We start from the raw sequence: 72,089 nt of genomic DNA on the forward strand, positions 1-72,089 counted from the left end.
TAAATCACCCCTTATAATTCACATGCTGCACTGTCAAAATACAGCGTGTGACTTCTTGGAGCCCTATTCATGTAATACTTACCATGCCGTGCTCCATTTAGAGCTTCTTATGATATATAAAGAGGGAGAGAACACCTTATGAAATTTGAGGACGCCACGTTTCGAAACAGAAACTGTCAAAAGAAAAAAAAAGTGGATGGGACATGCGTTAGGTTGAAGGGAAAGGGGGAGGGGAGAGACCATTTAGTATCGTATCCTCAGAGCTTGGCCTCTGGGGGGTGGGGGGGACTGCGGGGGGATATCATAGGTGTTCATTATGCATAGCGATCCGCCTTTTCTCTCCCCCCTCCCTCTCTTCAAAATCACCGCCTCGACTAGCATGTTGAATGGGCGTTCTCGCGTAGGACAATGAGCGCCATTCACATGGCGATGATGAAGCGGTGCTAGACGGCCACTACCGAACACTCTTTCTTCGATCAAAGAGGTCCTAAAGGGAGGGAGGCGATCACCCAAACAAGAAATCTGAGTCCACTCTGTGGTATGAGGTCGTACCCACTGCTACACGCGCTCTCGCAATCACCTTGTGTTTTCGAAGGTAGCTTGATTCAATGGAAGGAGTGGTTAGTAGCCGATGCGATGCTAATTAATTACTTTTTTCCGGTCAACAATGTTTTTTCTTAGGTAATGCCTTAGAGTTTATGACAAAAGTGCGCAAATTATAAAATTATAGTACAATAAAAAATAATATCTCATACCTGTGTATCAAATATGATTTAAAACATTGATTAGACTTCTAAGCACACATTATTTATTTGAATGCAATTTTCAAGACAAATTGAGCTTCCCTTAGTCAGTGATCTCACAAAAAATCGCCGCTTACCAAAATTTCATCTCTTGCAATACTGCTTGTAACTTAACTTTCGTCTTCTCCGTATCTTCTCAAGACGTGTCCTCTCCTCGCCCACCATGTCTAGCACTTCATCGTTCCTCTACCTCTCCGTCCGTTCCACTTCCTCCCTTCTCCTCCATTTCTACGTCTCGTTGTCCTTCGGAGTATGTTGTCGTAATACTTTTGTAATCATCCATACTACTCAGTCACAGTTAGGTCAAGCAGAAGGTCAAATAAATGAGCAAAAAAGTTCAGGTAATCAAATTTACAGCGTATAATGGTTATGCAGCTCTTGGTTGCACGAGTTGATTAAGGCAGAAAGTAGTCATGTGCCTTTTCTCTCAAGTTTGTAAAAGGAAGACTTTCACTTTTTCTGCTCAAATATATCTCTTCGGAGACGTAAATGAGAAAAGCATGATTGGCCGTTTAGGCAGTCGCCACCGCTTTGAATACCATGGCGTCCTTTCATTTATTTCTGGAGAATCGCTTCCTTCCAAAGCCCTCTACTTTATTTCCAAATTGTCCCCACGTCAAATATTATTTTTTATTTCAACGTATAAACCTCTATCCATTTCTATTTATGCGGAAATGTAGTTAAATTTTCTCTTACTCTTTAGGAGTTATTTAGAGTGAGGTAAGGATTAGTGCCCAGAATTTCGATGAAAATCACTTTTTTACAGTTGTTTATATCAAATTATCTCTTGCTCTTTTTATAGGTCATACGTGGTTTAGATGCATTTGATAAATTTTCAGGAGTCGCATAATTGCAGGAACAATCATGGAAAATAAATAATGTATAAAGAAACTGAAATGGGAATTCTACGTATTCTTTGTTGGCATGCTAGCTTTGAGGAGAACTTGGCGCCTTATCATACTTAATAAAGATCAGGAGCCATTTGCGTTAAAGTATAATAAAAGTATTAGTTACTGTTAAGCTTGCATTCAATTATCTAGCTCTCCATTCAGGTGCTCGCTCCAACTGTAGAGTCCTTTTAGCAAAAAGTGACTTAGCAAGCAAAATATATCTCACTGAGTTAGGTCTTAGAGACACACATTTGTGTACACTACTGTAAATATATTATTTGAATAGGCTGATGTTATAGCTTCTCGGTATAAATTTGTCACAGTACTTGCCAACTGCAGCAGGCGTTTGCTTTCTAACGACGATTGCATCCTTAGATTGTGTTTATTCAGCCGGTGGTGTCTCAAGTTTTGATTTTTTATGCACTCTCCATTTGTAAGGGTGGCAAAGTGGCTTAGGCATAATGGTTATGATTCTATCGAATGCGCTGGTCCGGGGAGATAGCATGCTCCGTTGGCTGCAGCCATTCGGTCGCAATCGGAATTATCTCTTCTACTGTTGCTATCACGTGTGTTATGTCCTTACGCAGAACGCTGATGGTGCCGTAATTCGTTCGATGGGCGTAGAGGATACACCGGGGCTTTATTCGGAGCAGTGAACATCATCATCGTTACGATATCTCTGGTTATGAAGGCTCCCTCATGTTTCCAATTGCTTCAAGTTGCCGACTGACTACACTCCATCGCCATGAAACTGTAGCCGCACGATCAACACCCTGGTGACGCAAGCGCAGACCCCCCGTTCCCTTTCTGAACTGGTATTTCCTCTCCTCATCAGTATGTCCTCCCAGATGCATTTCCATTCATGCACGTCTTGATGATTGAGAACAAATGGCTACGCTGCATCCTTTTACCTTTCGTCACCCGAAACGGAGAACAAAAGTAAATCTTTGATTCGGAATAAGAGACATAGGCTCAGACACTGCCAAGAATCCTCATACGAAAGTTTTTTAAAAGGATCATTGGAGTCAGCTGCATGTATTTATGCGGAAGTGTCGTCAGCAGCCATTTATGCCATCATGAGGAAATCTCAGTGACAGATCACTGTTCTTTGTCTATAAAAAATGCACGTACAGAGCTGTGTGACGCGACTGTCTTCAACTATTTTTACTTCATCCATATACTGACTTCTTGTGCCTTATTGAGTGTTTTAATTTGGGAAGAAAGCGGGTACTCCACCCTTGGAAAAGTGCTTGAACTGATTGTATTTATATTGATCGGTGGGTTGATTTATAACGGGAGTAAATGCGTGCCTAAAATAACGGCAATTAAAAACAATAAGGAAAAACAGTAAGTTATTTATTTGACTGCTCATGCTTCATAGTTCTACTGTAACTTCATCTAAATTAGAATTTTATCATCGCATCATAATCTCTATTCAAAATTACGCTTCAAAATTGTTTTATTACGATACTTACAAAAGTTTGAGTAATTATAGGCCATTTTCATTTAGCCAAATGCAACTGTGAGAACAGTTGCTTAATTAAATGGCCAAAACTAATTGCTCAAGATTTTAAAATAGTTTCCTTCTCCAACATTCTCTCCAACACCACCAGCACAACAAACCTGAAATCCCAAAAGTTGGTAAGGATGCATAAGGGTAGAACTCGCTCCAGACTAACCAATCATTGTGTGGAATCAACTCATGTTGGTCTAAGCTTCAAAAAAATAATCAGGTATAAGGGAATCTCTGAAATTCCTCATCACCGCTGGGATTTGAACCCGAGCCAAAGCTGTGGGAATGGTCGGATCGGATCCAAATATCCGCGGATATTGCCCTTCATCGGATACATCGGATCCAGGGTTGCGGTAGACATCGGATCTGGATCCGAAATTTTAAATTATAGCTTCAGTAAATGCAACAATAAGGATGGAAAGAGCTCCGATTCTATCTTGGAATGCGCCGTCGCATGCAATTCTTGTCCTACTCATGAACCGTTTTGTTTGAAAGCTCTTGCAGAGGTTACGTAGGAGAATTTCAGTCGTGGAAAATAAAAAAGGCAAAATACGACTGGCACATAGTGTGACTCTTCCCGAGAGATTTTGAATCATTGGGGGAATATCAGCGTCAGAAATTTGAAAATGCGTTTCGATCCGAAAGAACCGGCTCCGAAAATCAAGGATCCGATCCGAATCCGGATCCGAAAAAAATCCTGGATCCGTCCATACCTAGTGGGAAGCCAACCACAATAACCCGATCTTTCAGAGATGCTTGGCGACAGCTCGCTTGCACGACCTTGAACCTCTTTTCCCGCTAGACACTTCTACAGGGCCTTCCCCGAAATTCTTTCCCGAGATCCACTTTGGCGGCCGTGGCAATTAGATCTCCGTGAAGAGAAAAGAGGCCGGGCGAGAAGAAAAGAAGCCCTATTGTGGCCACAAGAGGATGAGGTCCTCCACGAAAAACAGTGGCGTTCACTGGCTTCCTCATTCAAGATTCGGGGGCCCTTTCCTTCATGCGCGGTGGCTGAGGAGGCCCAGTTAGCACGGGGCGGGCGCTAACGAGGGTCACCGTTCTTGCGTCCGTCCCCAAGGCTCCACGAGGCCCAGCGCCGTGTTTAGCATTCCTTATCGTCCCGCTCGGATACTCCAGACGGGCGACCTGAAATGCCTCATTTACATAAATCACTGTGAGTGGGTATATTCAATAAAATGGCCCTGTACCCCAGAGTCGAGCGCTGACGTGCGCCATCAGAGGTGGAAGGCAGTGGCGCAGCGAAGGTGGGGGGGGGGGGTTTGGGGGATGAAACCACCCCCTCCCAGAGCTCAGAGAAATTTTAAGTTTAATGCATTTTACTTCATTTGTTTAATATACTTGTAGACAAGTGTAAGGATTATATATATTTTTTTCTCATGGATATAAAACATTTCCACCAGATACGGCCGGACACTGTGAATTAGGTTTGACTGAAGATGGATTCGGCATAATAATATCTGACCTGATTTTGCACACTTCCATAAATTCAAATTTTGCTGATTTAGTTTCCACTCGCACAATATATCATCGGTTATTTATTAATACAGTTTATTTGTTTACGAAGCACTTTCTTTTAACTTCATAGCAACATTTATGGGTGGTGGCGGGCTTAAGTCTTCGCCTGTTAATCCGAAGTCGATCCCTGCCTGAGTGAGTTACCTATATCCAGGGAGTATTCGTACGTTTAGAGTTTTCAGTTAATAATAATAATAATAAAATGTCTTTATTCGGGGCGAGGTTGAGACCAAGAGGTCCCCTCTTCCACCTAACCCTCGATAGCGTCAATGCAAACATATAAAAAAATAATAGACTAACGTTTACAATACAAAGGATATACAATATTTGTGAAATGTCAAAAACATGAACAACTGTATGTGAACATTTTGTAGAATAAAGATGTCTGTTTGTGGGAAAAAACATGAGGATAAGGGTGTAGTATCCTTCAGCGTAAAAATTCACTGCAGGAAAACGCCCACACAAGAAGGGGGGCGTGAAAAACCTGCGAAAACCTACTGAGTGTTAGCTAAAGTCGTGTTATTTGTAAAATACAACAATGTCAATGAGGTACAAAGTATACACAAATATTACACATGAAACAGTTGTAGGGATCTTTGATGGGAGGTGACATTGCAAGCCGTTTTCGTGGTGTATGGAAATAAATAAAGAAATAGAAAATAATTTGTCAATAATACGGCCTTTCGGGCTCGACCAGATGATGTTCAACGCGGAAGAACTGCATCTTTCATCGGGCATCATGGGATTTCGATTGTAATACAATTTATAAGCTGGATAAAAAGGGGTGTACCCACCCGTTCCCAGTGTTCCCAAAATGGAACACTGTTGTTTCGTTGATATAAAAATGTGAGCATGAAAAACATTTTATCAAATTGTCGTAAATCATAAAATAGATATTCTGCACAATATAATGGCCAGAAAGAAAATCAATATCCTTGTATCAAAAAGTGTTATAATTCAAAAATAAATATTCATAGCATTAGAAATTTTAAACTATAAATTCTGCAACTTATAGTTTAAAAAATAATGGCAGGGGTACATTAAAATTGCGATGATGGCAGTATCCATGTTACCCCTTGCTAAAAAAATTCATATCATTAAAAAATATTCTAGTGGAAAAAAGATATAGTCAATTCTTGAGATCAATATTTTTGCTCCGATTTTGGTACACTGGGAAAAAATGGGTTAAAAAACCACACAAAGTCTACACAAGTGTGAGGAAATTTTTATGATTCGGTGCCCGTCTTACCGATTCCTCGTCCGGGGGAGAACGTGCGATGGAATTCTCTTTACGATCGATTACCTTGAACGGATTTGTATTTTAAAGCGATTGTAATCGCCTGTCTCAGGTTTACCTTAAATAACTCTTCCGACTTCACGCTCCAAAAGTGTATTTTCTTCGTTTTATTAATTTCTATATTGCAGAAAATCTATGCATATGGATAGGACATTTTCCTAGTAATTTCAATCAAGAAACACATTAAAAATTATTCTTTGACCAAAATTGTTAATAGCCATATAATTTTTGTAAAAGTTCAATGTGAAATTTCGACCATTTATATATACTATTGGTAATTCTGATTGTACTAGTCACAAGTAGAGGTACATGAAAATCGCACTTTCAGTAACAATTTATCGCATTTTTTGTCTATTTTTTATTTTCATAATGAGGTAGATAACGATAAAATGTAGTGAAACAAAGTTATATGACAAAATGCAGAATATTTTAAATAATTATGTTGTAGAACAATAATAAATTAAGGAGTAAGACATACGGAGTGGCGGAGGTGTAGCTTGCCCGCGCACACTTGTAGTTCGCGGCCACGTAGAGTCCCAGCCAACTAGCAGCTGGCCAGTCGCTCACATGCTTTAAGCGGTGAGTGTCGGTGGAGCATTTAAACTGCGCTTGGCACAAAATGTACGAATTTTGCCGTCGAAAAGGCAAATTTGCGTAAAAATATCTTAAAATTCTAGTCATCGCATCTATGTCGCATTTATTTGCTCACATCGCATCTATGTCGCATCTATCGCATTTGCGATGTTCTCTAGTCATAAATATGTTTTTTCTCCGTAGTTTCAAGAGAATGGCGGGGTAATAAATGTTCCATTTTTGAGAGATAAGACACGGTAGTGTTATTGGGCATTCCCATCTTTTCTTAAATATCAATGGATTTAATTAAAATATTATCATTTAGTATTTGATTTTCAGCCAAAGCAAACATAACACTGCACCCACAACACGAACTAATGCGCAAAATATTCATCGTATTGTCAACTGACTGGTTGCGGTAAACATGGTTTACCGGAACAGAAGTCCCGAAGGCTCACTATGTAATGTGAGATCAATATGGAACTGCGCATACCAGCTGAGAATTATGTCTTCTTTTAAATGCCACCCTCTTTGAGATTTTCTGCTTCGTGTTAATCCATTCCCATTGATTCTTCCCTGAAAGTTTTAACTCTTCTCCATGACTACGGAGTTCTACTTGCCCCATTTCAACCTGAGCCTCAGTGCAGATGTTGAGAAGAGCGTCATTGCTTCAAAAGAATGCTGGAGCATCGGAAGAGACTCGGTCGTTCCTCGCAGCAAAAATAGTTACTTCCGGTCTTAAAGCTTGAGTCACTTGAACCCAAAAAAATGTGCAAGAAGACAGATGATGTGAAGAAACAATACTCAGTTATGTTAGGGCGCTCAGGAAAGAATACTCGTCCGTTCCTTCGAATTCTGCATTGGTCATAGTTTCAAGAAACCGTCCGCTCTTTGCTTCAAATGCCTGAAGGTTTACTGAAACCCTTTCTCTCCGCTCGATGGCACTTCACCGCAAGTGAGAGTGTCAGGGAAACTACCTTAAGAATGGAACGTCCTTTTCTCCTCGCTAAAAATCTTTGCTATGAGCAGCCAATGAGATAAAGGGAGGAGTCTCAAGGCCAAAGATAAATTTTCTCCTTGTGAGGTTACCGGTGCCCACTGGTTTCAAATTGTCGTCACTATATTTATTTTGCATTTTTACAGAATTTTAAGGAAGATTATGATTGTTGGGTGGTGTGGTCGTGGAAAATACTTAACTGCCAGAAAGCATTCTGTGAAAAATACTTGCAAACTGTTTTTTTTTGTTTTAGAAACCTCCCTTTCCCTAAATATGTCATTTTCCGAGGAAACGACTTCACCTTTTGATTTTTTGAATTTTTGGGAAATCAAAACAATTATATTTCTAATATTTGAATGCTTGTTTTGTGAGATGTCATAGTTAAATACATTCTGGTCTGATATTTTTACATTTATTTTGGAAAAATGCTACATTTTGTCAGTATTGTTGGTAAAATATTCACTTCTGGAAATGGATTACGTCAAATACAATTAATCATTTCAGATTTTCATTTTAATTCTAAGGACCTAAATTTTTCTTCGCCAAATTTGTAATATTTTTTATTCTATTTTAATAATTTTAATGATTCATTGTTAAACTTCCAAGTGAGATTTTTCGCGTTAACTGTGACCCTTAATTTTCTGCAGGATATTTAAATATAAGTCATTTCTCTTTAGCTGTTTACTCCACCATATCTTCATCTGCAAAGTTGACGCGAAAACAATAGAAACCTAGGAAACAGAAGATTTTAGAGATATGGGGAGCGCCTCCAAAAAAATACAATATTTGCGTTTGAGTCTTTGAGCGAACGGATGAAAGCTGATTTTGTACTTAGTAGAGCAAGTATTATAAGTGATGCGCTAAAATTAGCATTATCGTCGTATGGCATTTAATTTCATCGGTTTTCAGTCTCTTCTATGCCACTATTAAATTTTAATTATTGTGTTAAATGTTATTTTTACATAATATGAATTTTCATTTCTGATCATGGGATAGCTCAAAGCTTCTGCTCAGACTATATGTTCGATTGCGATGAGAACGTGCTTATCAATTCATTTTTCCACATTTCTGCCTATTAATGGCTATTAAGCGGAGGGAAAATAATATTTCGCCCTTTTATTCCCGGAAGAGTATGAACTTAGGCATACGAAGGTTGTAGTACTTATAATAAAATAATCGTTGGAGAAGAATTGCCTATTAGACGATCGGAGTAAATAGGGTAGTTTCCTTAATCAAAGTAAACGAAATGCATTGATTGCTACTCGTTACCCACTATTAGTGTATTGATAATATACTAATCATTTGGTTTTAGGAATCCCAGTTTACACTAATGGCAACGGCCAATTTTAACCTCATTTGAAAAAGGTCAGATTGGCGCCCATTCGATGCCACTCCACGTGACGTCACAGTGACCTAGTTTCTATACGAGTAGATAGGAGTTATACATTGTCTGTGATTACTAATGCATGCATGAGTCACAGAGCTCAGGGAAACGTCTCTTAATAATCACACATTAAAAATACCTATGTTCGGAAAATTTCCTTCGTTTGATAAGGGAATAATAATCCTTTTTGAGTTTTACATGGTCAGCACTGAAAGTGTTAAGGCAAGCGCTACCTGCTAGCAGGGTACTCAGCTACCTGTTAGCAGCCTGCGTCGTATCACCGCTCAAGCCTCGCCCCAAGGTCACCTCACAAGGCGGCAGGGGGGACCAGAAATACGTCACACGGACTTTTCCCATCATTCCTACTTAGCCGTCATGTTTTCGCGCGCTTGAAATTTTTCACTTTTTGTTTAATCGCGAGAAATAGATATGGTCATTTAAAAATTTAATAGCGTGAAATACGCACTCCAGGAGTAATAATCTTTCGATTTAGGCAATAAAAACATAATTGGAAACTACCCTATTGCATTCTGTTTTCTAATTACAGCTGTGTTCGAGTTTATTTTTATGTACGATAGTATTGGGGAAAATAGGGATAAGGTATGTGTATAATTGGAATGTATTCGAATGAAATCAGTAATTTAATACAGATATCAACTAATGCAACCTACTACCATTATTCTTTACTTTGAACTATGCTTAGGTTTGCATTAAAGTTGTCTTAATTTTATCTATTTCTAAATGAAGGTACTGGTTTGCAGTACTTTTTAGTTGCATTTCTAAGGTTTCCAAGTCGGCGGAAACTGATTCCTATTCTCACGGAGCCTTTTGAATCTAGGATTTAGTTGGCTCCTTTCGGGTGGATATCCTTTGGGAAAGAATGGCCCTGAAAACCATCGGGGCAAAAGGACACCTCTTTCATTGGCGTCAGCCGTATCTGTTAAAAGTCTTCTAAGTCCATCCGTCTCGGCGCAAGGGAAGGGTTGAAAGCGGAACATATTTGTGCAACCCGGGCGAAGGGTTTAGGCCGCGGTCATTAGAGGATAGCATCAGGCGGGGGCGGGCAATGGCGCGGAAGGCGGTCTAGCCAACCAAGTGGCCACTGAGCAAATTGGAATAGACGCAGGGCGGCCATTGTTGTCTGGAGCATAAGCCTTTCTTTGGCAGAACAGAACTTCCTCGCGGCCGCGGTGTCCCCAGAAAGGTTGAAGCGGGAGCTTTGAAAGGGTTTATTCGCGACCGCATCGCATTGACGGGATCTCTCCACCTAGGACAACTTGTTTTCGCAGGAAAGGGACACTAGTGTCCTATAAAGGAGCATGGGTGAGAGAGGATGGATCCACCGTTGAGCCCATGATACAGGATGCTCTTTCCGCAGCGTCATATGCGGTGCTTTCCCAGCCAACCTGGACGTCTCAATAGCATTTGTATTAGAACGAACATTATGCGTGTTTTGAAATGCTGAATTTTGCTTCGGTGGAAAGGATCGATTATAAGCCCAACAAATTGTTTGTTTTTCTTTCGAGAAACGTCTAATTCGGTCTCACAAAATCATTGGAAAATACATAAAATAAAGTCGAATCGGGAGTAAAACTAATGATCTGGCTGCGTTGTTAAGAAATTCTATTTATGAAGGGATTAATGTAGGAAGGGAAGATAATAATAAAATTTCTAGGAATAAATATTACAGCATAATACTGTTATTTTCTGTAGGCATGGAGCCAAACAGCAAAACTTGAAAAAGTATTGCACCTTTTTGATTGCATGATTTATTAGATAACCGATGACTGAAAAATAATAACTTAAAGAAATATGAATTGAAGATCTTGCACGAAAAACCTTAAAGCGAGTGAAAGTATACCACTTCACTATCGAATGATTATCAACCATTCAATGTTTTGCGATATCGACTTGAAATAATCGAACAGCGATTGAATGAGGCCACTTTCGACGCATTGCTTGCAATACAATTTGTGACGGCTTAGCTTCGTCATGGGCAGTGGCGGTTCGTGACTCAAATACTCGGGGGGGCACACTTAACCGGGGGGGGGGGGGGGGACACTTTTGAGTATTTTGTGTATTTTATTGAGTTGTTAAGGCTATCTAGGTATTAAATTTGTTCAATTTAAAATAATATAATTTGAATATTTATAATTATAAAATTTAAACCAAAACAAGGTATTCTGCAACACTGCAGCACCAAGTAGATACCAGATTACAATGCCGCCAGCCTTAGCGGCGATGTCATCTCACTAGATACGTCGCTCTGCGCATGCTCGGGCGGCGTCCCAAGACTTCCATAAGGCACAAGCTTAGACACGTCATAGCACCAGCAGCCCCCACCACTACCACTCTTAGTATAACCGCATGGCGATGCATTGGGACGTTCTGGCCATCGCCCCGCGGCTACAAATGCGAACTTCTCGCGCTATTTTTGCGTCTTTTCTCTACATTTTCGATATATGCGATTGAAAAAAACACTTTGGTTAATTAGATATATAATTATAATTGAATGGGTCTTTATTTTTTTTCCTTTTTCAAATCTTTGGGAGGAGCGGCGTCCGAGAGTCCTTATGGGCAAGCCGCCACTGGTCATGGGTATGATGTAAACAGGGTGGAATGGTAGTCCGTCTTTAAAATAGGAATACTTTATAGCTCAACCATCTGTAGCCTAACGGGACTGTGTCAGTGGCTCTGCCAATGGTCGGCGTGGGAGTGCCACGGAGCCACTATATCATACGGACGCTGGGTCAATCAGTCTGACGAGGGTCTTCCCACATCAACACAGCTGCCACGCTTCTAGATTGCCCTCTACAGCGAATCAAGTGAACCACAGTCTAGACACAAGTTTCTTCAAATGGTCTAGTTCCCTACTCTGCATGAATTTCGCCCTCGAAACCATTTTTACCGTTACAACGATGAATTTTATGCTTAAAGTGTTTTCCCAAAATTCCATTGACAGAATGCAAGTTACACATAAGATGTAATGTTTTGGAAATTTCAGTGAAATACTTGTAAAAGTTTGATGTTTATCAATGGGTGTGAGAGGGAGGAAAAACCACGACACTGAATTTGTTGAACCACGACTGTGGTAGTCCGTCGCCTTTGGCTTAGTCTCGAGTGAGCTTTAACTTCACCTATCCGAACAAATTTCGGTTGAGTGACTGAGTGAGAGGATAATAATTAAGGCCAAACCATCTCAGGAAGGGAGAGAGATAAATGAAATATTTTAAGTGGTTAGGGCTATATTTTATAAGAATAGGATCAGCTATAATGACAGCTGTAACATGTAAGATCAGGCATTGAGAACCTTAGTAAAATTTATATCCATTCAGTTAATCGAAATTGATGGTAACTAAGTCAGGTGATAACTTGGTTGCTATCAATAAACAACCCTGTGCTAAAATACGGTGTGTCAAAATTCTTATGTCTTCCCTTTTTTATTATATTATTATAAAAAAATATTGCTCGTAACCTTTTGTTTATGCTTCATTAATGTACACTCATTTTTTTCATTAAAAGCCCTGAGGATGGTTTACAAATAAACTGAAACGTCGGCAAAACGCTTTTGCATCATTTGGCCTAAACTCCAGGAAATTTTGATCATTAACAAATAGAGGTCAAGACAAGAAAAAAAAATTTAAAAATCTAGTTATATTTTCATGACGATTTCTGGTCAATAATCATAAGATAGAATTGACGCAGCTCTCTACTCAATTACCCGGTCAGCTAATCTTTTCACCTCAGCATATTTCTTCTCTTTCACATCCTTCTTTGTATGTTCCATTCACTTTATTCAAAGTCTTCCTTTTCCATTCTTGCCATCTACTTGTCCCTCGACAATTGTCTTCATCAGGCCATCGTGATTTGGCGAATTTAGTTGCTCCACTTTCATCTCGATGTTTTCATGAGTCTTCTCTTCTCTCCTACTCTTCTTATGACTCCCACATTTCCAAACTCGATTGATTCACTTGATCCTCATAAATTTTCTGTTGCAACACATTTCGAAAGCATCCACTCTTAATTTTTTCCAAAGCTGTCACTGTCCTTGCCTCACTTCCGTACAGAAGCATACTCCAAATGGTATTCATGATATTTGTTTCCTTTCGTATTCGATTTTATTTTCCGCTGTAGAAAGATATTTCCTTTGGTGGAATTCTCTCCTCATCTGGGATATTCTACTAATAATTTCTTACTTGCCTTTTCCTTCGTTCGTTATTATGCTCCCATAATAACAGAATTCATTTACCTCTTCCAGTTTTTCAATCCCAATTTTAATGTTAGCTTTGACCTTGTCTCTTCTACTGCATTCTAATATATTAGTTTGATAGGTGCCTATTGCTGATTTCTAAGCAATATCCTGCTCATATTTGACAGAATCTTGAAATCCTCGCCTGATTCTTATAAGACAGTTAAGTCGTCAGAAAATCAAAGCATGCTAATTTTTTATGTATGTTTATTCACTTCTAAGGCCTTTTCTTTGAATTTTAAATGAATTTCTCGATGTAAACGTTGATAGCCCAACTTAGAAAAGCGTGTAAATGCACAGCCGTGTCTTACTCCTTTCCAAATTGTTGCTTCTATCATAGCATATCGAAATTTGTGTGAAGTGCAGGATCACGGGTCGGTGTGGTCTGGGGAAGAAGGACGCTGTGCGTGAGTGAAGTGGAGTGAGGAGGGTTGAGTGAGGTTCAGGGGGATGGGAGGGGAGGGGGTGAAGCCCTTTTCGTGCCCGCACATGTGCTCCAGCATCTGTCGACCCCCACCCCCTCCCCCCCAGCAACGCCCACTCCGCCCCCGTGCCCAACAGAAGCGTGCTTGAGGTCTCTCTCGCCCTCCGTTGTTCAGATGATTTTCCCATTCATTTCGATCAATCGAAAGCATCATGCATAATCTCGCTCATCGTATACGCGTCTGTTATCTTGGATGCCATTAAGCAGATTTAGCATACGGACGCGTTTGGACTGAAACGAATTAAAAGAAAAATAAATATAAAGATACCTTCTTTCATTTAAAAAATTGAGAGTGCGAGAATCTATTTCACTACCTTCACAAAATTTCATAGCTTTTTTTACATGAATAGAATGAATAGTTTGAGCAATTTCGTTATTTTTTGCGATGCCATTTGCACAAAGCATTTATGGTTATTTAGTTATCTTACATCTAATTACGTCTCGGGTTAAGCTGTAATTAATTAAATGAAGCACTGTTTTGAAACTTAGTTGGAAGCCTGGACACTTCCTTAGCGGAGTATTTTGCTTTGACAAAAGTATCTTGGTTCTAATCCTGTTTTGGAAATACCAACAAAGGCAATAAATAATCTCTGACGATATCCTTATCTGTAAAAATTCTCTTGTAAAACCCGCAAGTCTGTGCATTGGATTGTAAGGCTTCTAGATATTTATGGCAAATATCTGAATCCACGAGAGGCGATGCTCTATTCTATATGGGGGAGGCCCCTCTCATGTCAGTGTTGCTTGAGGGCGCGTGGTCTTTCCCTTATGTTCATCCCCTACCACATCACAGGTTTACTCTCTTCCCGCTTAACGGGACTATGTCTTTTCTCCCAACCCCTTAATAACCACCAAAGGGACTGCGCCGAAACATTCCATTACGAGTGGCTCATATAAAACATATGGCATTCCGGCCAGGGGTTTGGTGAGGGAGGTGGAAGGTTTGGAGCCAGTAGATCAGTGGGCTCGTACTTTAGGGTGGGAAGGAAGGAGCCAGAGAATAGTTCTAATACATCACAAGAGGCTTCAATCGAAAACATGGTGAAATAAATGATAAAGCAACGTTTTTCGAGGTTTAAACTCAGATAAATCGCTCTGAATGCCCATAACTCATTTGGTATTCACCATTGTATAGGTACAGGTATGTAAACTTGATAGAAATTCCAAAGGAAGGGGTGCGTTTAGTTTTCTTCCGAAATGTTGTAGTTTGAGTAGCTATGGACGCTATCGCGAGATTTATATGGGTTGAGAAATGGAATAATCCATAAATGTCGAAAATCTTCTGAGATATATATCAGATATTTCAATTTGAGATTCTAATCTCTTCGATTGCGTAATGGCGTGTGTTACTTTTACAGGTGTATACACATATAATTGATTGAAACTACCATTTGAAAAATTCTACAGACTCATTCATATCAGGGATAAATTGGAGTTTTTGCAGAAATATCTGCAGAAACTCAGAAATGCACGCGCACAGTCTACGGAGATGAGATATGGCTGTTTAGGCAGAGAAAATATGAAAGATATTTTGAAGTACCCTGGAGAACATTTTTTCGATATTTGATGTTTTAACTAACTTTCTACAAAACTACTCTATTTAGTAAAATACTAGTATTTATTGGAGAAATATATAAGCACTTTCAAAGAGATCAAGGGATTATAATTCTTTCTGAAGCCCAAGAGCATTGATTTAGCCACCATTATTCGCTGAGCGAGCATCCAACTCCATTGATTATTCTTTTTCGCTTTTCTTGATAATTTGCACTGAGATTATAGGCCCAGAAACTTTATATCATAAGAATTAATTTAAAAAAATATTTTTAAAGGTATTCATATCAAAATAAGATTGCCTTTGGCTATCCAAATACAATCTATTGGTATTTGATTGGTAATTTTTCATGTTTCGTAAAATAAAACACAGTTTGAAATAGGTTTTCATGGAGATTTACAAAACTTTTACGATTCATCCCCTGGTGCAATTTCTGGCATTATATTTTCTTCTCTCGTTCAGAGCGAGCATTGACGCTCTTCATCTTTTCATGAACATAGTCCTCTTCCCCACAATCTAACATCCATCTCGCCATCAACAATTTCAACGACGCGACGCCTCTTCTCCTGGAACTTTCTCCACCTATCCACAATCTCCTCTGAGTCTCCTCCAGGGATTTTTCTCTTCGTCATTCATTTCTAGAACTCCCATGATTATTTTCTATCAACTTTTGTTTATTCTTTGTCCATTATTCCTTCTTCTGTAATTTTCTTTAATTATTCCTCCAGAATTTGCTTAACTATTTTGCTGAAAAAAGTACTTTCGAATGGAGAATCATACTGAGAAAGCGATCCGCCCACTAGAACCCAGCCTATGTTTTGCGGTTAGAGTCAAATATAAAATGTCTTTTTTCTGCTAGGTAATCCCATGAACTTTCGTGAGTATCAATAGCAATAATCATCAGATTTGAACAAATTAGCGGCCTGGACGATGCCTGTATTATCTGGTCCACCAAAGTAACTTAGTGATTAAATGGAAATATTCGACAGTATGGACAGAAAATCTAGGCAGCGGTAATAATAACAAAAGAATTAATTACAGCTAGGAAGAGCAGACATTCATTTCATCGGAAAATAGCTCCACACTTCATTCCGTATAAACATAGAGTAAAGATTTATATATTTACTATACACTTACTCTATGGTATAACCCATTACTTGGATGTGTAGTCGTAATGAAGCTATTTCCGGTGTAGTAACTGGAAAAATAGGAGAGTATTTTGAAAACCGTAGTAATTTGGCTGAACGTTGTTATCGCGACTTTCAATAAAATCCTTATTTAAAAATTCGATTCGATAATTAGCTCGATATAATAATAGTTAGAATAAGAAATTAATTTCAATGCATGACTTCAACCAAAGTTCTCAATGTAGGGACGTAAGGTTTGTTGTCATAATTTTCCGGGCATAGCCTGCCACTACGTCTAATTGAGACCGAGAAAAGCCAACAACCATATTTTGCTTTGATATTGTCCATTGTGATTTAGAATAATAAAATTTAACAATTTTCGCACGGAATGCCTAGCGCCATTTTGGTATAGTGCTTATCTCATCTGCAGTCTTCTACTTAGTCATTTTTCCTCGACCTGCTCTTTTTCTAGACGAATTTTCGTGTTATTATGATCATCATTATTTCCTAAAAAAAGGCATATTATACAAATGTAAGATTTCGCAAAACTAATACAATGTTGACCACATTATTATAGGCTCGAACTTAGCCAAATATCCTGGTCAGCATGAACCAGGCACGTGTGAGACCCACGATGCGGGAAGTTTAAAATATGTTTTCTTAACTAATTACTAACTCTTTCGTAGTTTTCCGCGGCGATGCCTATGATAAACGTGAGATTCCGGGTTTTTCTGACGCAGTTGTTGTTTGTGAGTGACAGTTCCTTTCGTCCTCAGATTGAAGGTTAGAAGTATTCGAGGGAAAAATCAAGGCTCCTCACCTTAGACCCGAAGGCGAAAGCAGCATAGAAATCGAATCTGTTGCCGCTCACGAGCAACGAATTCGGCTGGAGAACCCTGAATCTGACATTCACCCTAATGCCTCGTTCACATTACGATTGTCCGAGCGATCGTCCAAACGATAGGTGGCTGAACTAGCCGTGTGAATGCATGTCCTGACAATAGTTCGTGAAGCTCTATATTTTTCATGGATTGGTCCTAGGAAGGAATAATATGGGCGGAAGAAAAAATATTCGGTAAATACACGTTGAACACAGTAATATCTTGTCCCGGCATACCTCAACAGCTTTGCTAACCTTCAATTTCTCGTTCACTTTAGATGTCAGCACTAGCGGGCAGCGCAGGTTTTAACCATCGCCGTGTGAATGCACGATAGTTTCGACAGTCGATGGAACAATCGTAATGTGAATGAGGCATAATTTACAAATCCTGAATACAGGCTTCGCAAAAGACGTCACTGTTCACCAATAAAGCGGGATGCACTCCTCCGCCTTCAATTTCAGCAGCATCGATCGCATGGGGTTCTACTTCCCGACTCATTTCCGGAGGGCCGATGTTTCCGGTGTGACTCAGCCCGCGAGCATTCGTCGTTCTGCCGTGCTGTAAGTGCGCGCACACATTCCAAGAGTGCGGCGAATACTCGCGAACAGCCTTCCCTCGACCTGTTGCCACCGCCCAGGGGGCGCTCTAGGGGTGGCGGCATACGGTGGGCGAGCGTGCAAGGGAGGGCGTGTAAGGGTACTCGCATAGTGAGGACGTAAGAGGAGGAGGTGGAGATAGCGATAGAGGTCGCGGTACCTCGAGGTAACACAAATGCATTGTGTGTTACGGGCGCGCGCATATACACTACGGTCGTATCAACGTTGATCGGAACTACGGCGCGTTTACACGTCTAAAAGTTACCATCGTAACTCAGTGCTGCCCTCGTTGTGGAATTGTGTCATATAACAGCTGACGACGAGACTGCGTGAGGAAATTGAAATCCTGGAAATTAATAAGCAAAAGAATATTTATGTTTTTTGTGCTAAAACTAAAGGTAAACCGAACTGTTGGTAAAACTTTAAAGAATATATGATTCATTATGGGAATCTGTCCAAAGTTTAACAATATTCATGCGGTAAAGGCAGTAGATATTTGGCTTTGCTACGTTCCAAATTGGAATATATTGTTAGCTGGTCACCTTATTATAATATCGATTCAATCCGGCTTGAATGTGTCCAAAATAAATTTATCAAATTAAATAGTTACGATTTAGAAATCTCACTGTATGATTACAACACTTCATATATTCAATCCCTAGTCAATTTGAAAACCCTAGGACGACATGCGATCCTCCAACAATGCCCTATTCCTCTACAAAATTATCAATTCCTATTTAAATTGTTTCTATCTCCTTTATAAATAAATTTTAATGGATCCCGTCATAACTACACAAATCCTTACCTGTTTGTTTTTAATTACCATGTAGCAAATCATGTCTTCAACTCCCAATTATCGAGAACGATGACGTTTAGCTAAAACTAGTCATAACAATCCGTGAATCCTTTAGGAATCAAGATTCTTCGACAAAATTTAAAAATATTCACGCAATAAAGACAGTACATATTGCTCTTCTCATATAACTAGAAAAGGCTTAGATTTCGGCTTAATTCGGCACAAGTATTGTTTTCTCCATGTCTTCATTAATGTTATAGTTATTTGTGGCGAATTTTATCGTTAAATCCTGTATACAACGACTTTAATTGGTTAATATTTTGTGTATGTTTGTTATTTTCCATCATCTCCATGTTATTTTCCATGTGAAGTATAATGCTAGGATACACATGGGTTAACCTGTTAACAAAGAAATGCATAAAACTGGTATAGTAGAGAATATCCGATATCATTTGCTAAATAGAACCTCAGAAAAAACAATCTTCTTCAAACAGTCTTCAATCGTCGCCATACATATTAGTTATATTAGAGTTATTAATGAAATATCAATTATTGTATCAATATTGCAACGGCGGGAAAGAATTGTGTATTCATAGATCTTCATTTCCTAACTCTTTTTTGTTGGCGCAATAGCGCTAACCATCGTAAGTTCGGCAGTGTTAGGTACTAAGGCCTACGATGGTAACTCTGCGCGTTTACACGACGTTTTGAGGTTACGCGCGTACGCGCGATCAACGTCGATACGGTCGTAGTGTAAACGGGGTAATAGTGAGCAGGTCGAGGTAGAGGTGTACCTCGAGGTTCACCAGGAGATCGTGCAGGGACCGCTTTCAAAGACAAATGAGTTTGTCTTTCGGGCGGTGTGTCGCGAGGTATATCGGGAGGCTTCTCCGTGATTGGTGCGTTCAAGGCCCGTTTCATGTGACATCCTAGTTTTCTTGAAATTTGTCTGGGTACTTAAGTTGCAAATACAGATGGTGATGTTCTCCCAGATCTTGTGGCGCTTGATTTATGGGATGAGCACTGAATTCGAGATTACTTAACAGTCAATGAGCCACCACTTAGATGATGATGACTTGTCGTCACCATCACCACTACTATCGCTTAACATTGTAAAAATGTTACAACTAATCTACATCTACATCTACAAATTACCCTGCGAGCCACCTCTAGGGTGTTTGGCAGGGGGTGATCAATCACCAGCATGCAGCATGCATTTGGACTCCCACATGCACACCACACCGTCCAAGAAACGTCCCGTATAATAACAAACTATACTACTATATGCTGTTAGAATCAAGTAACCGTTATACTTGATGCCACATGGTGAAAGACTGGCACGTGATCGAGGCTATGGGAAAGCTGCGCGCGTAAACCTCTTTACTCTGCGATACTAAGTACCTCTACCTCCACCTCAATCTCCATCTCTACCTCCTCCTCCTCCTCGACCTCCTCACTATGCGAGTACCCTTTATGGTTACCTTCACAGCTCTGCGTTGCGTGGTCGCCATGAGAGCCCCCGCCCCGCCAGCAAATTTGCCCTCGACAACTCTGCGTAGCGAAAAACATATCGACCTGGGAACATATCATCTCATGATTTCGAGCTAAACGCATAATACGTATGTTTTTGTGCATTTTAATGCAATTTCATATCCTAAAATATTATTCTTAACTATAAATAGCATTTGAAGTTAATATGACGACCATAAAGTCGATAATCGTGCATGTGGTGATGGCCCTTACCTATGCACACATACCTATGCATATAAATTTTATTTCCTAACTCGGAATGTACGAAAAATAACAAATCAGATGCACTCAGTGAATATGAGTAACGTGGAATGTAAACAGGAATATTTATTAATGATAACTGTTTTCAAACAGACTGTCTTAGTCATTTTATCTAAATAGCTTCCACTGAGCAGATCATGAGGGCACAGTTATTCGAAGTAAATTGGAATTGAAACGGCCGTAGTCACCAATAAGGAGCTTTCACGCTGTATTTAGCTTGTGATACCATTGACGGGTATGTGTTATGCTCCTCAGTGATTGCAATCGAATTTAGGGTTAACATTTATCTTATGTTTTGGAAAGATACGAAGTATCTGTGTACTGTGTGCCGAACTGTGGAGGCACCCTTCGGGATTGCGTTGACGTCGCGGCTAGCGAGCCAATCAGAGCCCGTCTTTGAGAATTGATGACGTCGCGTCTCCAGCTCGCTGCGTCATCGGAGAAAAATTGAACCTGTCGGATTTTCTCTGCGTGAAGGCGGCAGTGCGCCGACGATTTCGAATTGGTGTTTGTTAGTTTGTTTTGGGAAGCTTAGGTATACAAATATGCAAGATTAGCTGTAATGGGAGTGACAAATGCTATTTATTTCATTATTTACTATTATTTTGAAGTGTTAAGCATAGATATTTCGTATCTTTCTTAAACATAAGATAAATGTTGACCCTAAATTAGAATAAAATCACTGAGTAGCATAGATTAGCATAACACATACCCGTCAATGGTACCACAAGCTAAATACAGCGTGAGAGCTCCTTGCTGGTGACTACAGTCGTTCAAATCCCAATTGATGTCTAATAATTGTGCCCTCATGATCTGCTCAGTTGGAGCTATTTAGATAAAATGACTAGGACAATCTCTTTGAACAACAGTTAATTTATCTCGCATTCTATTTGCTCCCCGTCAATAGAAATTAATCCAGGTATTTTTTCCAGATAATTTTTAGTCTGAAGGTACTGTAATTTGGTAGGTAGGTATATAAAAAGTAATACCTTTCCCTCCAAGCCAACACCAAATTCATTTTTATGACGATGTGGTTTTTATTTAAATCTCGCTATTATTATGTCGAAGGAAGCTGTCTACAAGAAGAACAATCTTACTCTTTGGCTTTTAGACTTTATTTCACTTTGGGTCTCACAGACATGAGTAACGAATGACTGCGACCTCTCTCAACTCGTCAACCGCCCGAACAGCCCTCTGCCCGGACGTAACACTCAGCAGCGCGCAGGCTGCCCACATGACTCACAGCGCGCAGGCTGCCAACATAACACTACTCACAGCACGCAGGCTGCCAACATAACACTACTCTCCCCTCTTAGTTGATAAATAATAAAACAATAGCAAAATGACAATCGACAAAACTGTCGACCTGACAAAAGATACAATAAAACAAATGACAAGATTGGTTTATATTTTAACAGACTGACTAGATAAGAAATGACTTAACACCGAATACTTAACAAAAGACATTACTACAATAATAATGGGCATATCCCAGATTCAAGCTAATACAAATTTAAGCAAAGTTCGAGTCGGAATACCTATTCGGTTTCCTTATGACTCGTCCAGACCTCCGCAATTCGTTTTGTGTCTCCTTATAATCATTCACCTCACATTGCTCACTCTCACCACCACTAGTTTGCAAATTGCGAACTTTGGCCGCCAGAGAATTGCGTAGCTGGGCATTATCATAAAATTCTCTGAGCTGATTTACATGTACTTTAACCACAACATCATTGGACAATTTTACTATATAAACAAAATTGCTAACCTTCTCTATAACCTTTCCCAATTCGAATTTGACACCAAATTCTTGCTTTTTATTAGGGTTAACCCATACTACTTGGCCTACCTCAAATATTTTGAATGATTTCCTGTGTTCTGTGACCTTTTCATCAATTAAACCACTCTTAAATGTAACTTTTTTTTTGAGACCCGACAAAGGAACATTTGGCTCATATGTTAACAACATCGACATCGGTGATTTTCCCGTCACCGAGGACGGTGTAGACCTATAAGCAAATAGACAGTCAAGTAACAGTTCTTCAGTGATAACATTTTCGTTTCTGTGTCTCTTTTGTAAATGAAATTTTGATAACAAATTTTTGAAGGTCTGGACACTACGCTCAGCCAGCCCATTTGATTGCGGAGAATATGGAGGAGTGAAAATCAGTTTAATCCCCTTATTGTAGCAAAAATTCTTCATGCAATGAGAACTGAATGGTGGTCCATTATCACATACAATAGTCTTTGGAAAGGAAAATCTTGAAAAAACTTCAGCCAACTTGGACAATACCGCATTGAAATCACACCTATACCTCAAAATAAAGCATTCGATCCATTTCGAATATGCATCACACACTATCAAATATTTATTTCCACAAAAATCAAATAGATCCACATGAACCCTTTCCCAAGGGAAAATGAGCCAATGGCCACGATTGACGGTACTTGTTATTTGCTCTATTCCTTGTTGACTGACAAATGTCACAGGTTGCTATTTTGTTATAAATATCATTATCTAATCCAGGCCACCACACATATGAACGTGCCAATAATTTGGATCGTACAACACCCGCATGATTAAAATGCATTATCTCTAATACTTTCTGTCTTAAACTCTTAGGCACAATAATTCGGTCACCAAAAAATAAACAATTGTTACTTACAGATAAGGCGCACTTATTTCGTTCATAAACCTTCAATTCATCTGCACAAGAATTTGGAAAACCTTTTAAAACATACTCCAAGACTCTGCTCATCAACTTATCATTGCGAGTGTGCTCACTCACTTCATCTAAATCTAACATGGGAGTGGACAAGTATGTAAACAACACTTCCTTATCATTTATGCTATCTGAAGATGGTAAATGCGACAATACATCTGCATGAGGAATCAAAGTTCCTTTTTTATGTACCAGAGAGTAGTTATAAGCCGATAAAGTGGTAGCCCATCTTATTAATCGAGAAGAAGCCATAACTGGAATTTTTTTTTGTTCCCCAAAAATTGTTTTCAGTGGCAAGTGATCACTGAAAATTGTAAATTTCCTCCCCCACAAATACTTATGAAACTTTTTTACACCAAAAATTATCGCCAATGCTTCCTTATCTAACTGAGAATAGTTCCTCTGGGACTGATTTAAGGTAGCTGACTCAAAAGCAATAGGCCGCTCCTCACCATTTTCAATTTGACTTAGGATGGCACCAACCCCAAAGGAGCTGGAATCCACCGACAAAATTAACTCTTTGCTTGGATCATACAGAACAAGCATAGAAGCTTCAGATAAAGCTGTTTTACATTTGGAAAAGGCAATCATACACTCCGAAGACCATACCCATGGTTCATCTTTCCTCATAAGTTTATGGAATGGTTCCAAAATGTCAGGACACATGTGAACAAAATTTCTGTAGTAATTGAACATAGAAACAAAGGCTTTTAACTGTGTCAAATTCTCAGGTGGTGGCATTGACAAAATTTTCTCAATCTTGGTGGCAGAAGGAACTTTACCCTTACTTGACAGCTCAAAACCCAAAAACAATAGAGAGTTGACAAAAAATTCAGATTTCTGTACGTTCAGTTTGACATTATATTCCTCTAATCTTATCATGACCTTATTCAAAACTTCCTTACAAGTAGCCAGATCTTTACCACCAATTAAAATATCATCTAAGTATGGTGCCACATGATCAATTCCTACTAAAATGGAGTCAATAACAGACTGAAAAATTGCACATGCAGGAGACAGACCAAAACACAAACGATTAAATCTGTACAAACCTCGTATTGTGTTAACAACTAGAAAATCCTTACTAGCTTCATGCACTTCTAATTGCAAGTAAGCCTCAGTTAAGTCTAGCCTACAAAACACCGTACAGCCAGTAAACTGATTAAAAATATCCTCAGGTATAGGCATAGGGTGTTGATCCACCTTCAAAAACTTATTCAAAGTTGCCTTGAAATCGGCACACAATCTTATCTTTCCATTACCTTTAGGAACAAGAACCAAAGGGCTTGCCCAATCAGACGTTTTCACCTTAGTAATTATGCCTTTAGACTCTAATCTATCTAACTCAAGGCCTACTTCATTTCTCAATGCATAAGGAACCGTATATGCTTTATGAAAAACAGGAGGAACATTTTCTTTCAAATTTAGATTAACCTTAATATTTTCAATTGGTTTATCATTACTCTGTTTAGAAAATACTTTGGGAAATTTCACTGACAAGGACTGAACGTACTCTTCTATGCTAGACCGCACGGACATACAAGTTTCCTGTCTACTTATTAGACCAACCTCACCCTCATTATACAAATGAGGTAATAACGTAATACCCCAATTTGGTGCTAATACTGACAGCCAATCGCGACCCAGTATAGCAGGACATGATACATTTCTTATAATTACAGCGGAAAATATTGTACTCAACTTGCCGTAACAAATACTAACCTCACACTTTCCAATCACATCTAATAAGTGATTCCCAACACCTTTTATAGTACCATAGTAGGGCAAAATTTTCGACAATAACTGCAATTCCTTTGCAACATCATAACTCAAAATCGAAATAGAGCTCCCAGTATCAACAAGGAACCGCACAGATTTACCGTTAATAACAATATTCACAAATAATGAATCAGACTGAGACTTTAACACATTCACAGATACATTGACTCCAGTAACAACAAAATTCACTTGTTGCTTGCCACAGAATTCAGCTGTATGACCTTGACATTCACAATTGTAACACAACCACTTATTAGCTGGACACTTATCTGGAGTATGTCTGGAATAGCAATACCGGCACCTCTTCTTCTGACCTCCTTCCGAGCGTAGACTAGGTGATGGCGAACGCCCCCGGAATGGAGACCCTCGCCTCGGCGATGACCCCCTCCTCGACTGGTATGACGTCGACCTCACGGGAGAACGAAAACTCTTCCTCGCGGCAACACGTTCAAATGAAGGCGAACCCTCAGACTTGGAGGAAACCATAAAAGAGTCAGAACTCGAACCGGCCATCACCAATGTTGACTGCTCTACCGCTTCCATCTCGAAAATAATACTGCAAGCCTCGTCGAATGACATTGTGTCCTTCTCTGATAATAGACGACTCACCATAGACGTGTTCCGTAGACCCGACACCAGCCTGTCACGCAATGCTTGATCCAGGAACGAGCCATAGTTGCACTTCGTTGATAAACGCTTGATCTCAGAAACGTAGTCTTGTAAGGATTCCCCTGATTGTTGCTTACGAGAATTGAACTTGTAACGCTCAGGTATAACCTTACTTATCTTTTTATACCTAGTACTCAAAGCCTGCACACACTGATCATATGTAGCCTTAGCGAAATCTACTGGAGCTAATAAAATTTTTAACTCCGCATAAACGCCCGGATTCAGATTCACACAGAAATGACCTTTCTTGAGTCTGTCTTCGGTGCCATTTATGAGAAAGAATAACTCAAGTCTTTCCACGAAGGAATCAAAGTCCTCGATTCCGGGTTCAAATATAGGAGGTTTCGACATGACTAAAAAACCTCAATTACAATCCCGCTCTCTTAACATGGATATTACTGTTGAAAGATAGCACACGTTCGCCAGTTTTCCTCGTCGCCAGATATTATGTCGAAGGAAGCTGTCTACAAGAAGAACAATCTTACTCTTTGGCTTTTAGACTTTATTTCACTTTGGGTCTCACAGACATGAGTAACGAATGACTGCGACCTCTCTCAACTCGTCAACCGCCCGAACAGCCCTCTGCCCGGACGTAACACTCAGCAGCGCGCAGGCTGCCCACATGACTCACAGCGCGCAGGCTGCCAACATAACACTACTCACAGCACGCAGGCTGCCAACATAACAGCTATCTTGGGAGCTATAGTTTGACCGGTGATCATCCTTGCCGGAGAGCAAGGATTTACAGGGATAGGTATTGATAAGTAAGCCAGAGAAAAACACCACACTGCATGCCTTTGATTATCTAATCGTGATTTTGGAAAATTACCAAATCATTAAAGTTAATTCTTTATTCAGGAAAAAAATCATTTTATATATTAAGTTGAAATAAACACAATGAATGACGATGTAAAGTAGTTTACAGCGGCGAAGTGTCGGTTGGATGAGATAATAATAATAATATAATAATAATAAAAAACTCATTTATTGCTCTAGGAGTTTTAACTCCATTGGAACATACAAACTGTTAAAGTGTTGAGCAGTACAATTAACATAGTATGCTGGAATTAACATAGTAAAACTGGAAAAGAATAATTTCTTTTTCTAACAGAAAAAGCGAACATTAAACATGCCAAGAAATAAATAACACAACTTAAAAAAAGGAAATTTAGCTTAACAAATGAAACAAGAACTAGATTACTACCTCTCACACAACAATAGGTATTAATCACATCAATGAGCAGATAAATGATTATTAAATTACATGATCAGTGTTCATGGGTCGCCATAAAGTAGGTGTGTTGCAATCCTTTTCTTAAATATTTCCTGTGATGCACTGTGTTTCACCTGTTTCAGCAAATCGTTCCATCAGGTTTGAGGCAACAACAGCAAATGATTTCTGAACTGTAGCTGTGCGGAACTGTGGGGCATACAAAAAACTAGGGTCTTGTCTAGAGATGGCACTGGCTTGGCGACTTTGCAATGAGTCATTTTCTTCTGCAGTTTTTCTTATCTCCAAGGCATACAGTTACTTGTGTTATTTTATATCCCATTATTTCGAGCCAGGCACGGATATTGTGAAGGACGAAATGCTGAACATTCCATTCTGTTCAGCAGCTGCATCTAAGAATAACGTCGAAAAGTAAACTCCAAGCGCTACAATGGAATGAAAGGATCTCCAATTTTTTTTCGAGACCCGATTCCCATTGCTTTATTGTGTCCGGATTAACTTGAGTTATGGTATTCTGTGCCTTAAATTATACCTACCACAAGATCTGCTGGGGTTCACTCGAGGAAGAATAAGGATATTCCGAACCCTACTACTCCAATGATCGCCCTGAGGTTTCCCGGTCCTTGCCCCCTGGCCGCAGGAGACCAGGAGTATGTCCTGGGAGACCCTTCTTCCTTTAAGAAGATTTTTACGCGTCCATTCGCGTCCTCCAAAAGTTTTCTTTGGCTCCCGTCATTCCTTTTAGGATACCGCCCATTATCCTGGACAGGCCGGTCGTCAGCGGAGTACTCTCGTGTGGTTGCCCTAACCTAATTTCCCCGGAGGCGGGCGGCGTCTTGAGTCTCCACTCTTGCGGGCGGCTACCAATATTCTCCGGCTCAGCCGTGCTATTTTGTTACATGCGCAGAAGAGAACATTACGCTAAAGCAAACCTTGAAGGATGCGCGGTACCTTTGACCATGCTCACCGCACTCTTCAGTCGAGCGCAGCGGGGTCTCCGGTTTCGAAGCACGCGGTTGTTTTTCTCAGGTTAGCGAAGGTAGCGCGCTAAATGAGCTCCTTATAATCTGGGCGGAAGCGTGGCTTAGATGTTTGTTTGCGTGAGCCGTGAGAGTTTTGCTACCTTAGCCAAGAATAACTTCACGGACTCCTCGAAGGGAATATCCTCTTTATCTTGCCCCAGGAGCTGTGATGGTGTAACAATAGCTGCAGAGAGGCATATGTTTTATGCAGAAGAAAAGAAGGAGACTTGATATTAGATATTCTTGCTGTGCAATTTATGCTGGTATTTTAAGAGGTGTATGTGTATTGCAACGATGACATTAATGAATGAAGGTAATAGCCTTCGTAAAGTTTCCGCACGATAAATGACCTACTATTTACTTTCTATTCAGCATTTTTACCATCCTGAACAATCTAAAAAAATACATACCTAAGTTTGCTTACCCCTTTTAAAATGAAATTTATATTAAAATCGATCATGGTCATTATAAAGCCGCGAGATAAATGAAAAATAGTTTCTTATTGGAACGGTGATACGTGAAGCGTAGTGAAACGATGATGTGTAAAAAGACAAACTCTTTATTTCAGCGGGTGTTGATTTACAATTAACCGTTAGCTAAGAATGGTCAATGAATGCTAATCGTAGTAATCCCCTCAATTTGCGACTTCGAACAATGTAAAACAACTAAGAAAAAAAGGCTAGCAGGAGACTTAAGCCATTACGAGACTGGCAGTATAGGATTTTTTTGCTATGAATGGCCAAATCCGCTGACTATTTCGTAAATATTTCACTTGATGCGTCCACCAGAGCTTAAAAGTTAACTGGACCCGATAGGTCCATGATTTTTGCCAATTAAACTACTCACTCACGCAATAATTCAATCCGAAGACTGGTTTGCATAAATGAGGGTAGAGCACGCCTCGAACTAAGCCACAGGAGTGTAAATTTCAATCATTCAGGGTAGGGGAGCCAGTTCCTATCCCAGGGCCAACTCGCAATTCGAGGACTTCATTTGGGAGTGCACCGAGGCTTTTTACCCAAGACTTGAACCCGAAACCCTAAAATCAGCAACCAAGCGCTCTACCCACTAGTCTAACATGCTCCCCCATTAAAGTGGTGGCGTCTTTATGAATAAAAACTTTTGGGTTATGCCGCCGCGTCAATTCTTGGGTGGCCACCCAAGAATTGACGCGGCGACATAGCCCAAAAGTTTTCATTCATAATGACGAGTCTTTTCTCTTGACAAAAAATGGATTTTATGTAATAATGTGGTATTTTTTTCTAGATTTCTGGACATTAATATTCGCTCATTTCTTTATATGAAACTTGATAATCTCAATATGAAATGCAATTACCTTCTGCTTTGCATTGAGCTTTCCAACCAACAGAGAATACGTTTCTCACACACTCCTCTAATATTTCATCCTTTATATCATTATTTAGTCTGCTGCTGAACTCCTGACACCTTCTCTCGAGAGCTTAATGCGTAGTCATAATATACCTTAACGCTTCAGGTAATAATAATCCAGCTAACTCATTACGGATCCTACCGAGTGAAGCCTCTGATCGAAAAAAGTAATCGGTATTGATGCGAGTCATTTTTGATATAAGTAAAAACTGGGCATGGGAAAAAAGATGTTTGCGTAAATGATTTGAAGGTATAGAATCAAAAATAACAGCTCTTCAATGTGATAAAAAATTTATAATAGATATACTTTTTTCTGTTCATATCTTGCCCATTATGATCAGGTGAGCATGTAGGTACTATTGATTACGAGTATGAATTTGAGAAGGGAAAAAATAACACTCCTCCAAGCCAAATATCAAGATATGATCAACAGTGAGGCGGAGTATCTTTTTCCGCAGCCAACAGCTCTCTCACCCCCCGGGACTCGATCTTCAGCTTGAACTTCACCGCCTGTTCCCACCCACCCCCTCTGTAAACTCCGACAATAGAAAGCCTCGTGCCCGTCATCTCATTATCCGAGCGGGAGATTCTAACTCGCCGAAAAGGAACACTGGCAGATCCCCGCTGCGAATGGAAGGGCGGACAGGATGCTGCGGCCGGACTCAAACCTCCCCTCTCTCTCTCTCTCTCCAACCTCTCCCTCGACTCCGCTGGGAGAGAATCCATTGAGGGCTGACGCCGCCTTTCGGAGGCGGCTCCGGCCAAATTAGGGTGATCGCACCCCCTGCCACCACCTCGTCTACTAGTCCAGCGGAAGCGAAGGAGAAAAGCACGAGCACAGAAAAATAATCAGATAGTGAAGGTGGCGCATAACTCCTCCTTGGCCCGTAGAGTAGTTTCCTTCATCGAAGAAAACGAAAGGCATTGATTGCGATTCCTTACCCACTATTAGTGTATTCATAATATACAAATTATTTGGTTTTAGAAATCCCAGTTTAGACGAATGTTAATGGACAATTTTAACCTCATTTGAAAAAGGCTAGATTGGCGCCTATGCGATTCCACTCCACGTGACGTCACAGGGACCTAGTTTCTATACAAGTAGACAGGAGTTTTACATCGTCTGAGATTATGCACGTATGAGGCACATAGCTCAAGGAAATCTCTTAATAAATCACCTTTTAATATTACCTATGGTCGGAAAGTTTTCTTCGTTTGATAGGGTATCAATAATCCTTATTTAAGCCAAGCGCTACCTGCTAGTAGGGTACTCTGCTACCTGCTAGCAGCCTGCGTCGTATCAGCGCTCAAAGCCTCGCCCCAAGGTCACCTCACACGGCGACAGCTGGAACCAGAAATACGTCACACGGAGTTTTTCCAGCATTCCTACTTAGCCGTCGCGTTTTCGCGCGCTTGAAAATTTTCACTTTCCGTTTAATCGCGAAAGATAGATATCGCCATTCAAAAATCTAAGAGCGTGAAATTCGCTTTCCAGGAGTGATAATCTTTCGATTTAGGCGATAAAAATAATAGGAAACCAACCTATTACTTTTTAAACACTCACGTTGACATCTTTATATTTTCAGATTGTAGAGGATTGACCTTTTTAAGATTTTTCCCGCGCTTCAAATGTTAGCATTTAACATACGATAAAATTTTGAGGTTTACGTTTCAAATTTTAGTTGTAAAGGCCGTTTTACACGGGGCATGGAATTGCGCAGGTTAGAGCTGCATTAATTTCTAAAATGGCGCGGAATTGCGCGAATGCATGAACGAAATTTGAACAGGGGCTATTTTGATGTCTCGTATCCACGCATTCTCGCATGCGTTCTTGTAATTCACCGCTTTACACGACGCAATTTTGATTGCGCCTTCGCACGTAAGTCAGATTGCGCAATTCCGTGTACCGTGTAAAACGGCCTTAAACAAATGTTGACTAACCTGTGCTCAAGGTATTAATCTGAAAATTTCATTAGTCCGAATAGTCCATTAGTTACGAAAGAGTCCTTTGCTGTGGTAAGAGAGAGTCCGTACAAACGAGACTGTTGATAGGTCGTCATTAATTCAGAGGAACGTAAGAGATGGCATTTTCATGAGAATACCAACCTATATTTCTTTGATTGCACTTCTTCAAATCAACTGTAAAACAAAATGACTGTCTGCGCCATGATTTCTCATGGTTACGTTTAAAAAACAAAATGTTTGCCTTGAACATTTCCTCGTTATGCCGGTTTTGCACAGGAATGATGTGGGTTAAAACTAGATTAAATCAGCCTTGACAAAAAAAAACCTTAGATAAGATCCTAAATGAATATTAAGGAGCAGGACTAAAAAACAACGCATATACGTCACCATAACTTTTTTGGAGTTAACATTAAGTTACCGCTGTAACAAAAACCAAAAATTCTTAAAAATGGATACACGGTTGGCTCAACGTGCTTCATATGGCATCATTGTAGAACTATCATACGCATGAATTATGTTCCATTCTTTTGGGTATTCACCCCATCAATGAAGCTGGAGACTGCAATTTCGTTCAGCTTCCAGTGATCGTTTTAATGTCACTTCGATCGTTGACACAATGAGTAAGCCTTGGCAGTAATTTTAAACAAATTGAATTGCCAGCACGATGACTGCTTATTTTCGGGTTCTCCAGCCGCGTCTCTCGTTTATGGTTGACAACAGTTTCGGAAGCCATCCTGCTTCCGTCTTCAGGTAAGAAGTTTTCATTTTTTGCCGTCTTTTATAGCACTGGCCGATCTCCTCCTGTGCGCTGATTGGTCAGAACTCTCTTCCAAACGTTACTGATTGGGTAGCCGTTGTCCCTGTTGATATTTTGTGTTTTTTGAATTTCAATTGCTTCCCTGATTTACCTTGGGTAGTACCGACTGCGGCACGCCTTACAATTTCATTCATAGCAGGAGTGTCAGAATGTATTGCTAGGATACTAAGGAAGGATGACGTGGTCACAAGGTTCAACTGCGTGACCAAGATACAAAGCATTGTACCTGGACCAAAAGATCGTATCCCGCAGGCAATATGCGAAGTCGTGTACACAGTGCCATGCTCCTGCGGAAAATCATATGTTGGCGAAACATGCCGAGGAATGGCGACAAGGATGAAGGAGCATGTAAGAGCTACTAATAAAAAACAACTGCACTTGTCAGCCATTGCTGAGCATGTTTGGAGCGAGGCGGGCCATACCATTGAATTCGAAAAAGCGAAGATAGTGGCAAAAGAGAGTCGGTACTACCCAAGGCAAATCAGGGAAGCAATTGAAATTCAAAAAACAAAATATCAACAGGGACAACGGCTACCCAATCAGTAACGTTTGGAAGAGAGTTCTGACCAATCAGCGCAAAGGAGGAGATCGGCCAGTGCTATATAAGACGGCAAAAAATGAAAACTTCTCACCTTCGACCTGAAGACGGAAGCAGGATGGCTTCCGAAACTGTTGTCAACCATAAACGAGAGACGAGGCTGGAGAACCCGAAAATTAGCAGTCATCGTGCTGGCAATTCAATTTGTTTAAAATTACTGCCAAGGCAAGGAGGTGGAACAGATTAATTGACCATATCTTGAAGAAGGTTTATCTGATGAGGACAATCGTCAAGTGGTTGAAATGAACAGAAAAGGAATACCTCAATTGAAGTATGTGGAACAGGTAATCAAAGATGTGAAATACAAACGCTGAGTAGGCATGAAATGATCAGCTGATATGAGAATTGAGTGAAGATCAGTGTAAAAAAATATAATTTTAAAAATTGATAATATTGATACTAAAAGAAAAAGTTCTTTGTTCTTCAGTCGCGATATGATGTGAAGTCGTGATGGTATCTGGGAGGACCTAGGCAACACTGACAAGAGCGCAGAAGTTGAAAATCAGCCGATGGCATGCAATGCATTGTTTGCGAGGACATCCTGTATTCATGACTATGTTCCTCAGTCTTTGAAATGAAGGAATGCTCCATGGCCTCTGAGCGACAGACATTGAGGCCCCACTCTTCTATATTGCTTTGCTGATAGCATTAGTGATTGCCGCAGTTACGTAGGTCTGTTACCAGTCCAAAAAGTGTTAGCCATTACATCTATTGAACTTACCCCTGCATGTAGAGCTTAAAAAATTCCTTAACGTTCTTGTAATTTATAAAGAATAATGGAGCCACTTTTTAAAATATGTGCTCAATGGGAACAGTTTCCACAGTCGGAACTTACTACCAGCATACGGGATGATTAATTTAGCCTCCACAGTACGCATTGCAAGGTAGCGCAAGGTTATAAATGGGAGCCGGACTAAAATTAATGTAGTTTAGATTAAGTAATTTTAAGTAGAACACTAAATTAAATTTAATATTCAAAACAAGTGTGAACACTGGACATGAAGACGGAGCGATAGTATGATATAACGTACAGCAAGTACTATGGTGGCTCCAATCGGCGGTGAACTTAGGAAGATAAAAAGCTAAAAATATTCCTCATTTCGGGGGAGGGGGCGAGGTTTCCCCCCATTGTATGAACCCCTGGCCGGAGCTTTGTATTGATGTGAAGAGCATGGCCGGTTGCGTAAAGGCAGTGGCTTCAATTTCGGTACACAAGTCCCTGTGGCCAGTCCAAGTCTCTCTTGAAGGAGTTCGCATTCGTGCAAGGCTGACGCCGGACCTCAATGGAGATGGAGTCGGCGAGGCCCCAGCCAAATTAGGCTAATAGGCCTCCCTCGTCTTTCCTCTCCTATTCCCTCTGGGGGAGAAAGGAGGCAGGGAACCTTCTCGCAGGAGAGAAAGAGGCTCTCTTTCTTTGCAATGTCCCCTGGCCGCCACATTCATTATTCCTATCCCTTTTGACTCGAACCTCGCTGGCGTCATCCTATTCGTCCACTCTCCTATTTTCCACCGGACTCCTCGGATGTCCGAGGGTAAAAATAAGGCGGTGGTCCAGTGAGGAACGCCTAAGAGGAAGGAATTTGATTCCAGAGGCCGAGACCTGTTCGTGGGGCGGAGGACTCGACACATGGGGGATCCCACTGGTCAGTTTTGGAAAAAGGCTAGGAGTAGTATACCTTGAGAATGCACCTCGACGACGAGAAAGCATCTTATTCTGCGAATTTCAAGCGCAATAATGTATCCGGTTACGCACTTTTCACTGGAACTTAAGTTCTTCAGAACTACCTCGGTTTTCCCACTACTCTCATTGTCATTTAATGAACGAAGAATGTCTTCCTAAGACCCTAGACTTGGACATTTTTGCAAGGTTACTTGTCCGTCTCCTTGAAATCCTAAACGGTAGGTAAGCATCTTTTCATCCTGTTCTGCCCAATTTGGCTTAACGTGAATTTAGTGACTTATTACACGGTCAAAATACGATTATTTCAATTCCAAATAGTTTTTTTTGGATAAGGCGATTTTTTTTCAGTTGGAACTGAAGAATTGGTTCGCTTCCACCCATCAAATTTGGCTAGTTTTGCTTTAGTATTCATATTATTTTCGGAAAAAAAGCTATGTATAAGAAAGCTATTGACGCAAAATGCATTGATTGGATATAGTACGTGGGTACACACGATAGAAATTGCACGTGGTTGAAAATAAAAACTCCTTCGGTTGGTTTGTCCATTGCCGTTGTCAAGCGCTTGTCCGTGTCATTTCCTGTAGAATTATTTGCACTGCATTCGTAGCAGCACACGTATTGGAGCAACCATAGCTTTGAAACGAGGAAAATTTGCCTTGTTTTCACATGAAATGCATAAAATGGTAATTGTGTGCGTAAAGGATCTCATAAAAAGGGCAAACATTTGTGGCTGTAAGAATGGTTTTATTCATTTTCAAAATGATTGACTCTTATTTTTACTATTGCTAATTCATAAGGAAATTTTAATCTACTTGTCCCATATGGAGAAGAGATGTAACTGGCCATCCACTTCTCAGTCATTTAGATCAATCCTTAAATCCAAGTAAATGTTAAGTAAGTGACTTTGCAAATGAGCAATTGAAACGATTTTTCTTAAAAATGGATTTTCCTATGTTTTTTGTTTTTGCACCTTGGCACCTTGTGCCGGCTGTTTTGTGCTTGTGGAAGAAATGGGTACTATATCATTAAGCATTTTAAGTTATTTTTCAAAGTCCCCGTTTTTAGAGCATTAAGTAAGGCTTTGTATTTCTATAAGTCTCAACTTTAAAGAGTAATACATAGGTAAATGTGACAGGATTTATATTGCTGTTTTCGAGAACGTAGCTCTGAAAAATAAATAGGCATTTACCGCATATATTCCTTCCCAAGTATTGCGCTTGTTATACATTTATTGACAATTAGTTTTGCTAAAAGTAACTCATAATTATCACTGTTCAACAATCATAAGATTCGGTTGACCAATCTTTAAAATGAAATCGTCTATCAGGTTACTTATTTTTTCTATTTGTTTCTTTTCCTTTACGCTCCTAATGATTTGTTCTAAATACGAAGGCTTTCTATTCCGTATGTCAAAGTAAATATTTAATAATAAATAAATATCCACTTGAGATGCACAATAGTAAAATTTAAAGGTAAAATATACCCTTAATCAGAGAATACGCATTTGCCTTTGTTTTCATTGGTGAGGTTAGAGGTCATCCTAGACTAAGCATCATGGTTGTGGATGTTACAAATATTTTGTAAGGGGGCCAGTTCCTTTCCCTTGGCCACCCCTCCATTCGAGTATTTTATTTTCCGGTTTCCGGGTTGAAGTTGAATCTGGGACTCCAATATCAGCAGCCAAACTCTCCATATACCAAGCTTTTCTATTAGAAGTAATTAATAGATGTAACCAATTCCATTATCCTTCGAAAAGCTTTTAAATTTGAGACTTTTGATGTGTATGACTGAAGAGGAAAAAGATTGTCGGCCTCCGTGGCGGCGAGGATAATTCCCCGCCTACCATACCGAAGGTCGCGGGTTCGAGTCCCGCCTGGATGGGTTTCCCCTTCCAGGACATGGGTGTGTGTGATCGTCAGCTGTTGATTGTTTAAACACCCGATGCAAAGGCCACATTGTGCTGTTTTTGGGTTTTTTTGAGATAAATGAAATAAAAAAGGAAAAGATTTGGCAGCGTGGACCAGAGGGTGGGTCGAGGTGGAATTGGGGGAGAGAGGGTGGACATGAGTGACCATCCCCCAAGGACGGACTTAATGAGCTGCTCTCCTCTCTGAAATACAGTCTGTGACCCCCACACGTACTAGACTTCTTCGGAACGGACTGCCCCTTATGTAACTCAAAACCAAACAGTACCAGGTATGCTCTGACACAAGTAGAAGGCTTTGTGGCCCATGAGACGTGGGATAAGACGAAGGCAGGCGGGCGGGAGGGTCTCTCCATGCTGAATGAAGTCTTTTCAATGGTGCCCTTGTGGGCTGCTGCGAGACCGATTTTGCCTTGGATGTCCAGCGGACTCTAATGTGAGGAGTTATTATTTTGGGAACTAGGATTTTGTTCCCTTGCTAAGGACACAAAATATAATTGCCCGACCACCTTCTGGCTCCAGGACATTCCAGGGGAATTTTAAATACACCAAAGGGTGAAGTTCGCCATGAAAAATATTTGACTCAGCCGGGATTCGAACCCGGATCTCCCGATTCTCTCGGACTCCCGGTCAGGCGTGTTAACCAGTTCCATCACCAAGCCACTTTCTCAGAGCGAACTTTGGGATGGGTTTTACCGAACATCGGATGGGATGATCGCGATGGGTTTTATTCGGTAGTTCGCTATGATAAAATGGCTTGGTGGTGGAACTGGTAAACACGCCTGACCGGCAATCGGGAGGTCCGGGTTCGAATCTCGGCTAAGTCATATATTTTTTCATGGCGAATATTGACTTCATCCTTTGGTGTATTTAACTTTGCACCGGTGCGCGTGACTGCGTACAAAGTCACTTGTTCCTGCAGTGCTTTGTCCAGGGGAATATCTCCGAATTTCCGATTTAGGCTTACCCTCGGATGACGCCCAACATTTACCCAAATACGGGCGTTGTCTGAAAGTTCAATTATAAGTGAATGCCTTATGGTGCGCGGGGAATGGCTCACTCAAGGGGATTTCTTCCACGGTAACGGCTCCATCATTACCATCCTTGTTGCCACCGTTGTTACCTCTATTAGTTATCACTCATTGATTGATTTATTTTAATATCTAAGAGCTCTCCGAATGTTGTCGTTCTCATTCAGAAATCGAAATAATTCCCCACAAAACATTCCTAACCAAAGATTTAAGGTCGGTGTTATCAAATAGTAGGGTATTTTATCCGTTTTATAAGACAAATTCCCCGAAATGTATCGTCACATAATGTTGAACTCGTAAATAAAGGCATTTATTGGTCCCTATTTTTGAATAAGCACACTATGCATTATTAAAGTTATGGTATTATAGATAGGTATATTATGGATTGTATGAAGACAAATTTAGAGTTTTGGAAAATTTGGCAAACAAAATATAGGCATGCGTTATTATTTTCCATATTTCAGCTTTATCTTCATGGTAAATGTATGCATAAGTAGCATAAAATATCTTGGAATTTCTGTGCAGATTCTTTCTCTCCTGAAAACTTTTCTACGATTTCAAAGTGATCTTTGCTACAAACTAACGTAGGAAAATGGAAATCGTGATGACCTGCAAAGACCGCCGAGATAGTGTGCCTCAATAAAACAGACGAGTGCAGTGTAATGGGACAAATTAGTCGACAGTAATAAAATAGTTATTATCTACCCTTGTAGTTTTCCTGAAGCTGAGTGTGACGCGATCCGTATCATGGTCAGTGTAAATAAGTTTTCGTTTTCTATTGAACATAAAAATGTTGCACTATACTTTTAATGTGCTGTAACCAAATTTTGCAGCCAAAAACTCTTGTATATGGAGAAGAAAAGGCCCTCTATTCAATCTGGGTAAAGGTGGTCACAACACCATAACCCAAGGACTTATCTGAATGCTACACAAACATGTCACTGCCTTTTCGTTGTTCAGAAATCATAAAATGAACGAATTAAGGTGTTGCACCGAACCTCATGTATTTTTAATTGAAACCGGACATACGGTGAGGTAAACTCATAGCCATCGCACGAAAATTTAAGGATGCAATGAGGGAGAAATTTTTGAAGCTCGAAAAAAATTCATTTTACGTTAATGATTAAGATAACGATTCAAGAGAATCTTTTTTTTTATTTACGATGCTCAAAACATGAACCTTTTCCAAGAATTTAATTAATGCATTCCTTAAATGAAGTATACAAACTATGGTAATTTTGTACAAGACTGAAGATATAGATGTGCATTCACGATTTGAGGAAAAAGTCAATAATTTTATCCCAACACTAACAGCAAAAGAATTGACTCATTTTTTAGAAATTGCAAAGAAAAATGCAAATAATAAGCCGTGTGGATGAATTAATGTATGAGTAAAAATAATAAAGGCTCAAAGTAGTTCCTTGATGGAATCATGTTTTTTCTTTTGAAAAAAAGGGACTAAAATTTATAGTATAGAAACATGCTCAAAGTTCCACTAGTGAATTAAAGTCCGCACCAGTTCTAAATGATGATACAGGTACATAAAGTGATATTCATTTAGTAACTGCTGGAAAGTAGTTATTGCATGTAAATGATGTCTTTATTATTGGTAAGTTGCACAGAGGAACCTTGTGCTTACAAATCCGTTACAAGCCAATCCGAGCATTCAACAGAGTGGAACAAGTTAAAAGGTTGAAAGAGCATCCATAGAGAGATTTGCAAGCTAGTAAGATCGAGAGGAAGCGGAACTACATGCAGAAAATGAATGCTTCCGCCTTCCAGATGGCGTCAGACAACATTGTGAATTTCCAAGTGGTTATCTTAATTTGATTTTAGAAAGCAATCCGTAAGTCGTCGTGGTATCTCATCTGGAGTAAAGACTCGTCGTAAATAGTTATACGCCAGGGAGAGAGTTATGAATGAGATTTAAATGAAGTGTTGTACTGTTCCTATCTGGGAGAGTTTCATTTTTCCTGTTGCCAATTGCATGAAAAATGCGATGTGAATATAAATATATATGTTAAAGTAGTTCTTGGAGTGTAGGTCAATGTATGTTATGCAAAAAAGTTTTATCCACGTTTTTTTATATTAAACTATCATCAGGGTTTAGCTTTGCACATATTTATTGATATTATCATATCTTATTGATCATATTTTATTGATAATATCAATAGATATGTGCAAAGCTAAACCCTGATGATAGTTTAATATAAAAAAACGTGGATAAAACTTTTTTGCATAACATACATTGACCTACACTCCAAGAACTATTTTAACATGAATTAAACGAGGTCAAGATAAGGAATATTGATATTATCATATTGAATTTATTGATATTATCATATCTTATTGATCATATTTTATTGATAATATCAATAGATATGTGCAAAGCTAAACCCTGATGATAGTTTAATATAAAAAAACGTGGATAAAACTTTTTTGCATAACATACATTGACCTACACTCCAAGAACTATTTTAACATGAATTAAACGAGGTCAAGATAAGGAAAAAATATAACCATTTCTGTTATGTTTCCTATGTGAATTAGTCTTCGATAAATTGGGAATTGAAAGTTATGGCATTATTGAATTCGATTTTGTCACGCAATCATTTCAATCATCTATTCAATGGATTGAGTTTTCTTCTTGACATCATAATATATTTTTAGCATAAAATATATTATAATAATGCCATAAAAATGTATGGATAATAACTATGATTTGTGGCTACTTCAGTTAATAATCGCTGGCACTGACTTACTTGACTTTGCGACCACTAAAGTGCGCAAGGAAATTAGAATAATAAAACAAACGAGATTGAATCTCAAGCAATCATTAATAAAATATACAATGGAACCAATTACTGCGCATAAAAATTTCTCTGTACATCTACACCAATACTTGGCCAAACTTTAATATTTACCATTACGTCACCAGCGAATAAAACCTAGCCAAGACTTTTATAATTTTTTGCTCTAATGAGGCTAAGTTTACAGCTTAAAAAAATTAAATTCTCTAATTAAGTTGGGACTAGCGTTTATTAAAGTCATTAAAGGTGAAAAGTCCTAGTAAGTCCTTTCGGGGGAAAAACGAATTCCCATATCTATCCGTTTGGCAAAATATCTCTCTTAATTTATCGCTTCTATCGGACCTGGAAATATAGTGTGGCTTCAATATTATGTTCCCTGTGTCGCTCTTAAAGATATCCATTCTTAATTGTTCAAGCAATCTAAGCCTAGCGCGCAGCCTCCGAGTCGCCAGCGTCTCCCAGCCTAATTCGCTTTACATCTGGGTAACGCTGTCTATATGCCCGTAGTAGTTTTTGACGAAACGCGCAGCCTTCCTTAAGATTTCTACATCTACATCTACATAATACCTCGCAAGGGGGTGTTAGGACTCCAGCCGTTTACAACTAAAAAAAATCAAGTGCTCCAACGAGGTTGGGACTAGCGTTTATTAAAGTCCTTTATGGTTCGGGGGAAAAACGAATTCCCATATCTATCCGTTCGTCATAACATCTCTCTTAATTTATCGCTTCTCTCAGACCTGGAAATATAGTGTGGCTCTAATATTATGTTCTCTGTGCCGCTCTGAAAGATATCCATTCTCAATTGTTCAAGCAATCTAAGCCTACCGCGCAGCCTCCGATTCTCCAACGACGATTTGCGATGGTGTTAAGAAACATTTATATTAGTCTGAATGCTCGTCGAACACCCACTTAGAATCGTGCAGCCATCCGTGGCGAAGAGGGGATGCAAATACAAATTAGAGCGAGAGATTAAGGATCGTGTTGATTGAGGGTGATTTCATCCCCCCCCCCGCCTCCACCCCACGAGTGATTTCCATCCAAACCGTCGTCTTGCGCTCGGCTGCATTTCGCGCCATGTGCACGGCCGCAATGTCAAAACGAACGATGGCACACGAAGGGAAGGCTTTGAAAAAAAAAAGGCAACTTCCGCCTCTGTCCCGCAAATCCACCTTCGTTCCCCGCTCACCTTATGGCATTGACACGCAAGACGGTAATAGGCCTGCAGGATGGCCCGAGACGACGGGGAGCGATCCTCTCTGCAATTCCAACAGTCACTGGAAGAGAACTCCAAAGCACCGACGAGTATTCATGCTTCCCCTCAAAGAGTTTTTCTCTTCCAGGATTTCTGATCCAAGACTTTATGAATGGCATTCAAACGAGAGAATAGGGTAGTTTCCTTCATCAAAGAAAACGAAATGCATTGATTGCGATTCCTTACCCACCATTAGTGTATTCATAATATACAAATTATTTGGTTTTAGAAATCCCAGTTTAGACGAATGTCAATGGTCAATTTAAACCTCATTTGAAAAAGGCCAGATCGGCGCCCATGCGATGCGACTCCACGTGATGTCATAGGGACTTACATTCTATACGAGTAGATAGGAGTTTTACATCGTCTGAGATTACCAATGCATGCATGAGGCACAGACTTCAGGGAAGCATGTCTTAATAATCACCTATTAAAACTGCCTAAGATCGGAAAGTTTCCTTCGTTTGATAGGGGAATAATAATCCTTATTTAAGCCAAGCGCTACTTGCTAGCATGGTACTCAGCTACCTGCTAGCAGCCTGCGTCGTATCAGCGCTCAAAGCCTCGCCCCAAGGTCACCTCACTTGCGGCAGCTGAAACCAGAACGACGTCACACGGACTTTTCCCATCATTCGTAGTTAGCCGTCGCGTTTTCGCGCGCTCGAAAACTTTCACTTTTCGTTTAATCGCGAAAAAATACTTATCGTTATTCTAAGAGCGTGAAATGCGCACTCCAGGAGTAATAATCTTTCGATTTGGGCAATAAAAAAATAATAGGAAACCACCATATACCTGCCTGGATAACTAGCAATATCTCACAATGAGTTGCGAATATTTATCACTTAATGAATACTTGCTATTAAAATTCTGACTGATGACTTTTAATGTAGACTTTATTTTGAAAAAGTCTGCATGTGTATACTTTGAGATAAGTGTTTTTACTACTAATTAGGAAATAGCGCTTTCTTTACAAGATAATAAACAACAATATTTTCCAGTTTTCATGATATTTTATATTATTATCAATTTAAAATCTAGTTGAATGTTCAATTACGTTTGAAACTTAGATACACAAAAAGTTTTCATCAGGTATTTGGTTTCAGCTGCCCAGTATTAGAGTTGTTATAGAAGTAGGGGTGAGAGCATAGAATTATGTTTTCATGATTTCCTTTGCAAATTTTTGCTCTCTTAGTTTTGCTTATCTTTGAGTGGTAATCCCTAAAACAAAGAGGTGCACACAGATCAACATCGCAATCGCGGAAAAATTCATATTTCCAACCAAATTTTTTAAACTTATGTCTCGTCTTGAGCAACACGTGGCACAATGTTTCGCTGCATTCTGTTTCTTTTCTAAAGGCGAAGTATTTGTTCGAAAGCCTCGTTAACAAGTCTAAGCTCCTCGGCAACTCTCGGAGCACGAACATAGCCGTAAATAGGTTAAAAACATTAAATATAAACACATACGTGTTTTTCACCCACGGCATTACACGGAGCAGCAATGAATCTATTTGAATATTGGTGCTATTTTGAGCATAAATGGTGAGCAGATAAAACGCCAGGTCAATTTTGTCAAGGGAAGGCAAGCAAAGAAATCATGCTAAATATCAAAAAGAATTCCAAAGAATTCATAATAATACAACTAGATTACCTGGTGAACTTCGCATCAGCTTCTTATCACAAATCATATGCATACGTAAATCAACTGCCGTTAGTTCTTCTCGATAAAACTCGAAAAAGGTGACGTATGTACATATGTTATAAATGGAAAAGAAAACCGTCAATAACTTCAAGTATAAAAGTTGTCATGGAAAAACAATAATGGGTTGTTGTTGATTTTGACGAAAGAGGGAGAACACGGAAGTTTTCATAATTTTTGTGCGTCAAAAGATTAAGAGGAAGAATATAGAAAGTGAATAAACTGTAAGCAGTGATAAGAAAATTAATTCCATCGCTGCATCACGATGAAGGCTAATCCGATTTTCCTAATTTTAGTCATAAAATAATTTGTGAAAGTCCAAAATTTGATGCTCGTCCTGTCTTTCGGCCACGAAACGATTTATCTAATTAGTGTATTACAGATAACTATGTCAACATAAAGTATCTACCTAAAATATTTTTTGGTCAGTACCGTTTGTGGCCTATCACAATTCGATGCGGTTATTTAATAAAACATCCTTACAATTCAAATGAAAATAATATCTTCGTCTACATACAACACAGTTCATCAAATTAATGCTTTCCGATAAACCATATTTTTTTCATTTTTTCGGTGTTTAAATGTACAAAGATAACGACGCGATTTGGATGCAACTGTTATGTTTTTGAATGTTGACAAATAATGGTTTAGAATCATTTCCCATTTCAGAAACTAAAGAATATAATGGTGGTGGCAATTTTACTTTTCCACCACGAAATAATCCAGTAGAATCACTGCTAAATCTTAAGGCCTTACAACTGATTTTCATATCCCCAACTGCTACTGATTTATCGGCACAATAATCCACAACCCGATCATAGTTGAACGCTACTCATTCCAGGATCACTGCGTCTAAATCGATTAATTTCGTTGTATTGTGCTCGCTGTTCTTGTGTTTGAAGATCACGATCTCGTTGCATTCTAAGCCCCAGTTCTTTTTCAGTCCCTCTATAACGCAATTATGTCATACCAATACGACTATTTTATTATAATTAACTCTCTCTCGCTGGTCATCAGTACGATTAGCACGTAAGGTAGCTCGTCGCACATTTATTTTATTTTAATAAAGAGGTACTCATACAGCAAGACTGCCAATTTAAAGTACACTCATAGCAACAAATTTTAAGTAATTAAATAATAATTATTTATTGTAAATTTAAATAGAATAAAAAAGAAAACAACAAACATTTATCCGGCTATCTAGTCATTTATGCGATAAATATGTTAATGCCCGAAGAGTAAAATTTTTAAGTGTCAGACCAAACGGATTAATATCACCGGCGAGAGAATTTATTAAAGAGGTAAGTCTATGAAAAGTGAGCGCTTAAATACAGATAGCCTGGGTGTAGGAGTGTGGAGTAAAGAGGTGGCGGGAAGGTACTCTAATGCTGAGGAGGGAAACAATGTCTGAACTGTCGAAGTGGGAGTTAAGGGTATTATAAATGATTTTTGTTGTTGATTTGATTGAATTCAACGACCTAAGTTTGGTCGTCATATCGTTAGTATTGTTAATAATTAAGGAAAAGAAAGTTCTCGGGCACTTAGCGATAAATAGTGTCACTATGTCAAGCTACACAAAAGAATTACTGTATTAACATAAAAATTAAACTGTTAATAACGAAATTATCCTAAAATTAATGAAATTAGATTTCGTGCACTAAATTTATGAATGTATAATGACAAGTACACTTTTTAACGGCTAAATGAAATGATTTATTTTGTGAATAAACTTAGAAAGAAACGTCAAACTTCACCAGCAATACTGACGGTTGTCAAGGGGATAGTAAGCCGAAAGCGCTAAAATTTCAGCATTTTAAATGTTTTTTCAAGTTACGCCGTAAATCCTGTGAGAAACGAAAATCGATTGCAGCAATAAGAATGTGTATTTATTTTTCTTTTCAATGGTATATGTTTAAGCTTATTTGACCATTATCACTAATTTAAATATTTAAAGAAAAAGAACCACATACAGCATATACTTGCCATTTTATAGTGCCCAGGTAACAATAAATAAATTAGAGGACGGAGGCGCAATATAACAAGTAGAAAACAATAATCATATTTACAAAAACAAAAGGACAACAAGAATCTGCAGGTACCGCCTACTTCTGACGGATAGAATAGGGAATGGCTCATGAAGGATTTCTATGGAAGTGCAAAGGGGTCGATGTGTGGAGGTAGTGAGTTCACCAAAGAAGTAATGCGGTAGAAAAACGAACGTTTAGTAAGTGAAAGTCTTGGAATGGGCATGTGGATTAGGGGATGAGAACGGGTAGGGCGGGGTGGAACTTTAAAATTGATAAAAGAGAGCAATGCTGCAGGGCAGTCGATGGTGGAATTGAAAATCTTATAAATAAGTTTTAAATCAGCTGTGAGCCTTTGGGTAGTGAGATTAGGGATGAAGAGGGAGGAGAGAATAGCATTAGTGGACATGTTGCGTAAATGCGGTATTCTATTTTTTACTATTCTGACAAAGAAATTGCTGACACAGTCCAGGGATGAGAGGTTGGCTTGTGAAGAGATAGACCAGATGGGACAAGACTAGGTAAGAACTGGAAGAATATATGCAAAATAAAAAAGGTTTCTTGGCATTAATTACTGACTTTACATGTGATTCTTATGGAAATGAGTCAGGGCACATGCCAGGGCCTCATGGGCCCAGCGTCGTAATATTCTCACCTTTTAAACCTTTCCTGAACTTTCAAAAACATTTTAAAACGAACATTAGCAAAATCGGTTCAGCCGCTCTCGAGTTTTGGCGAGACTAACGCACTGCAATTCATTTTCATTGTGTAGATGGTATAATATGCTTCCCTTGATAGTTTTAAATGTAATTGAAAACCTTGTTAGCAATGCGAAATTCTTCTAGATTTTTGGATGATCATAATTTAGACTCTCATTTTACATATTAACGTGATATTTCATTTATTAATCTCACATGCAACGATAATGTCGTCTAGGTTTCCGGTAAGGTACCAAATGATCCTCAGACCTGTATTTAATTCACCGTTATCAGCCAACATTCGTGCTTTAAGATGGAAAATAGTCAACTTTATCAATAGTAATATACTTTAAAAGTCTACTTTTCACTTATTCTGTGTCGCTGGGTGCTTCATTGGTTCCAATGAGAGCAAAACGGTGCCTAGGATTCGAACACTCAGTCGTCCGTTTCGTGTATCGCATCCAAACGCGTTTTTTGGCGCGAGCAAACAGGTCAACGAAAAAGAAGCGTCTCCTATTTGAGTCATATCATCACTTTCACACGCGCCCGGAACGGTCTTAGGTTCATGTCGTCTTTTAAACATCTTCATGTGTTCCAATTGCGCTCTAATTTTCGAAACGCACCCCTCTCCCAAATACCTGTAGCTCACTCATGCTGTCCAGTCGTACCGTTCTGACCCTTCAAAGTCTCCCGAAGAGCCGTCAAGTTTCGGTCGCAATACCTGTGTAAGCGAACCCGCAAACATCCTTTATGCCCTCGCGATAAAAACTCGAACAATAGGTAGGAAAAAAGGGGTGATGGATTTTCAATGCATGGGCGGGAGAAGGAGGTGGAGCTGGGACTTCGTAACTTACTCACCTCACTGTGGATATGTCAGTCTTTCAATCGCCTCGCTCCCTTGATCCTGTCCTTCACTTTCGCCCCTTTTCGCTTCGAACCCCGACCAGGGGACAGAGCTGTCAGTCACCGGGCCCTGCCCTTCCCCCCCCCCACTGAATGGGAGTGAACATTGCTGAAGTTCTGTGTGTGATGAGTCCTCAACTCATCATGGTGCAAACGAGATATATTTGTAACCCCGCGAAGTGGCCTCTCTGCTATCTTTGGGTTAACAATAGAAATCGGAAGGTATTCGGGGGAGAGAGGGGTAGTTGGAGCGGGTTGATGTGCAAAGCAGGACGGTGACCGGAGGAGAGTTACTCTGTTTAATGGTGGATTGTATTTTACGAGGAGGAAACTCTCGAAAAGGTAAGCGTGTAGTTGCGCGTCGGAACGTGAAAAATACGACAAAGAGACATCACAGAGGCAAACAAGAGCTTTAACAAAATACTCGTTGAAGTTGACGCATCAAGAATTACGGTGTTGTGGCGAGAGAATGGAGGACATGGATGGGAGGGAATAAGGGTTATAATGCTGACGGAAAAAAAGGAATTGGCCCAAGGTTTTATACAAAACTTGAAACGACGAAGTATCGACAGATGTAAGGCATTTTTATCCAGGCTGGGATGATCAGAGCATGGCCATCTGATCATGAGAAGGTGGTTGCGATGGAAATAATTTGAGAAAAATAGGATAAAATCTATTCTTCTGCTGTGTATATGTTACACATGGTGCAACATTTTTATTTTCTAATTTGTATATTCATTTTAGGTTTAAAATGATTAACTAAAAACAAATTATGCATTTAAAATGTTCATTTTGACCTTTCAATAATAATTTTTCAAGTGCAATACCCTGCACAATAGGTACCTATCTGAATTTCGATCGAAGAATTTACACCTATTTTTAAGTAGTAATATATTAAGTTTTGGTGTTATTGCTATTGAAAATATGGTGAAAATCGAGATTAAAAGCCAGTTAGACAAAATACGCGGCTAATTACTTTGGTTTGAGTATTGAGTGCTTGATAAACAATCCTTACGTTAACTTAGGTCACCTAAAAGTCTAAAACCTACTACTTTAATCACGCTCAGGGGATTGTTTTTTGCATTACATACTACTTCTTGCAATTAAGCATTCATAATTTGCTCCTAATGTCATGATCTATTGGAAAATATTCAATTAACAACAATCAAAACAATCGCATAGCATACATTTCTTTAGATTCGATCTCAAGGTATAAATGACAATCGGTGGCTAAAGCAGCCATAATTTTAACTGATACGTTGATTACGTTACTTTATTTGATGCTTATTTCAATAAAAATAAATGGTTTTTCGGGATTGCAAGGAGCTGAATTGATCGTGTGTAGCTATGGGTAAATTAATCAGCCCTGCAAATGTTTGTGATGTGCAGACTCAGGTGCGCCATTTCCATACGACTCCCCTCCAACCCCCTGGAATACTCCCTCCAAATCACCCCGAAACATTTTTGTTCCATTCTCTACCTCGGCTCGAACGGTTACCCCGGTCGGAAAATCCAAAGTTGAACACCCGGGGTAAGGGTAGAGCAGAGCGAATTTTTAGCGGTTGATTTTGGAACAGAGAGAAATTGAAAAGTTGTGCTGAGCTGGAAAGTGTGTTTTGAAAGGCGGTGTCAAAACAAGGCTATGGGGTGTCGGCTCTGACTTTGGTTTCCATGGCGATATGGCCCCCCGGCCTCACCCTCATTCAAAAGCACCTCCTTAAAAATACAGTCTCGCTTCGATACGTTTTGCTCTGCTTGACGTTGCAACTATAGCCGTACCATCGACCCAGGGGAGCGTGAATTTCACTCCAATGTAGCATTGCTCCTTCTTTCCTTCCTGCCGATTCCTCCGACCATAAGAAGTGCGCAGCTTGGTAGGAATATCAGAACAGCAACACGGTAAATATACTTAACTCGCAAATCACATTTTTTGTTGATATCGAGATATATTCCAATAAACTTTGGGGCGAGAGCAAATAATTTTTAAATCAATCAGAGTTTATTCTTTAAATTTCTTGATGGCCTTTCACGGTTGTTGAATCAATCTAAAATTAGTTTTTTCAGTCAATGACGAATTCAGCCAAAATGAATGAGTCGCTAAAAGAAAAAGCGGGGATCATTCATAAAAAAATTAGGGGATTTGGCACGGGAAATACCTACTTCTCTAAATCAGAAGGAATAAATGTAATGAATGATGGATAGACATTTATTTATTATTTGCCCATCAATATTTCAGTATTCATGGAGATAAACTTATCATAACGAGAGAAAAAAAAACACCTGGGAAATATAATATGAGGAAATAAAATCAAAGCGGTGTGGGATTGTGAGCAAGCATAACACACTCTCCAGAATGAGCACAGTCGTCCGCTTGTTGTTGGAGGAGATAATAATTCAGTCCCATTTATGTTCCTTTACATTTTAAATTTAATGAATATCTGTTCCTCGTGCTTGTCGCTGCTTCAATTGTGGTAACGAATCGTTTTTCCTCCTACCTAATCAACCACTCCCAACACCACCGGAGCAGTTGCAGAGCATGCTGCCACTAGATACCGTAGTTGACTGACAAGTGACTGAAATTGCATCCACGGAGCGGAGGAAAACAGAAATGCAGCTTTGCATTGCATAGGGGGCATTTTTCGGGAACTCGCTGGACAAGTTTTGGATTTCGCGGCGACCGCTTTTCCACGAAGACAGAACCGTTCGGCGAAAATGATAATGGGGCTTCTAACATCTGTGTTGCCGGCGAATGCAGAAGATCCCCCCGTCCCCCTCAGCGTATTTATACCACTCTTTCGTGACGAACGGCGGGAGAGCAATTGTGGCATCGCATGAGAAAATATCACGAGTTGTCCATCGCTTCAAGGAACCATCTCTTCTCATTCTGATAAGAGGACGCGTCATGTCATTTCAACCGGTCATATTTGGTGAGGTGGCATTCCTATTCACTATTGCCGTAGTCTAGAAATTTTCATTTTGTGCATAAGTAGGTCCTTGTCACAATTTATAAGAATTTTACATAAGAGAAGTTACTGAAATTAAATATAAAACCGGATGAAGACAATCTTTAAGGGACAAGTACATGTCAAGAATGAAAAAGGATGACCTCGAATTAAATATACGGAACCACAGGTGCAGCCAGGAATTAAGGCCCGGGGGGTTTAGGTGCAACCAATACCCACCAGGATAAGCGGTAGGTGCGAGATTAATAAATTGCGGAATTTTAAGATAAACGGTTCAAAGGGCTTTATGGCTTTCTGAGGGATATTTTATTAATCCTTACACTATTCTATTAGTAATATCAATCCAATTGAGTAAAATGAATTAAACTTAAATATTTCCCTGAGCTCTGGGGGTGGGGGTTTAACCCCCCCTCACTGCGCCACTGTACGGAACAAGTAAAGAAGGAGTTCAACAGATTCAGGCTTCAATTGGTGGAAGTTAGACATATTTAAGTAAATGAAAGGTCGTAGCACTTTTCCACAAGAATTTTTAATTCGTACAACGCGTTTCAGCTCACTGAGCCATCATCTTGTACCAGATGATGGCTCAGTGAGCTGAAACGCGTTGTACGAATTAAAAATTCTTGTGGAAAAGTGCTACGACCTTTCATTTACTTAAATAAGTAAAGAAGGGTGTGAAAGAGAACAAATATTTAGGTGTTAAAAGATTAGCTGATAGAACATTGCAGTGGAGAGATACGCCAAACCAATCTTAGCATTGTCGACCGGTGATGCTGAAATTTAAAAATATTAACCCTTAGAGTGCCGGGGAGCGCTATCGCACTCCTCATGCAATGTCACTCTTTGATTATTTATTAGAGAATTAAGTAATCATACAATTGTCAATGTTCATATTATTTTAAAATTGACTATTTTCTTCAAATTATAAAAATTAACTCATATTACCAAATATTCGTCAAATACAGCAATAAAAAGGTGAAACCACATATAAGAAAGATTTCCTTAAGTTTTTGAACATATACCTTTAATTGTTTTTGTGACCTAATTTTTTCCCTAACCTCCTGCAAAATCAGCAAGATTGCCTCGGTACTTTTGGCATAGTGACTAGAAAATCAGTTCGCACTCAAAGGGTTAACTATAGTTAGATGTCAACCAGGGTCTATTGTATGTACTCTGTATATTTCGGGATGGGAGAATAAGGTTTTAACACGTTGCATGCCACCGAACAAGACCTGCTGAACGGGAGAGATGGCTTGTCCAAAGGAGGTTCCTATGCGGCAACGCAATTCTGGCAACAATCAATTGTAAATTCCAGCTTGATCTCCCTTAACGTGACGCACGGGGGAAGGAATCAAGGTATCAAATGAGACAAATACCGAGTCTTTGGATTCAGGAACGGTCTCTCTTCTCATTTAGATAAGAGATCGCACCACTCCCCTTCATCCAGTCTCTTTTTCAAGATCAATTTTTCATAAACTCACGCTCTCACTTTGAATTTTCAGGGCGTGTACATTTGATCTTTGCTGAAAATTTATTGTGACTCGAATATAAAAAGTTACTTTTGAGTATAAACTGAGGTTATGTTTCCGAATTTGAAAAAAATGACGTATATTACACACCCCACTGTCTTCACCAGCTCATGAAAGGCGAGCTACATTTTTTTTAAATTTTAAACTGACGAGGGATAGCCGAGTATCGAAGATTTTTTCCTCCTTACTCATCTAATCCTCCATACTATAGAATATTCAAATGGATTATATAGCGCTCCAAGCCTCTCTTTCTCTTCATGTTGTTCGGTACATATTTTTGCTTCGCACCCTCTCTGACTATTCTACTTTCTTCACACGAAATGTATGCCCAGATCCCATGTACAATTCCATCAAAGCTCCTTCTGTTAATGTAACATCATCAATTTTATCATTTACAACCGCAATCAAGAAACTTCCTCTTTAAATCCCTCTTTTCTTTCTCAGCCCTTCCTAAAAAACAAATGCGAGGATGAGGCGTTCATAGAAGTGAAGTATTACGTGATATCGGAGTGTATTTAATCATGTTTCTTGTTGTTGTTGTTCCTCGTTACACATTATTATTTAAACGTTTGTTTAAAAATCCAATGTAAAAGGTCTCATGCTCTGTTTTTGGGTTTATTTCAAATAAATATATAAATAAATGTGCTCGGCGATTTTTATTTTAGTGATGAGTGTATGTTATTCATAGGAGCCAAACGCTTTTTACTTGACCCGGAAAAAATATTTGTTATGAGTAGCTCTGTGAAGGCGGAAACCCTTTGAGAGTGGGGATTCTTGTGTAGACCATTTTCCGGACCACCTTCACGCCAATCCACACGCCCTAGCCCCATCTACGGGGGCCTTGAGAAATTCGAAAGAGAGGCCTTCCTGCCCTCAAGTGGGCCCCGATTGGGGCCTCCTAGTATAAGAGCGGCCCCCTCCGACAGGGGCGATATTAATGACGGGAGTTCACGGCCGCGGTGAGTGATACAGCTGTTTAGCCGCATGCAACCGAAACGGAGAGGCAGGAGGTGGTGGTGGCTATAGATGGTGCTCTGACGGGGGTGGAAGCGGTCGGGGGCTGATGAGGGGCCCCCATTCGAGGGATGTGCATCGCCCAAGACGCGTGCTGTTCCAGTGATGATGACTCCCCGCCGATTATCGTTGGGCCGCGAGAGTTATCTCGTCAACGTATCATATCCCGTGGGCGTTTCATTAAATCTATGAACGATGGTATTCTTTTTTACCATGGGTTCAACTTACCGCATACCATCGTAGCTAATTTTGCGCGCGCTCTTAAATGTTCAAATTAGGCTTTAATTTTCGCTTCCTCTGTAAGTAATCAACTGTGCAATGTTTCGCAGTCGCAACTTGTGCGATGGAATTCTCTATGAACGACTCCTTTTTACCATGGGTTCGCTTATTTTCGCAGTTTTTACAGCTATTTGAAGTAAACTTCACGAAATTTCCAAGTGCGTATGTGACTTCACTAACTCACGGCTCCATGGCTCACAACAACCAGCCAGTTTACAAACATGAATTTTTGGCACATGTGTTTGAATTGGAGATGTTGATCGTGTTTTGCGCGATAAAGGAAATTTGTATCTTACAATTGGTCACTGAACAATAAAAAAATTTATTAAAGTATAGTGGCTTTAAAAATTGCTGATTAATTCATTGGTTTATTTCATAAATTGATTATTTTATTTCCAACTTATGTTTCCATAGTTATCTCAGCTATTTAATTTGTCAATTGCTGGTGTTTCAAGGAGTAGTTTTGATGCGGCTACATTTGGTGTAATATTATTTATGGTTGGATGAGCATTACGAGTACATCCCCTCCGTGCAGGTCCGTTGTTCCTTTCCCAAACAGGATTAAACTTTTTTCGTCCTTTTTTTCGGTCATAATTTCGTATCCAAGCCATTGTTATTGCGTCCAGATCTTTGGGTTTTTATCCTCTTGTTCACCATTTATTTGTATAAATGTATATAGATTCGTCTGAGAAGAGTGTAACGTAAGTCATTTCGCAGTTTTGGCGAAAGTGATCGCTGAAGAAGTCGAGTCAGGGTAAGTTAACTGCTAACGGCGGTAAGAAAATCTTAGAATATCAAGCGAAGGTTCACTTGCCCTTCATATTACGTATTATCTACTGTCCTACCTGGTTCTTTATCCATTTCTGTACGCGTTTTATTCTCATATTGATTTTCCCTATAGGTTCTTCCTTCTTTAAACTGAAATCGATATTCGGTGCATATATTGTATCATTTCTACCGGGTAAACAACCCGAAAAAGATATTTCAATAGATATGAGAAATATCTTTTCAATATGATAATATCCTCTCTTTTTCTCCCTCTCTCTAAATCCGTTACCGTTTTTGGCAAATGTATCAAGATGGTACAGTGCATATATAAATTGAATCGAAATTAATAACGGATGTCATTAATGTTCAATTTGAATTCACGTTCTTCTTCATACGTCAATAGGCCAACTAATCCAGTTTCTATATCTTCTGTAAACTTCTGTATCCTCCCGAGTGTTGGCTTCCAAACCCGAGCCCAGAATCCTTTTTGATGCCTTCTTCCGACGTCTATTGGAATAATAGATTCCAGTATCCTCTTGACTCACAAAAACATTGCCTTGTTTCTATTGATGACGTGGATTTGGCTGATGCTGCGTTCCATTATGATAGGTTTTTACAAATCTTAATATAACTCTCTCCTAACACACGTGCATAAACATAAAAATACATACAGATGGCGAAAATAAGAGAGCACATGCACTAATAATTGGACACAGCGAGGACTTGGAGATTAAATGATGGATCAAAGTGTTTAATATGTTAGCATGAAACACAGAAGATTGTAATTGTTTTTATTCCTGGCAAACAGGACGGAATTTTCGAGCAAGAAAATTTTTAATATTTTATCAATGGTGGTAATAAATCAGTTCTTGTGGATCAAACATTAAATTGCAAAAATGTTTCCGATATTTAATAGGATATTTTACAAGTTGTACTCACCTCTACCCCACCACCTAGACTCACCTCGTACCTCCAAATCCATAGTCATACTAATGCCGCTCTCTATAACCCTCCTTTCTCTCTTTCCTGCCTATCCCCCACCTCTTAAACATGCTGGCACATTAATGACTCGTCATGACAGGAAAGGTTGTATTTCCTCTAGAAAATGAAACGGGAGTTTTGAAGCCGGTCGAGGTGTACCAAATAAAGTGTGTGAAATAGAAAAAGTAGTCAGCATTGATCAGTCAATATCTAAACTATGAACACATCACCGAGTAGTATGAAATATCCTATGGAGAAATTATTTTGTCTAATATCCGCATTCGCAATTCACAGAAATTCGCGTGAATAAATGCTTTTCCTTGGTACTAGTTCATGTAATAGCGTACAATAGTAGATGTTGTGCTTTGGAAAACTTTCCCTTTACATTTTTAAGGTACTTGTATCATGAGAGATACTGGAAAATGTTTACGAGGTTTTACTTATGAAACATTAAAATAGTACACTTAGCAAGATTCGCCATGAATTTTGAATGAATACGATTCTATGTGTCATAGTATAAATTTATCTGCAGGTTCACTTAAAGATACGAACCCATAGCGTCTACAATGAATATAAAATTTGAACCTTACGGAGTGTAATAATTATTATTTTCCATTATGGAAAGGCTCACAAATGGAAGTCTGAAGTTATGAGTGATATGGTCTTTCCTCAAACGCCCTAAAAATTTCATGGTGAGTATAATGATACGTAGCGTTAATTTCAAGCGATCAATGGGTCGCAAAATAGGGAATATGTGAATTGAGATCCCTCCTTTCAAACATTCGTTATTTTGATCTTCACATTCGAAAAATGGAGTCACTCGCCCGATCGTATCCATAAAATTTCAACCGCGTAGATTCTCTATGAAGCAAGGCTAGGTCATGTTGGGAGGGGGTGGGTGAGGGAGGCGGGGGTAGACGAGGGTGGGTCTGGCGGCTGTAATGTAATGGGCCGACGACGGGCTGTTGAAGGAGCTCGTTAGCGCTGGCCGGGAGGTGTGCGCCGAAGAGCCGCCATTCTACCCACTTGCCTCCCTTCTTCCCTCCACAGAGGAAGAGAAAAAATAATGCGAGGGACGAAGGGTTGTATCGGCGATATTATCGAAGGGAGCGATGGTTTTCCCCGGGAGGGAAACGCTCAAGATTGATTGATGAGAAGCGCTGTTGGGCCTCGCTCACGCACACACACAACCTGTGGTTTGGGAGGCATCGAGTGTGAGTAGAGTCCAATTGGGAGGAAAGGATGGCACTCAATTGGGATTCGGCACTTGGGATGGGACGAACTCATTGCGAAGGAGAGGGATTTTTAGTACGTAATGCCCCGCAAGCCGCCTAAAAGACGTGTGGCAGGGGGTGTTAGGACACCAGCCGTCTACGCATAAAAAATATTCATATAAACCGAAATCTTTACCCTTCAACTGCAGCCAATTATGAGCTAAACCTGTAAAAATGTGTCACCTTATTTCAGCATTAATGCAACAGTAGATGAATGTGGTATGAGCTCATACAGCTTCTTTACTGCGAGCAAGTTACATTCGGACATTCGGGCTTGCGGGAAGGGGGAATTCCTTCCCAGAACTATTTCACACTTCGAGTGCTTTTTTACATCTATATTTACACAAAAACCAGAATGCCTCCAAAAAGGCGTGTGGCAGGGGGTATAAGGACACCAGCCGTCTACGCATAAAAATGAAGTGCTCTACGAAGTTGGGACTAGCATTTATTAAAGTCCTTTATGATTCGGGGGAAAAACGAATTCCCATATCTATCCGTTCGGCCAAACATCTCTCTTAATTTATCGCTTCTATCGGGCCTGGAAAAATAGTGTGGCTCTAATATTATGTTCTCCATGTCGCTGTTGAAGATATCCATTCTCAATTGTTCAAGCAATCTAAGCCTAGCGCGCAGCCTCCGAGTCTCTAGCGGCTCCCAGCCTAATTCGCTTAACATCTGCGTAGATTTTTTGACGAATGCGACCCGTAGCAGTTTTTGACGAAACGTGCGAAACGAAAGTATGGGGTGTGTGATCAGTAACTCCCCCACTTTTCCCCACAGCACTAAGGATTTAATCTGTGTGTCACCTCCACGGAATGCAGGTACCAATACCGTTTGAACGCCTCCCTTAACTGTCTCCAAGAAACAATACGCTGTCATCCCAGAGCACCGATCCTTGCAGATGCTGTCCTCCTAAATCGCTATAGTTAATAGTAGCGGGCGTAACTTGGTGGAAATCCATAATCGCAGGAATAGAAGGATCAACAGCTTTGCTATTTCCACATAGTAATTTATTGAGAGCGAGCAAATTACTATGTGGAAATAGCAAAGTTGTTGGTCCTTCTATTCCTGCACCTAAAATGCATTCGTATCTCACTATCAATCGCAGTCAAGGAAAGGATGGAGGTGATCCAAGTCGAATACGAAGAAAGGAATGGAACTCACTTAGAATTTACCAATTTAGAAACGAAAGGTCGAAATATTCGGAGGTCAAAATAAATAATATATTCGGAAAGGAAAATCATATGCCTGTGTTTTTCAGTACTCCTATTTCCCATTCCTCCTCGTCATACCAGCGTGAGGGAATATTGAAAACACTGATAAAAAAAGAATTTAAAATCATTTTTTAAACTATTTCATTGAATAATACTCTTAACCGTATACTTACCGCTACGCATAGAAGATTAGGTAATCATGGGACAAGGAGATTAGGCCAGAGAACTATGATGGGCAATAACTATTGCTCCTCCTATTTATCGGTTTAATGCCTAAAATTACATTTCCTCGTTGATAACTATGCACATCAATAGTTTAAATGTCGATTTTAGCTGGAGTATGGGTAGAAGGGGCAAGGAAGAAATATATTGCTTGGGCATTTAAAAAATGCTTACCACCTTACACAGGACTTTAACCCGGGCCCTTGGAATATGAAGTCAATGCAGTAGTAATCTCACCAAACCAATAAACTTTCCCGAAATTTACGCGCGCTTCTAGATACATCATCCTATTAAAATGCTCAGTGTATGCTAATTTTACGGAAATTCATTGACAGAGGAAAATTTCAATGAAATTAGTCTTGTGAAATAGATAGCTCTTTCGTCCAAAAATTATTGTACCGAAGGTTTGAAAGCATACATTATTTAAAAATAGAATATCTTGCCCTTTTTTAATACAAGATTTGCGTACTTTTCTTGATACCATTGGTAATATTTGTGGTTTACTTTCTTCACTTTATTGTCCTCCTAAAAAGGTAAATATGAGTGTAGTCATAAGGCAAATTGTGCCAGAGAGAATTGAGCGTTGATTGATAGCCTCACGTTGACCCGAGATGAAGTAAAAAAAGAGGATAGCAGATTTTTTCCCGATAGAGGAAAAAAATATTGCCTGCTAGTGAGGAAATCTAGAAAAGAATAGTGTGAAGCCCTCACACCTCCACTTAACACCTTTCGTGAAAAAGCTAAGAGTCATCCGTAGAAAATGAAATTAACGTGGGATAATTCAGATCCATGACCTTATTTTGGCAAGTTCCCAGCCGAAAGGCATTCTTACTTCCAATTTTTAGACACATCGGTCCAAAATCGCATTAATCATTCCACAGAAGAATTTTCCTTAATATTACCTACCTATAAATTACTCCTTTGAAAAATTGCTTTTTAAAATAGCGTCTCCATGAAATCATTATCTGATCCTCTTTTGTATAAAGAAGAACTATTTTCGAATTTTGTCCAATTTATTCTGAAAAAAATCATCCGATTAATATCTATAACTGTAAAAATATAAATCCATGTGGCATCGCTTATCAGTGTTCAATATTTATCTATAATATACAGTTCTATATAGTTTACAGCAAAATATATTTTTTTTAAATTTTCATTCGCCAAAATTTACAGAAAAAGGAAGAGATTTAATTTAATATTCTAGCTATTATTTCTCTTGAAATAATGCAAATCCCATTCTTTAAAAAGTTTCAGCAAAGACATGTATAAGGCTGGTGTTTCGATATAAATTTCCAACTTTGATCTACAATTTGTAGCATTTCAAATGCAAATTGATAGCTTAACTTTAGTAGAGCATGCCGAAATTTAGTTAAAATTGATCGGGAAATATATTGATTTCATGAACTAAAGAACGGAGCTATAATCGAATTCAGTTAAGAAAACATTTTTGACACGAATATAAAATGTCTAAACCTCATAATTTACGCGCACTTGCTCTTTCGGGCTGGCTTTTCATTTGAATCGGGATCAAGAATCAGTTGAATCAGGTTCTTAGCTGAGAATGAAGGATATATTGAGGCAATATTCTCCAGCCATTAATTTAGCCAGTCTTCCTACCGTGCACACTATAAATTACTCTCCTTTCCTCACAAAATGGAAACCTCGGGAGGGGGAAACTAGCCGTGTGGTAGCGCTCTTTATCAAACGCGACGAATTAGAAATCGGATTCATCCCACTGTGGTCTGCGAATCAAGGCTCAAGCCTTATGACTGGGTTGTTTGAAGCGTGGCCGGAGTCGCTACATATATCGTGAGTAGGCGCGTGGGGAAATTGCTTTGGGTATAGCGCGGTGTGGCTAGCCGTGGAGGTTGGCGGTGCGCGCAGAAGGCATTTCTACCTCATTAACCCCCATCTCATTCTGCTCCTATCCTAGAGTTTCCCTCATGTGGAAAGATGAGCCAACGGTGGCTGTCTGTTTGTCCGGTTGGGATAGGATGACTCCGCGGACGGGGAAATACTCTGCATTGGGGGAGAAGGAAGGGGGGGAGTCGATTAACTACAAATCGAATCGCAGCTCACCCGTGAAAATGATTCGACGCCGAAGCGGTGTTTGACCGTCCGCCCCCCCCCCCCCCCACATCCCTACTCATGCTTTAGCGAGCGTTTATGCCTGGTTTTATTTCTTAACATACGACATGGATGTACCACGTCTTAGGAACAAGAATTCGCAGGTGCATTCCTTCACGGACCGTTTAATTTGTTGCAAGACGGCCTCCAGTTATTCACCTTTTCAATTCCTATTAACGGAGAAAACGTGTTTGATATTTAAAAACATGAAACATAGGAATATGATTGAATGACAAGGGAAAACATTTTGGAAACAGGCAGAATAAATAAAATACGTATTTGAAAATAATTTAAATAAGTTCTAGGTCGTCTATATGGTTTAGCAACGAACTTTTTTCACCAAAAATTCAATTTTACAAAAACTTTTGTTGACTTATTTCGAGTATGTTTTGCACAAATATAACTCGAAATTCATTTTCATATTTATTTCAGAAATACTTGTAAAACTAAACAAATACTTACCTAACGGAAAGCTAATGATTAATTTTCAGTACTTAAGTTCCTCAAAAATGCACACCGTTCCCATCTACGTAATCGGCTCACAATGAGACTGCATGTCGTCTCATATCGTCTGTAATCGTCCGCTATTGGAGGTCGATTGCCGCGAAGAGTATTTCCCTAAATAAAGCATGCGTGAAAGCCTTTTTTGATAACAAAGAGGGTATACCTGACAGAGAGCCTTCTCCTATTTTTGTCGATAGTTAGTGACAATAATTTATCAAAGAATCCTGTTTTTTATCGTATCTTACAGCGAAAACTTTCGATGAATACTAAATAACGTGACAATTAATGTATTCCATTCCATCAGGCTTTTGGTTTTATTTGTAAAAACAGACGCCTGAAATCATGAGCGAATAGTTTCACATTTGGTGGTTTTAAATTCATCTATTAACCAGCTGGAAATGATCGGTATTCGGTTTCGCAGTTTAAATTTTAAAGCACACTAGGTCATGAAGGAATCCATTTTAAATCACTGATTACTTTACATTAGGTAATTTTTTAAGTGCTACTAGTAATAAATACTTAATATATTTATGAGTATGTAATGATTAAAAAGGTGAAAACTGTGGGAGTGTATTTAGTGAAATAAGTTGCGCTCGGTTCTAATTTTCTCCACGACATTTGTTTTTTTTCTTGAATATATCCATATTACGCCCCATTAAACGGGACCAACCTTTAAATGTGTTTACCTTCGAATGGCAGTGGTTAAAGAAGCTCAACTCATTCCATCAAATCACAAAGCTCCAATCCCGCAGTAGAAAGAACGTGTGATCAATCATTTGCCTTCCGTATCGAAAAAAATGGATGTCCCCGAAAATATTCTTTGTCACTTATGCTGGGCATTTTTCCCTTTTTCCGTCACCGATCGCTAATGAAAAACTGTCCCCACGTCTCTCAATCGGCATTAACATTTCCGGTTTCAAAATTACGAACACATGTCTTGAAGTCGTTTCGATCAATGCCACTGGAGTTTTTCTTTGCAATGAGCCTCAGGGACACGTGCTCAAGATTTTTTTCTGACCATCCCAGGAATTGGATGTCCCTAAATTATCACCTCATCGACACGTATTCCTTTTCAAACCTTAGTTTCAGCTTAAATGTTGTTGGAGATTCGAGATAAATCGAGAGAGCTCACTAGAATCGATTCCAGTTTTTATAACTCATTTCGGGAGGTTTTGGCTACTATGTCTTCCTGAATATTTCGTTGATGAACATATGTATTTTGAATGTCCTAACAACAGTAAATAGTTAGCAGATTTTTAAGAAAATGTAACATAGCATTGAATAAACAATGGTATGTCATTTTTTATATTGAAAGTGGGAAATCTTACTCATAAATAGTGCCCTTAGGTAGGTACCATTTAAGCTCAAACACAGTACCATTTAATAAGTATGAATTTTTCTCCAAAATATTTGGATGACATTGAATTATTTGTATTAAAATAATTACTTTAGGTCAAATCTGTCTCAAATGAGTGAAAAAACTTATGCTAGGCTTCGCATTTCCGACAAAGTTTCCAACTCAAACAACGGACTGCACTGAAGCGAAACTACGGACAAGTTGCTTCCAGTAAACACATGCGATTACATTATGAAGATAAATCGGAAGCGAGAGAAAAAAGGGTTTGTATGTAGGGGACACCGTCTAAAGAGCTACCATCTGGCGATACTGTTGGACATGGCGTGGGAGCCGGGAGGAATTGTGGATGATGATCATATCCACGTTTGAAAATTTCGCTCGAATTTTTTTTTTCAGCCACCCCTTCCGTTTCATTGTGGGAACTGACAATCTAGTCTTCCCCCTTCCAACGTCAACCCACGCATTTTGTTCCTCATTTTTCCTCTCTTCGCCGCACGCAACACGGTTGTCCGATCGGTGGCCGAGATGGCCGCGTGGGGGCGCAGCTCAATTTCGGAGACGTCGAAGAAACAACGCCGACTTGGAGGAATTTCGGTGTGACTGAGGGGCGTTTGCCGATTAGGGATTTAATGAAGAACTAGCTCGCTCTTTACACTTGAAAGTGATCACACGTATTTTCCATTCCTGCTGGGATATAATTGGATTGAATGGTGAAAAATTGACATTTTCCAATTCGGTGGTGGTGGTGGTATTTCTGGGTGGTCCAGTATTTTATTTCTTTCAGTTTTAGATATTTTTGAATATGTTAAATGCATACCAACGTTAGGTGCTGTATTAGAGTAATATAATTTATTATACTATACTTTATTTAGCCCAGACTAAAGATATTTGCATTAGGTCCATCCCTTAAACGGGAATAATGCTTGGGTCATATATGAACAAATTAATACTGAAAAATAACTGGATTGTGAACGGAAATTAAAGCTGGTACAAAGTTAAAATTAAAATATTTTACGATTTAATAGGATAATTGATTTCACATTGCATAAAATATGTGCCCATTAGTAAGTAGCGTGGGGAATAATGGCTAATGGCGTGGTTTGAATCACATTGCAATACTTATAGATACCGAATTTTATGTGAGCGATATAAAAATCTGTAAAACGTAACTGCAAATGCCTAAAAACAACTTCAAACGAAGAACCACAATAACCATAATAAAATCAGTTGCCTATAAGTCTCTCTATTCTACATACACTCAAAAATTAATATATGACGCTTACTTTTAATTCACAACTGCAACATACTCCGCACAAGCCATATGTCACATCTTTATACTCAGTTAACACATAACAGACCGACAGAGAATGACTGACAGCAAATGAGCTCACTGGCCAGGGGAAAATATATTTCTATTTTTATTACAATGAGATGGACACTAGAGGTATAAATATAATAAGTTGAAAATGTCATGTCTCCTACATGGCCATGCATAACTTAATCCCCCACACCACGTCACTACGTCTAAAAATCTTAAAAATCGCATCTCATAGGTATGGATATATGATCGATGTGCGAAGTGGTTTAACAAAGGTATTAATGCCATTCTTGACGACTTAAATGCCGCGAGTCATTCGCGGACTACAAATTTCCATCGATATCGCCGCTGCTCTTTAACGTGTACGCTGAAGAGATGGTAAGGGAAGCGTGGGATGAGTTAGAAGCTGGAATAAAAGTGGGAGGAATGATGTTCAAATCAGTGAGATTCGCGGATGGTCAGGCGTTGATTAGCCAGTCAGCGAGGGGACTTCAGGCTCTAGTGGATGCGTTATACGAGCGTTGCGAGGAGTATGGGATGAGGATTAATCACAAGAAAACTAAGGTTATGCGGTTTTGTAAAGCATCACGAGCGAGGAATGTGAGACTCAAGGTAAAGGTGGGTGGTGAAAAACTTGAGCAGGTTGAGCAATTCAACTATTTAGGCAGTACGTTAGAGGAAAACGGATACAGTAGTAAGGACATCAGGAAGAGAATTGCATTAGCGAAGGAGGCGTTCATGAACAGGAAGGAGCTTCTGAGAGGATCCTTATGTAAGAGTTTAAAGAAAAGGTTGGTGAAGAGTTTGACCTGGAGTGTAGCGCTCTACGGTGCGGAAACGTGGACACTGAGGAAAGAAGACGAGAGAAGATTGGAGGCATTCGAGATGTGGGTATGGAGAAGAATGGAGAAATGGACGGAGAGGAAAAGGAACGACGAAGTGCTGGATATGGTTGGCGAGGAGAGGCAGCTTTTACATGAGATACGGAGGAGCAGACGCTATGGATGGAGTTAGTGCTTATCGGGGAGGGGATGTTGAAAATGGTGTTAGAGGGTAGAATGTCAGGGAAACGAGGGAGGGGAAGGAAAAGAATAGGATTTTTAGATAGATTGAAAGGGAGTAGGCCTTACAGTGAATTAAAGAAGGCAGTGCTGGAAGGAAAGGGAGGCTCCCAGATCACTTCTTGAATACTCCATGGAAACCTACCTTAATCGGTAGAATAAATGAACCCATTTGCTTCGCGCGTCAAAGTCACTCATTCCAACGCTTTTCTGGCTGTCATTGCAAAACTATTCATTCAGAGCAGTGGATGGACTTTGAGTGTACTTTGGGCTAGTTAATTGCGTTCGAATGATGCCCGAGAGCTTGTTTTGCCAGTTTCAAGATTTTAAACAAATGATTGATGGAATTTGAACTCGGTGTTTATATGCGATCTCTATTGCTATAATTTTACAGGGATAATCGATTGAGTAACTGAAAAAATACTGAATAATCGTATTAAACAGTAAAGAAATATGAGTAAAAATCTTAATCTGCTATTATTTCATTTTTCTGCGTTCATCCCTGCCAAAGAAATAAGGCATGCCTCGTCTAAATTTAAAAAGATATGTAATACGTTTCATCATGAACTTCACAAGCAAGCGCAGTGTAAATACTCCATATTCACTTAAATATAAGCCGGGCTTGGTTAACATAATGTCATTACTATAAATAGTACTAAGTCTATGACTTAGTACTATAATAGTGCTAAGTCATACGGCGGTTGGGTAGATATATATGGTTTAAATGTGGAAGCCGTTGGTGATTAAAGAGCGGAAAAAGAATAATTTATCGCGAGTTTATTTCTAGGCAATATTTTACAACTGAGATAATGCCAGCATTCATTCTATTTGGTGGTGGTTAGGCGTCTCAATGGCCAGCGTTACCTGAGAGCTGCATAGTCAAAGTCCAAACTGCCCTTGCTTACAGTGGGATAGTAAAGCACAAAGCGATTCACATTGGGAAGTTCCCCACCCACGTGCACAAATAGACCAGCTAGACATTGGTTTCCTTCCTCTGGCAACTTCCGTGCTTCCTCCTTGATTACTTTGCCGCGCCGCACAAACACAACATTCGCTCCGTTACCTTGGCGACGCCAGTGCTGCCGCAGCCTGAGCAGACAACAAAAACAGCCACCGACGGAAAGAACACACAAGCGTTGTTTGGCCGGGGACCACTTAAAACAGGGCCCCAAATATTTGGGCCCCCATTCTAGTCTCGACCTATTACAGGACCATTAAAAAGGAAGTGGCCGACGGAGTTGAGGTTAAGGGTGTGGTGGAGGGAGTCACGTGGAATTGTGAGGGGTAGGGCGGTTCCCAAGGGCTCCGCTCACATTTGAGGAAGGGAAGAAAATTTGGATAGTGCAACGTCACTCATTAATTTAAGTATTGGCGGTTCGCTGAGACAATAAATTATGTGTAGGGATAACACGCAAGAGATTCGTGTCGATGGCGACGTTACCAGAAAAAAACAATCAGCATGGAATTCATAAATACGAGAGTTGTTTCAAAAGTAATGCTCTCAACTTTGTAACTTTGCCGCACGTGGAGCTAGGAAAAATCTGGCAACAGTGCTGTGTTTGCCAGATCCTCCACCACCGATTCCAACAATCAACGTGACTTTGCGACGCTCATTACCCGCCTGACAGCCAAACGCGATGGCGTCCGTCATCTCCGTCACCGCCAGGTGCAATATTCGTGCGTTTATCCAATTTTTGCACGCAAGGAAGTTAACACCTGTAGATATTCATCGATAATTAATATAAGTATATGGGTAAACGTGCTTGAGCATTGGGCATGTCCGCAAATGGTGTAGGGAGTTTGCCGACAGGCGCACGGACGTCCACGATGAACAACAAAGCGGGAGGCCGTCGATCTCCGACGAAGTTGTGGTGAAAATTGAGAAAATCCTGCTTGAAGATCGGCAAATCACCATTCGGCAACAGGCTGTTTAAATTCCTGAGGTTTCTGAGGCTTCAGTTGTCAGGATTTTGAATGAAAAGGTAGGGTAGGAAGAGGAGTTGCAAGAGAAAGTTTTTCAAGATTCTCAACGGGTTGGCGGCCGACTCCTTTGAGGCGGGAATGCAAAAGTGGATTACTCGACCAAAAAAATGCATAAAAAAATGGCAACTCTGGAGAAAAATATGTGAAAGATTCACGTTTCCAATGGTGTAATCCTTTTTGAAATAAAAATTTCCTTGGGCCTGAAAAAAATGTGGTAACCTTATTTTTGAAACAACCCTCGTAACCTGGAAAATTAGCGTGGGATGCGTTCGAGTTTGAATTAACAGGAACATAAGTGTGAAACACAGAGTCGTAGTCATTTCTTCATGCACTTTTCGTTCGTGTTTTGTTAGCTCTAACCTGGAATCATGGAAGAATACATCTCGAGAAGAAAAATAACAATAAAATTGAATTGAGAAGTAAACCCCATCAAATATATCGAAGCGACAGAGAAACTAGTCAACTCAAAGTAATTACCTTGAGTGCTGCTGTTTGCAGTTAGTTCTCCTGAAGAAGAGTCGGAGGCGTCAAATTAATTTTAATGAACGCCCCAAAGTTGTGAAGCCAATTTTTCGTTAAGTGCTCGATTTAAAGTTATTGGTAATTTTTTCATATAATTTTTTTTACCTTTCAACTGCAGCCACTTATGAGCTAACCCTGTTAAAATGTGTCACCTTATTTCAGCATTAATGCAGCAGTGGATGAATGAGGTATAAGCTCATGCAGCTTCTTTACTGCGAGCATGTTAAATGATACATTCAGGTATTCGGGCTTGGGGAAAGGGGGAATTCCTACCCAGAACTGTTACGCACTTCAGGTGCTTTTTTACATCTACATTTACATAAAAACCAGCAAAAAAATGCTGCAAAAAAGGCGTGTGGCAGGGGGTGTTAGGACTCCGGATCCCATACGCTCGCTGCATATTCAAGGTGCGGTCGGACGAGTGTGAAATAGCACCTTTCTTTTACTTTCTCATCCGAAAATCTTCCCGCAATATGCTTGACGAATCCTAATTTCTTCGGGGCTATGCCGCAAATATGTGTTCACCACGATAGGTTCGAGGTTATCGTAACTCCGAGGTAATTCCCTTCTTTTTTTGCCTTCATGTTAATACCATCCACAGCATAAACATAGTTAAAGTTGGGCGAACTCTTAAAAAAACTCCTTAGTGGGGTGTGCAACTATTTCACCCGCCATTTCAACAGTGGGCCCTTAATTCATCAGCGAAGTGCTCTAACTAAAAGTCTACCACGCTAATCTTATGAGGGAGAAAATTTATGTTTTTTTAGAAATATAAGAGAAAAATCTGAAGAAAAGTTTTTGTAATTGCCGTCTACCAGGTACCACTAACATGCATGGTTCTACTAGTTTGCTCATCTTATGATTGATATAATAATTCTGTTTCAACACGCCATTCACCGACATTTATGTTTAATTGTGAGTGTTGATAGTTTATCGATGAAAAATGAATTGGATTAAATTTTGCTGAATGGCTCATGGCGTATGGAATTGATTGATATTAAATAGTATGCAATTTCAAGAGGGAATTGTAAATTTAAGCACCATGCGGATAGGTGAGTGAGTGAAAATCAATTGCAATTGCAGCCAGTAAAAGTCCGTGGAAAGAGATCAGGGACTTTGAAAATATCCTTCGAATCTTTGGTGACTTGAAAATTCATGTATCTAAGAACTCTAAAATCATTGTTATATTATTGAATTAGCTCTCAGTGAAATGCGCCTATTTTTTTACAGTCAGCTTTCTGATGACCATTTTCATTACGTTTCATAGCGATTAAACAATTAGCGCTAATTTGTGCAAAATAGTGCTGATTTTCCTTGCCCTGAAGGAACTACGATTCGTCAAACGTTATCTGGGAAGATTTTTGGATGTAAAAGTAAAAGAGAGGAGATATTTCGCACCCGTAAGAACACACCTTGAAAATCCGCTGCTTGGAGTCACTGGACACTCGGCGCTAGGCTTGAGCAACTGAGAATTAATAAATTTCATAGCGACATGGAAAAAAAATCCTATCAGAATTCACTGCATTTTCAGGTCCGACAGAAACGATAAATTCAGAGAGATATTTTGGCAAATAGGTATGGGAATTCGTTTGTCCCCTAACTGACTTTAATACATGCAAGGTGGGACTTATAGCATTTCCTTTTCATTAGTTAACGACTTGTGCCATAATAACCCCAAAGTATGTCTATTTAGGCAGCTTGCGGGGGTAGTATGATTATATTTTTGAATCTATAACACTTAATTAATAAAGTATCTATCGTTAATTTAGTAAATTTCGGTTTCATAATTATTATTTTTTTTCCTTATCTTGACCTCGTTTAATTCATGTTAAAATATTTCTTGGAGTGTAGGTCAACGTATGTTATGCAAAAAAGCTATAGCCAACGTTTCTGTTTATTATAAAGTATCATCAGGGCTTAACTTAATCAATAAATATGTACAAAGTTAAGCCCTGATGTTAGTTTAAAATAATCAGAAACGTTGACTACAACTTTTTTGCATAACATGCGTTGACGTACACCCCAAGAACTATTTTAACATGAATTTCGGTTTCATTAGCGATGAGCCTCTCACATTTATTTCGGACGTTTTTGTCCTAATTTACCGATATGCCGAAGTATTTCACTTCTAAGAATCCTCGTATTTGTGATAGGTGAAGCATCATGCTATGCCATATTCTTTGGCGAGAACTGTCGTCAGCAATCTGCTTCAACCAACTATTTTAAGTAAGGAGAGTAGTAGTATTTAAATTTAGGATGCATCGACGGCTTGGTCATTTCGCACCATTAATGTGTCATTTAATTCCAAAACTTATGTAGAAAGAGAGCCGCTGCATATAATGTCTTCGTACAAAGAGTGAGTATAATTAGAGTTTATTAAAAATATTTATTTCTTCGAGGAAATGAAACGTATAATTTAAGTTGGTAGGGTGGTCTCCTGAAAGGGCTTCTAGGTCTCCCCTAGATTAATCCGTCTTCGCGCGTCGCGGTACTTAACACAATTTATCAGGATATGTCTAATATTTAACGGGCACCTACAATCATCACATTGGGGAGGTTCTTTCTCTTCAGTGAAGAGAAAGGCATGGGTCTAAGGGCTGTGCCCTATCCTCAATCGTGTGAGTACTACCGCATCTCTCCGATTGCTACGGGAAGAGGAGGGCCACGCTGCTATTACGTACTTGATGCCACGGAGCTTGTTATTATTCAGAGCCCTCCACGACTCCCTCCATTGTTCCTCTGTTGAAGTAAGGGACTCACACGATGGGATTGCGGAAAACTGATGAGGGAAGGAACTCGGAGAAATCTTCAGAAAAAAGGGAGCACTTCCTTTTTCCAGCCAAATGGGAGATCAAAAATGAACTTATAAAATTGGAAACCACCTTTCTCTTCTGTCAACACGGGTCCCTTAATGGTTTTAATGGCCTATCCCATCAGCCTCTCGTCCAACCTGCTGTTTTTTGCCCTAGGTTTGTGTCCCCTCGATTCCGGAAGCTCCGTCGAGGACAGACCAGCAACGGTCCTACGCACACGAAACCGACCCGGCCAACCCCTCATTGCGCGCCCACTTCCTCTTTCGCTTAGGAGCGACTCCTTCCTGAAAGGTCATTCGGAGCGCCCTGAAGAAAAGCTCCTCTCCACATCCTGTACCAGACCTGACACTCAATCATCACTGGTATATCCCTTCCTTCGCCCCCTCAATTCCCTCTGATGGGCGATAGAATCCTTCAAACTCGTCATTATGGGTCAACGCGATCACCCATGTACTTACAGAGTTAGCAAAAATGGCAGATGGTAAGAATTTGAGTCGAAAAGTAACAAACTCAAGAATGTCGCAAAGAGGATTTCTTTAGGCTCACTTACTTAATTGCTTGGATTTATTTAACCTGGCCAGGGTGAGACCACAATAGGGTGGTTTCCTATTATTTTTTTATTGTCTAAATCGAAAGATTATTACTCCTGGAGTACGTATTTCAAGCTTTCAGATTTTTAAATGACGATATCTATTTTTTGCGATTAAATGAAGAGTGAAAATTTTCAAGCGCGCGAAAACGCGACGGCTAAGTAGGAATGCTGGGAAAACCCCGTGTGACGTCGTTCTGGTTCCCGCTGCCACCGTGTGAGGTGACCATAAGGCGAGGCTTTGAGCGCTGATACGATGCAGGCTGCTATCAGGTGGCAGAGTACACTGCTAGCAGGTAGCGCTTTGCTTAAATAAGGTTTATCAATATCATATCAAACGAAGGAAACTTTCCGACCTTAGGCAGTTTTAATAGGTGATTATTATGACATGTTTCCCTGAGCTCTGTGCCTCGTGCATGCATTGGTAATCTCAGAAGATGTAAAACTCCTATCTACTAGTATAGAAACTAGGTCCCTGTGACGTCACGTGGAGTGGCATTGCATGGGCGCCAATCTGACTTTTTTTAAATGCGGTTAAAATTGAGAATTTTTTTATAGGTATATTATGTAGTAGTATATTACGAAGTACTATATTATGAATACACTTATGGTGGGTAACGAATCGCGATCAATGTCTTTCTACCCTATTCCGCCCCCTCTTCCCCTGGGCCAGGGCTCTTTTACGGAGTTTTGTATAGGTTTATCTTGTAACAAAAGCATTAGTTTTTTTGCCACGCAGGCCGATATAAATCCTTGCTTTTGCTGTCAAGCCAGGGGGACTGCCATAGGCTGGACCATATTAGAGCATTTTTTTGCCAGTAGTTCCTTTCCCACAAAATAACATGCAAAAACTCTTGTCGGGATACCGCGCGGGTAAGATTATGTAGGAGCGCCGACGTTTCGGGTACCGACTCGTTACCCATTCACACGAAAACTGACAGAATATTAAAATACTAAAATTAATTATTATTTCTATATGAAATATTAGAATATTTTATTTTATTATTTTATTTATTTTTAATATTCTGTCAGTAACCGTGAGAATGGGTAACGAGTCGGTACTCAAAACGTCAGCGATCTTACATAATCTTACCCGCACGGTATCTCGAGAAGAGTTTATACATTTCTTACAAAGTGTCTTACTAAAAAGAACACGGGCTGCCTACGATGTGTTTTCTGGTAATTGTGTATGGAAATAAATATATCTGTGACAACAATATTTTTCTATTGAACTTAACATAATTCAATACTCGTTTTGAAGGAAAAGTAATGGCTAGCTTTAAGCATTAGGAACTTTTTAGCATAAAAGTTATGTTGAAGGTAAAGAAAATAGTTTGCCAACACCAGGTATTACTTTCTGGGCCGTTACCAAATCATTCAAAATAACAGATGAAGGTGTAAATTCAATTATTGTTATCCCCACGGAATTGAACGGAAAATTCACAAATCATTCTTAAATATGGACTATTTCATGAGATTAATGAAAAAATAAAAACACAATAAATTTATTAACGAAAGAAAATTGAAAAGAGAATAGGAAAAAAAAGTCTATCACTTTCATTCCCGGAATACAAACTTTGATGCGAGCCGCACGATAATACATGTAAATTAGAATACCCGACTGTGACATAGACACGCTCACACATTCTGAAGTCTTTGAATGGTTTTGACGTGAGGATTACATTATTCTCTTAAAATCCGCGTTAGATTAACATGTCTCTCGTTCTCTCTCGTAAGAATTTGCTTTACAAATTAATCTCCGGAGTAAGATGTTTGGAGACTTAACACGAACCGAAGTGGGAACGGTTAGAATCTCACATTAATCCTTCTCTGAGTTTCCACCAAGAACCTCAAAACTGCATTCTGAGCGCATTCATGAAGAAAAACACGCCTTATAATGACTCGGTGTCTTATAAAACATGACAATGAGTGAGAGAATACACAATAACTTTTTTGGGTGGGTTCTTAAAACGCGAGGAATGTGTCAGGTTGCGGCTTAATCAACTTTTGAGGCAACTCCATTCTGGGAAAAAGATGGGAATGAAGACATTTGCGCTGAAGGGAAAAAACATGGGTCGGAAGAAGGTGGGGGAACGTCCTTAGCATACGCTTTGACAAAAGGTATAACACGCGCAGCGCTGTTGTTTTTTTCCTTGTAACCGTTTGTCTCTCATTTTTTCTTCTCCCTCAGATCGAGGCGGGGCGCATTAAGGCAAGAAATGTGGGGATGTGTCGTGAATGGAAGGCCTCGTGGAACGGTTTGAATGTGTGGGTGTGGGTAGGGCAGGCGGAATACACGTTAGCCCAGGGAGACAAGATTGTATTAAGATTGTACGGGACGGCCGAGGATTGTAGCCACGAGTGTCGGACACGGAGAATCTAAGCTGAGATGTCTGAGGAGGTGGGCCATTCCGAAGGCGACGAAGCACTACTGGCGTGGCCGAGTGAATTTATTCGAAAAGCGTCTGAGACCTTCCCCAACCCGTACAGCTTTAGTGAATGTCAAGCGAAAGATGCTTATGGGGGCACATGAATACCCTGTATTAAAATAGACGACTGACAAATAAATTGATGCATATTTCCAATGGTATTGACGAGGTGTATTCGGAAAATAACGGCAATGTAATTTTTTTTAAATGTTCAGTTGTCTAAATTACTGTTGTCACCTGCAAAAGAGTCCTCACTATTATATATAAAACACTTGAGTCAGCGTATCTATCATTCCTCGAAGCCTTTCTCAAACCTGATCTTTGGGATAGCCTTTAGTCCAGCCTATTCTTTTGATGCCATGCATGCTGTTAAAAATACGGTTCTCTTTATTTGTAGAATTAGGAGAAAGTCACACCGAGCAATACCTGGAAAAATTTGGAAGATGGAGCATCGTTTAAGC

This window comes from Ischnura elegans, chromosome 7, assembly GCF_921293095.1.
Source record: "Ischnura elegans chromosome 7, ioIscEleg1.1, whole genome shotgun sequence".
Taxonomy (NCBI): Eukaryota; Metazoa; Arthropoda; class Insecta; order Odonata; family Coenagrionidae; genus Ischnura; species Ischnura elegans.